This window comes from Meriones unguiculatus (assembly GCF_030254825.1).
Source record: "Meriones unguiculatus strain TT.TT164.6M chromosome Y unlocalized genomic scaffold, Bangor_MerUng_6.1 ChrY_unordered_Scaffold_23, whole genome shotgun sequence".
Classification (NCBI taxonomy): Eukaryota; Metazoa; Chordata; class Mammalia; order Rodentia; family Muridae; genus Meriones; species Meriones unguiculatus.
In genome coordinates, this window is record NW_026843709.1 from 30,747,756 (window position 1) to 30,819,844 (window position 72,089).

At 38.2% G+C, this 72,089-nt stretch overlaps 1 non-coding gene across 1 annotated transcript; it reads right to left on the bottom strand.

Annotated features, from left to right (window-relative positions):
• Positions 1-19,978: 19,978 nt before the first annotated feature.
• On the bottom strand, positions 19,979-20,082 carry LOC132651623 (U6 spliceosomal RNA). The gene has a single exon (XR_009589209.1). It is a non-coding gene; the product is annotated as a U6 spliceosomal RNA (small nuclear RNA).
• Positions 20,083-72,089: the final 52,007 nt, after the last annotated feature.

Here is a 72,089-nt window from a genome sequence, read left to right on the forward strand (position 1 = left end):
AGGCAGGAACTCCCAGTCTCTGTTGTACTAGGTTGTGTAGCTCTATCTGTGCTAGAGAGCTGGTGTGCAGCCCCTCTCTGTGCTAGCAGTGGGAGGCCAGTTCAGTGATGGTGGCTCATACCTGCCAGTCTGCAAAACTTTTTCCAGGGGAAGACTGGGTGACCTATGGCCAATCCCGTTACTTTACTTCACCATGGGTTTTTCTTGCGACTCAGACTCCCAGTCTCTGGTGTTTTTGTGCTCACCATTCAGTCTGGGAAGGTGATCAGGACATGTAGCGTGTTGCTCTGGTCCTGCGACCTAGTGCCTGCGCAACCTGGGTTCACTTCAGGGTTCTGGCTGGGTGTCCTGTGTGTGGAGAGGGGGTTTCCTCTCACCTAAAACAACAGGATTGCTGTTGTTTTAGGACCCATAGTTCAGTCTCTTGGTTGCTGTATGGAAAATGTTGTCCAGCTCCTCAGATGCAGTGTTCTTCAGGCGCTGCCATCTTGGCCCCCCTTCGAAAATGTTCATAGGGTACCCTCAACAACTCAGTTAACTGCCACCCAATCCCTCTAGTGGAAGACTGATTCGATCACAATAGATGGCCTTTTGGAACTTTATCTGCCACTATTAGGAGATGTCCTAATAAGTGAATATATACCATGTTTGTCTTTCTGAATTTTAGTTACTTCACCCAGAATGATTAATTTTTACAATGATATTTAACATGGAGAAAAGAATCTGCTAAAAAAGGGCAGAGTTTATATTTGTAAGGTAGGCTTTGCAGGACCTAATTATGTAACAGAGAATCTCAGCCATGAAGTAGTAGTTGCCATGAACTCAGGTGGCACCTCTGAACAAGGAGTCCTACACTAACACTACTTTTAGAGTGATTGTCTCCAGGACCACAGGAAAAAACAAAGCTGCTCTTCTTTCCTACGCATATGATATGGATCCATTTCTCTGTCCTGAAGGCCCAGAACTGTAAACCCTAAAACAAGGAGGGTTCCTCACTGACCACAGAGTAGGACATAGCTGCCCATCCAGCTTCAACCCTCTCCATAGTGGGTTGGCAACACTAGTGTTGAATAGCACCAGCTGTCAAATACTTTATTTCCCCTCTATTCTCTTTTTCAGACAAACCAGTCCCATGAATTTTCTGGTTTGCACCTCTTTTCCCTGATCTTAAAGATTCAATAACACAGGGAAACCTGGACACTGCCAGGCTCTTACATAAGTAAGAACGTGAAGGTCTATTTAGCCAATAAGGGAGTAACTTCTCAGTTGAAAGTCAAAACCTAGGAATTTTCAGATCCAAGACAACAGTAGAGAAACAAAGTGTCATTCTGTACAGTTCGTGAATCCCACATCACATTGAAGTTTCCCTATTTAAGAAGCTGTCCATTAAAAAAAAACATTAAAGTTTATTTTCCTACATGATATTGTCCTGATATTGTCACAATGGTAAACAGGATTAAAGGTTTGTGATGTGAATAAAGGAATGAGATAAAGGCTTATTTGGTTTCATAAGAAAAAGTCACAAGGGACGGGATCAGAGATACTTGACACTGAGGAAAGTTTGATTACTCATCTTCTTGGAAATCTCAAGATTCTTTCAGGTGCTGACTTGTTAAGAGAGAGAAAGATGTCATGAAACAGATGAAAGCCAGTAGAAGTTTCAAGATCTACCTATTAAAAGGGCCAAGTTATCAACAAACTTGAGAGAAAGGCTGAGCTGCTCTGCATGCCTCATTCTGGGCAGCTGAAAGCTCACAACCCAGAGATGTCACTTCCTGTATCCAAGAATCTTAGTTCAGGAAAAATGTCACATATTGCTTTCAAGTGATCATTAATTGAGTCACATGTCCTTGACAAGTGACATTCACATCATCACAGATTTCATTATTATTTATTCAATGCAAAGTATGTCCAGAGTCAGTGAATTACTTACTGTAAAAATGCTCCCTAAGCAAGGCAACTCTGTGAACCAAAAGAGTATAACTGGAACCTTGCTTACATGTTTAGAGACCATCAAGGATGTCACATCAGTAAGCACACATCTTATTGTAGTCCTACAGCAGAACTAAGAGATTTTCATACTGAACCACAATCGGCAGGCAGAGAGAGGAAGACAGTGAGAGACAAAGGTAGAATGAGCTTGACAGACAGATACAGAAATAAAGAGACTGATACCAAAAGAAACAAAGAGAGAAGGTGACAGAGACCATGAGACAGAGACTCTATTTGGACTGGTCACTTTCATTGGAAGGATATCTAGGCTAAAAGGACATATTTTGTCATTCAATACAATGATTAAAGTCCCAGCAACTTCCAGATTCTATAGAACAGGACTGATGATCGCCTTTTGAGAAAATGTAGAATATTTCCATAAAGGAGTATTATTCAGGTAAGAAAATGACATCATGATATTTTCAGGCAAATGGATAGAACCAGGGAAAAACATCCTGGGTGAAGTTAACTAAAATGAAGAAAGAAAATATGGTATGCATTCACTTATTAGGAGGTCTCCTAATAGTGGAGGATAATGTTTCATTAGTCCATCTATTGTGAACAAATCTGTCTTAAGCTAGGGAGATTGGGTCACAGTTATTTCGATGTGGGGGTCACTGTATCCTATGGAAATTTTCAAGCACCCCCAGACTGTCATTATTAATATATATAGTTTTCTTCCCTCTAATGATAGATCAGTGTCATGTTTTGGGGTCCACAGAGATGCATCCTTCTGCATCAAATGTGATTGCATACAGAGACCCACAGTCTGATATTGTGCAAAGAGAGATCTTAAAACACCCAGATCTAAATGGGATTTCACTATGAAATTCTCCCTCACCTCAGAGCTCTGGGATGCCTCCAGAAGAGGAGGCAGGAAGAGTGTTCTAAGTAGACAGAACTGAGGACACAAGTACAACAACCACCCTAAGAATGAGACTGGAGAGGAAGATGATGCATTCATCCTTGATGAGACCTGATGAGCTAGGATCAAATAGAGAGGGGTAATTAGGCATGAGGGTAGAAAAAGGAGGGGGGTGGGACAGGAAGAAGAAGAGAGAGGGGGCAGCAGAGGGAAAACAAAGTGACCAAATTTTATTAATACAAAAGCAAAACTGTGAAGACAGTGATGAAGTATACAGCCATTCAGGACTAATGGTTTATTTTTAGGATGATGCCAGAGTGTGGCAGGGATGAACTCAGTTTAGTTTAATGGACGTGGCAATGAGACTCTGATCATGTTCCAATGAGTATATGAACAACACATACTTCAACTGATGTATATTAAAGACACATGGAAAGGTATTTGAAACTGGGAGCAATGGAAAAGGAATGTAATGTATATTATATGAAGATATATATATATATATATATATAATAAGTAATATAATCAGTAAAAATAATGAGTTGGCAACTTTTACAATGACTTTTAACATGAAGAAAAGATTGCAGTAAAGGAGGGTAGAGTTTGACATTGTAAGGCATGCTTTCCAGGAACTCATTATGTAGCAGAGAATCCTAGCCAAGAACTAGTGGTTACCTAGATACATCAGACACCATGAGCTCAGGTGACATTTCTGAACAAGAAGTCCTAGAACTAACAGTATCTTTAGAGGGATTTTCTGGAGGACCACAGGAGAAAGCAGAGCTGGTCTTGTGTCCTAGGCATATAATACAGACCCATTTCCCTGTCCAGAAAGCCCAGTTTGAACTGTAAACTTCAGGACCAGGAGGGTTGCTCAATGACCCAAGAGAACGACACAGCTGCCTATCCAGACACATCAGCCAAAGCAACTCTGTTCATAGAGGGTTGTCAACACTAGTGTAGCCCTAAGTTCTCCTTTTACACTTATCGATTTTCTCTTTTCCAGCCAAACTAGTCCAGGAATTGTCTGATTTCATTGTCTTCTTCCTGGTCTTAAAGACTCAGTACCTCAGGAAACTGTAGACCCTGCAAGCCTATTATATCAATAAGAATGTGAAGGTATATTTAGTGAGTACAGGAATAACAGCTCAGTTCAAATTTACAACCTAGGAAATTCCATATCCATGACAACAGTGTGAGACCCAATTGTCATCCCATTAATCCCACACTTTGCAGCTTCCATACTTAGAAAGCTGTCCAATTAAATAAACATTAAAGATTCATTTCCTACCTGACATTGCCACAGAGGTAAACAGGAGTAAAAGTGTGGGATCTGGATAAAGGGATGAGATAAAGTTTTGGTGTGTTTCACAAGAAAGTGTCAAGTGTGAACTGTATCAGATGTACTGGACACTGAGGAAAGTTATTTCCCCATCTCCATGGAAACTTCAAGATTCTTTCCAGTGCTAATTGACTAAGAAAGAGAATGATGCCATGTAAAAGGTGGAAGCCAGTAACAGTTTCAGGAGCCAGTTATTGAAATGGCTGAGGGGACAGCCTGCTTGATAGAAAGGCTGAGCAGCCCTACATGCCTCAATCTGTGCAGCTGAAAACACAAAATCCAGAGATGACAGTTACTGTGTGTAATACTCTTAGTTCAGCAAAAATGTCACATATTTCTTTCAAGTGGTCATTAAAAAATATCACGTATCCTTGACATGTGAGTTTCCCATTATCGCAGATTCCATTATTATTTGTTAAATGCACAGATATGTCCTCAGTCAGTGAATTACTTACCATGACCACAGTGTGAGACCCAAATTTCCTCCCCTTAATCTCACATCACTTTGAGGCTTCCCTACTTAGGAAGTGGTCCAATTAAAAAACCATTTAAAGTTTAATTTCTTCCTGACATGCCATTGAGGTACACAGGAGTAAAGGTATGGGATATGCATGACAGGATGACATAAAGACTTGTTTGGTTTCAGAAGAAAAAGTCACCTGTACACTGGATCAGAGATACTTGATAATGAGGAAACTTTGTTTACTCATCTCCATTGAAACCTCAAGATTCTCTCACATACTGATTGGCAGGGTAGCAGAATGATGTCATGAAACAGGTAAAAGCCAGTAAGAATTTCAAGAACCAGTTATTTTAAAGGCCAAGTGGACAACCTGCTTGAGGGGAAGTATGAGCAGTCCTGCATGCCACATTCTGGGCAGCTTAAAAGACACAACCCAGAGATGACAAATTCTGTGTCCAAGACTCCTCATTCAGGAAAAATGTCACATATTGCTTTCTAATGTTCATTAAAAAATCAGTAGCCCTCCTGTATACAAAAGACAAAAGGGCTGAGGAAGAAATTAGGGAAAAAACACCCTTCACAATAGCCACAAATGACATAAGGTACCTTAGAGTAACCCTAACCAAGGAAGTCAAAGACTTGTATGAAAAAAATGTCAAGTCTCTGAAGAAAGAATTAGAAGAAGATATGAGAAGATGGAAAGATCTCCTATGCTCATGGCTTGGCAGGATTAACATAGTAAAAATGGCCATCTTACCAAAAGCAATCTACAGATTCAATGCAATTCCCATCAAATTACCAGCACAATTCTTTACAGACCTGGAAAGAAAAATTCTCAACTTCATATGGAATAACAAGAAACCCAGAATTGCTAAAACAATCCTCTACAATAAAAGATCTTCTGGAGGTATCTCCATCCCTGATCTTAAGTTGTACTATAGAGCAACAGTTTTAAAAATTGCATGGTACTGGCATAGAAAAAGAATGGTGGATCAAAGGAACCAAAAAATAGGGAACATAGCTAAACAGAGAATTCTCAACAGAGCAATGTTGAATGACAGAGAAGCACTTAAAGAAATGCTCAACCTCATTAGTCATTAGGGAAATGCAAATCAAAACAACCCTGAGATTTCACCTTACACCCATCAGAATGGCCAAGATCAAAAACTCAATTGACAACACATCCTGGAGAGGTTGTGGAGAAAGGGGAACCCTCCTCCACTGCTGGTGGGAATGTAAACTTGTACAACCACTCTGGAAATCAATCTGGCACTTTCTCAGACAACTAGGAATAGCGCTTCCTCAAGATCCAGCCATACCACTCCTAGGCATATATCCAAAAGAGGCTCAAGTACACAAAAAGGACATTTGCTCAACCATATTTGTAGCAGCTTTATTTGTAATAGCCAGAACCTGGAAACAACCTAGATGTCCCTCAGCTGAAGAATGGATGCAGAAACAGTGGTACATCTATACAATGGAGTATTACTCAGCAATGAAAAATAAGGAAATCATGAAAATTTACTGGTAAATGGTGGGACCTGGAAAGGATCATCCTGAGTGAGTTGTCCCAGAAGCAAAGACACACATGGTATATACTCACTTGTATAGACATACAACGTCAGACAAACCCATTAAAATCTATGCATCTAAAGAAACCAAGCAAGAGAGAGGATCCTAAATAAAATGTTCAATCCCCACCTGAAAGGCAAAGAGGATGGACATCAGAAGAAGAAGAAAACAGGAAACAACCTAGAAACCTGCTACAGAGGGCCTCTGAAAACCAGAAAAAGAAAACAGGAAACAAACCAGGAGCCTACCACAGAGGGCCTCTGAAAGCCTCTGCCCTACAGACTGTCAAAGCAGATGCTGAGCCTGATGGCCAACTGTTGGGCAGAGTGAATGGAATTTTATGTAAGAAGTGGGAAATAGTAAGAGCTGGAGAGGACAAGAGCTCCACAAGGAGAACAACAGAATAAGATAATTTGAACACAGGAAACTTCCCAGAGACGCATACTCCAACCAAGGACTATTCAAGGAGATAACCTAGAACCCCTGCACAGATGTAGCCCATGGCAGGTCAGGGTCCAAGTGGGTTACCTAGTAATGGGAAGAGGGACTGCCTCTGACATAATCTGATTGGCCTGCTCTTTGATCACCTCTCCCTGAGGGGGTAGCAGTCTTACCAGGCCACAGTAGAGGACAATGCAGCCAGTTTTGATGAGAACTGATAGACTAAGATCAGAAAGGAAAGGAGAACCTCCCTATTAGTGGACTTGGGGAGGGGCATGCATGCAGAAAGGGGAGGAAGGGTGGAATTGGGAGGGGAGGAGGGAGGGACTTATGGGGGATACAAAATGAATAAAGTGTAATTAATAAAAAAAAGAAAAAGAAAGAAAAAAAAGAAATTCACATGTCTTTGACATGTGACTTTTACATTATCCAGATTCCATTATTGTTTTTACATGAACAGATGTATCCTCATTTGGTGAATTACTTACTGGGAAAATGTGCCTTGATAAAGGCAACTCTTTGAACAAAAAGTGTTTAATTGGGACCTTGCTCATATTTTTACAGAGATCATCCATAATTTCAAGTCAGCAAGCAGTCATCTTCTTGTAGTCCTCCAGCAGAATTGAGAGCTTTTCATACTGAACCACAAGCAGCAGGATGAAGGGGAAACAGCTAGAAATGCAAATTCATAAAGAGAGAGACCAAGACCCACAGAAACAAAAATGTGAAGTGACAGAGAACAAGACAACAAAGACTCCATTCTGTCTGGTCATTTGCATTGGCATATCAAGCTCAAAGCACCCCCCTCCTATAATAAAACTCCAAAAGGAATTATATTATCTAACAAGGCCATACCTCCTAACCCTTCTCAGACAATTCCTCACTGGGCACTAAAAATGTAAATAGATGAGCTTCAATGAGAAATTGTAATTCAAATCACCAGGGAGTTGGAGAAGATGAAGGGACTTCTAGCCTAAAAGAATATACTTATCCTGATAGTTTATCATTCAATACAATGGTTAGAGTCCCAGCAATTTCTAAGGAATAAATAACAGGACAGACAATCTCCTTAGGGGAAAATATGGAATATTTCTATAATGGAATATTATTTAGCTAAGAAAATGACATCATGATACTTTCAGACAAATGTATGAAACCAGGAACAATCATCCTGGATGAAGTAAATACATGCAGACAGACAAATATGGCATGTATTCACTTATTAGGAATAATTAGGAGGTTTCCTAATAGTGAGGTATAAAGTTCCAATAGGCGGTCTGTTGTAAACAAAGTGTACCACAAGTCTTCAACAGGGTAATTGGGTGGCAGTTAATTGAATTCAGGGACCAGGGTATCCTACAGAAATTTTCTAAAAACCCAGAATGCTGTTATTAAAATGTTGCTCTCTGCCCTCAACTGATAGTCAGGGTCATGTTCTTACATCCACAGAGATGCTTCCTTCTTCATTAATAGGATTAAATACTTTTACAATGACGTTTAACATGGAGAAAATATTCTGGTAAAGGCGAGCAGAGTTTGACTCTGTAAGGCATACATTCCAGGAGCTCATTATGTAGCAGAGAATCCTAGCCATGAATTAGTGGTTAGGCAGCTACCTCAGACTCCATGAGGATTCAGGTGGAATCTCTGAAGAAGCAGTCCTGGCAATAACACTACTTTTAGAGGGTTTGTTTGAAGGACCTAAGCATGAAACACATCTACTATTGTGTCCTAGGCTTATAACATGGACCCTTTTCTCTGTTTTAACTGTAAATCTCAGGACTAGGAGGGTTCCTCACTGACCAATAGGTATGTCACAGCTCCCTATCCAGGAAGGTTAGCCAAGGCAACCCTGCTTGTTGAAGGTTGATAAATCTAGTGTGGAAGAGCACCAGCTGTGAAATAGTTGATTTACACTCAGATCATTTACACTCATCAATTTTCTCTGTTTCAGGCAAACCAATCCCAGCAAATGTCTTGTTTCCATCTCTTTTTCCTGCTCTTAAAGTCTCAATGCCTCAAGGAACCCTACACCATGACAACCTAATATATCAATAAGAATGTGAAGGTCTATTTAGTGAGTACACAAGTAACTGCTCAGTTCAAAGTCACAACCTAGGAATTTTCAGATCCAAGACAACAGTAAGAGAACACCTTTTCATTAAGTATATTCCCTTTAATCCCACATCACTTTAAAGCTTCAATTCTTAGGAAGCTGTCCAATTCAATAAACATTAAAGTTTGATTTCCTACTTGACAATATCACAGAGGTAAACAGGAGTAAGGGGTGTGATGTGGATAAAGGGATGAGATAAAGTCTTGTTGGGTTTCAAAAGAAAAAGTCACAAGTGCACAGGATCAGAGATAGTTGACACTGAGGAAAGTTTGTTTACTCATCTCCATGGAAACCGCAAGAATCTATCAGGTGCTGATTGGGTGAGAGGAAGAATGATGTCATGAAACAGGTGAAAGCCAGTAAGAGTTTCAGGAGCCAGTTATTAAAAGGACCAAGTGGACAGCTTGCTCATTAGAAAGGTTGAGCATTCCTACACGCCTCAATCTGGGCTACTGAAAGCCCACAACATAGTGATGACAGTGCCTGTGTCCAAAACTCTTAGTTCAAGAAAAGAACAGAGAGGTAAGGTTATGGGGGTACAAAAAGTGAATAAAATATAATTGATAAACCTGAATAAAAATATTAAAAAATAATTCCTTTTGAAGTTATATTATTGGACAGCGCACTTTGAGGTTGATATGCCAATGATAGTGACCAAAGTGCTGGAGTCTCTGTCTCTCAGTCTCTGCTAAGACTGCTAGGCTTGCTAAGGCTGTTCTCCCATCAGGGTGAGCTTTCAATGAGCAGGCCAATCAACTCATGTCAGAGACAGTCCCTGTTCCCATTACTATGGAATTTATTTGGTCACTGAGTTGCCATGGGCTATGTCTACGCAAGGGTAGTAGATTATCTCCATGCATGGTACTTGGTTAGAGTATGAGTCTAAGGAAAGACTGAGAGACAGAGACTCCAGCACTTTGTTCACTATCATCACATATTTCTTTCAAGTGGTCATTAATGAATGTCATGTGTCCTTGACATGTGACTTTAACATAATCACAGATTCTATTGTAATTTGTTAAATGCACAGACATGTCCTCTATCATGGAAATATTTCCTGGAAAAATGCTCCTGACCAAGTCAAATCTTTGAAAATAAGACATTCAATTGGGACCTTACATTTTTACAGAGACCATCCAGGAAGGATGTCATGCTAGTAAGCAGTCAGTCCTTGTTTGAAGTCCTTTCTCAAAAACAAAAGCTTTTCATACTGAACCACAAGTGGAAGTCAGAGAAAGGGAGACTGAAAGAGACAAAGAGAGAAAGCTAGAGATACAGATTCAGAAATAGAGAGACTGAGACTGAGAGAAATAAAAATACAAACTGACAGAGACTGAGACACAGAGACTCCAGCACTTTGGTCACAATCATTGGCATATCAACCTCAAAGTGCACTGTCCAATAATATAACTTCAAAAGGAATTTTTTAAATAATTTTATTCAGTTTATCAATTATATTTTATTCACTTTTTATACCCCCATAATATTACCTCTCTGCTCTAAACCCCACCTTCCCTTTGACTTTCCCATACATGCCCCTCTCCAAGTCCACTGATAGGGGAGGACTTCTTCTCTTTCCTACTCATCCTAGTCTATCAGATCTCACCAGAAGCAGCTGCATTGTCTTCCTCTGTGGCCTGCTAAGTCTGTTCCCCCATCAGGGTGAGCTTTCAATGAGCAGGCCAAGCAGGTCAGGTCAGAGGCAGTCCCTGTTCCCATTACTATGGAATCTATTTGGTCACTGAATTGCCATGGGCCATGTCTGCATAAGGGTAGTAGATTATCTCCATGCATGGTACTTGGTTAGAGTATAAGTCTCAGGAAAGATCCCTGTGCTGAGATATTTTGGTACTATTGCTCTCCTTATGGAGCTCCTTTCCTCTGTGTCAGGCACTTAACTTGTTCCCTATTTTCTACTTCTTTTGATGTCTATTTTCTTTGTCTTTTGGGATGGGGATTGAACATTTTAGACAGAGTCCTCCCTCTTGATTTCTTTAGTAGATACTAGTAGGTTTATCCTATATCATATGTCTATATGAATGAATATAAACTGTGTGTCTTTCTCCTTCTAGGATAGCTCACTCAGGATGATACTTTCCAGATCCCACCATTTACCTGCAATTTTCTTGATTTCATTGTTTTTTATTGCTGAGTAATATTCCATTGTGTAGATGTACCACAATTTCTGTATCCAAATAAAGCTGCTACAAACATTGTTGAGCAACTATCTTTATTGTGTACTTCAGCCTCCTTTGGATATAGTCCTAGGAGTTGTATAGCTGGATCTTGAGGAAGTGCTATTCCTAGTTATCTGAGAAAGCACTAGATTAATTTCCAGAGTGGTTATACAAGTTCACATTCCTACCTGCAGTGGAGCAGTGTTCCCCTATTCTAGAACCTTTCCAGCATATGTTGTCACATGAGTTTTTTTTTTTTTTTATCTTTGTCATTCTGATGATTCTAAAGAAAAATCTCAGGGTCCTTTGATTTGCATTTCCCTGATGTCTGATGACATTGAGCATTTCTTTCAGTGTTTCTCTGCCATTCAATATTCTTCTATCAAGACTTCTGTTTAGCTCTGTTCCCCATTGTTTAATTGGATTACTTGATTTGTTGCTTTTCAACTTCTTTAGTTCTTTATATATACTGGATATTAGCCCTATGTCCCATAGATACTTGGTGAAGATTCTTTCCTTATCTGTAGGCATTCATTTTGTTTTGATGACTGTGTACTTTGCTTTACAGAAACTTTTCACTTTCATGAGGTCGATTTACTGATTGTTGCTCTTAGAGCCTGTGCTGTTGTTGTTTGTTCAGGAAGTTGTCTCCTGTGCCAATGAGTTCAAGGCTCTTCCCCACTTTTTCTTCTAACCAATTTAATATGTCTGTTTTTATGTTGAGGTCTTTGATCCACTTGGACTTAAAGTTTGTGAAGGGTGATAAATATGTATCTATTTGCATTTTCTACCTGTAGACTTCCAGTTAGACCAGCACCATTTGTTGAAGATGCTATCTTAATTTTCCAATGTATAGTTTTGACATCTTTGTCAAAACTCAGATGTCCTTAAGTGTGTGAATTTATTTCTGGGTCTTCTATTTGGTTCCATTGATCGATCATTCTGTTCCTATGAAAGTACCATGCAGTTTTTATTACTGTTGCTCTATAGTACAGCTTGAGATCCGGAATGGAAATACCTCCAGAAGCTCTATTATTGTAGAAGGTTGTTTTAGCAATTCTTGGCTTCATGTTTTTACGTATGAAGTTGTGACTTTTTCTTTCAATTTTTCTGTAAAGAATTGTGTTGGTAATTTGATGGGAATTGCATTGAATCTGTAGATTGGTTTTGATAAGATGGCCATTTTTACTATGTTGATCCTGCCAAGGTATGAGCATGGGAGGTATTTCCATTTTCTGTAATCTTTTCTAATTCTTTCTGCAGAGTCCTGAAATTTTTTACATACAAGTTTTGACTTGCTTGGTTAGGGTTACACCATGGTACATTATGTCATTTGTGGCTTTTGTGAAGGGTGTTGATTCCCTAATTTCTTTCACAGCCTTTTGTCATATGTATACAGCCTGGCTACTGATTTTTTGAGTTAATTTTGTATCCTGAAATTTTGCTGAAGGTGCTTATCAGCTCTAGGAGCTCCCTGGTAGAATTTTGGGGCTCACTCAGGTATACTATCATATCATCTGAAAATAGTGATACTTTGACTTCTTCCTGTCCTATTTTTATACCCTTGATCTCCTTCAAGTGTCTTATTGCTCTAGCAAGAACGTCCAGAACTATGTTGAAGGAGATATGGAGAAAGCAGCGTGGCCTTGTCCCTGACATCAGTAATATTGCTTTAAGTTTCTTTCCACTTAATTTCATATTGGCTGTAGGCATGCTGTATATTTATATTGCCTTTACTATGTTTAGCTATTTGTCTTGTATCCTGATATTTCCAATGCTTTAAACATGAATGGATGTTGTTTTTGTCCAATTCTTTTTCACCAATGAAGGAGATTATCATGATTTTTTTTTTGTTGTTGTTGTTTTTAGTTTGTTAATATGGATTTCTGTATAATGAACCATCCCTGCATACCTGTGATGAAACCTAGAAACACATTTGGTCATAGTGGATGATAGCTTTGATGTTTTTGTACTCAGTTTGCAAGTATTTTCTTGAGTATTTTTGCATCAATGTTCATAATAGTGATTGGGCTTCTCCCTTATGAACATTGATGCAAAAATACTTAATAAAATACTTGTAAACTGAATCCAGGAACACATCAAAGATATTATCCACTATGACCAAGTAGGCTTCATCCCAGGTATGCAGGGGTGCTTCAATATACAGAAATCCATCAATGTGATCCATCATATTAACAAACTGAAAGAAAAAACCACATGATAATCTCCCTAGATGCTGAAAAAGCATTTGACAAAATCCAACATCCATTCATGTTCAAAGTATTGTTGAGATCAGGGATACAAGGCACATATCTAAACATAATAAAGGCGATATACAGCAAGCCTATAGCCAACATCAAACTGAACAGAGAGAAACTTAAAGCAATCCCACTGAAATCAGGGACAAGACAAGGCTGCCCACTCTCTCCATATCTCTTCAACATAGTTCTGGAAGTCATTGATAGAGCAATAAGACAGTTGAAGGAGATCAAGGGGATACAAATTGGAAAGGAAGAAGTCAAATTATCACTATTTGCAGATGATATGATAGTATACGTGAGTGACCCCAAAAACTCTACCAGGGAACTCCTACAGCTGATAAACACCTTCAGCAAAGTGGCCAGATACAAAATTAACTCAAAAAAATCAGTAGCCCTCCTGTACACAAAAGACAAAAGGGCTGAGAAAGAAATTAGGGAAACAACACCCTTCACAATAGCCACAAATGACATAAGGTACCTCAGAGTAAGCCTAACCAAGGAAGTCAAAGATTTGTATGAAAAAAATTTCAAATCTCTGAAGAAAGAATTAGAAGAAGATATGAGACGATGAAAATATCTCCCATGTTCATGGCTCGGCAAGATTAACATAGTAAAAATGGCCATCTTACCAAAAGCAATCTATAGATTCAATGCAATGCCCTTCAAATTACCAACACAATTCTTTACAGACCTGGAAAGAAAAATTCTCAACTTCATATGGAATAACAAGAAACCCAGAATTTCTAAAACAATCCTCTACAATAAAAGATCTTCCGGAGGTATCTCCATCCCTGATCTTAAGTTGTACTATAGAGCAACAGTTTTAAAAACTGCATGGTACTGGCATAGAAATAGAATCGTGGATCAATGGAACCGAACAGAGGACCCAGAAATAAACCCACACACTTATGGACACCTGATCTTTGACAAAGACGCCAAAACCATACAATGGAAAAAAGATAGCATCTTCAACAAATGGTGCTGGTCTAACTGGATGTCTACATGTAGAAAAATGAAAATAGATCCATACTTGTCACCCTGCACAAAACTGAAGTCCAAGTGGATCAAAGACCTCAACATAAAACCAGACACATTAAATCGGCTTGAAAAAAAAGTGGGAAATACCCTAGAACTCATTGGTACAGGGGACAACTTCCTGAACAGAACACCAGCAGCACAGGCTCTAAGAGCAACAATCAATAAATGGGACCTCATGAAACTGAAAAGCTTCTGTAAAGCAAAGGACACCATCATCAAAACAAAGCGACTGCCTACAGATTGGGAAAGAATCTTCACCAACCCTTTATCTGACAGAGGACTCATATCCAGTATATATAAAGAACTAAAGAAGCTGAAAAGCAGCAAACCAAGTAATCCACTTAAAAATGGGGAACAGAGCTAAACAAAGAATTCCCAATAGAGGAATATTGAATGGCAGAGAAGCACTTAAAGAAATGCTCAACCTCATTAGCCATTAGGGAAATGCAAATCAAAACAACCCTGAGATTTCACCTTACACCCATGAGAATGGCCAAGATCAAAAACTCAAGTGACAACACATGCTGGAGAGGTTGTGGGGAAAGGGATAGGTTGTGGGGAAAGTCCCTTCTGCACTGCTGGTGGGAATGTAAATTTGTACAACCACTCTGGAAATCAATCTGGCGCTTTCTCAGACAACTAGGAATAGCACTTCCTCAAATTACAGCCATACCACTACTGGGCATTTATCCAAAAGAGGCTCAAGTACACAAAAAGGACATTGGCTCAACCATGTTTTTAGAAGCTTTATTTGTAATAGCCAGAAGCTGGAAACAACCCAGATGCCCCTCAACTGAAGAATGGATGCAGAAATTGTGGTACATCTACATAATGGAATATTACTCAGCAATGAAAAATAAAGAAATCATGAAATTTGCAGGTAAATGGTGGGATCTGGAAAGGATCATCCTGAGTGAGTTGTCCCAGAAGCAAAAAGACACACATGGTATATACTCACTCATATAGACATACAACATAGGACAAACCCACTAAAACCTGTGCATCTAAAGAAACTAAGCAAGAGAGAGGACCCTAACTAAAATGTCCAATCCCCATCCGGAAAGGCAAAGAGGATGGACATCAGAAGAAGAAGAAAACAGGAAACAACCTAGGAACCTACCACAGAGGGCCTCTGAAAGCCTCTGCCCTGCAGACTATCAAAGCAGATTCTGAGCCTGATGGGCAACTGTTGGGCAGAGTGAATGGAATTTTAGGTAAGAACTGGGAAATAGTAAGAGCTGGAGAGGACAGGGTCTCCACAAGAAGAGGAACAAAACAAGAAAATTTGAACAGGGAACTTCCCAGAGACTCATACTCCAACCAAGGACTATTCATGGAGATAACCCAGAACCCCTGCACAGATGTAGCCCATGGCAGGTCAGAGTCCAATTGGGTTACATAGTAATGTGAAGAGAGACTGCCTCTGACATAATCTGACTGGCCTGCTCTTTGATCACCTCCCCCTGGGGGGGAGCAGCCTTACCAGGCCATAGTAGAGGACAATGCAGCCACTTTTGATGTGAACTGATAGACTAAGATCAGAAAGTAGAGGAGAACCTCCCCTATCAGTGAATTTGCGGAGAGGCATGCAAGCAGAGGGAGGACAGAGGGTGGGATTGGGAGGGGAGGAGGGAGGGGCTTATGGGGGATGCAGAATGAATAAAGTGTAATTGATGAAAAATTTTAAAAAGGGAAAAAATAATTTAAGAACCTTAAATGACTTCCAAAAGTGGAGGAAAACATGGAGTTAGTCAATTGGCATGGAGCACGTCTCGCCCCTGGGGGCAATGGTCTCCTGAACCTACTCAGACCTCGGACACCACCACTGCTAGTTCTAGAACTGAAGCAGGATGTTCCAACGAGGGGGTTAAGGCTTCTCATAATATTTCCTATAAGCCCACACCTGTTTGTTTATATCCCCCATTTTTATTCATTATTAGCCAGATAGAGCCAAGTAATTGTGGTAATGATACTTGCTTTTTTGTACAATGCTGGAATGCTAGTAAATTTAGGTATGCCCTAGTTACTCGCCTGCCTAGCTGGGTGCCTGTGCCTGTTGATGCCCCTCACGCTATGACTCTCTTCAGACAGAAAAGGGATCTTGCAACTACAGCCACCATTGTTACTGCCATTTCATTGGCGGCTGTTGGAGCTACCACCACGGCATTAGCCATGAGTCACACTGGGCAGACTGCTCAGACCCTGAATAATCATTTAGCCAATGTAGCTCATGCCTTAGTTGTACAAAAAGGAATTAATGCTCAACTAAAAGGAAGCTTGATGGTGTTCAATCAGAGGATTGACCTCATGCAGGAGCAAATTGATACTCTATGGCAAATCGCTCAACTTGGTTGTCAATGAAAATTTGCTGGACTTTGAGTCACTAGCATATAACATGAGAATTTTTTCCTGTGCTGCAAATCTGTTTAAACGATTGTCGAGCTATATTTTAGGTAATTGGACTGGAGAATTCGATACTACGATGGATCAGCTGAGAGTGGCCATTGTCACAGTAAATTCTACCAGAGTGGACACAGGACTAGCCACAGGATTATCATCATGGATTGCTGCAGCCATGAATCATCTGAAGGAATGGGCGGGCATGGAAGCGTTAGCAGGCCTTCTGGTGTTGGTCTCCTTTGTTTGCCTGTGGTATATATGCAAGATTAGATTCTCACAACAGCTTAATGCAGCCATGATCATTCAGGCCTTTACAGCCATTGAAGCAGGACGGTCTCCCCAAGCATGGTTGGCTACCAGAAAAAGCTAAAATGTTACACTCAGGATGCGAGCGACTGCCCTCAGGGTCAGCCGCTTTGGACCTAGAGAAGATCATGTCAGATTGCATGCGGGTGGATGCCCCAGGTCCCGCCTCTGAGAAAAAGGTATCGGATGGGTCTGATGTTCTTTGGGTGGATGACACCTAAATGAACATCAGTACAAAGTCCCAATTTATTTCTAATATCAGAGATCAGACCTCTACTCTTGCCTGATGCGTCTAAAACAAAAAGGGGGAACTGTAGAGAGCTGTGGAATGCTATGCCTTAAAGATGGAGCTGGTTTCTGCCTTCCACCTTCCCAATGGTGAGTGCTCTCTGTCACAAACAATTCCGCATTTGGCTAGGGCTGAGGATCTGGCTTGCTTCCATGTATGTGGACCTATCTGCATTGCCCACATGGCATGCTGCGGTTGGCTACCCAGAGGCTATTTAAGCTGTGGTCTGGCTTTCCCCAGGGTCAGATGATTGTTCTAAGTTCCTGAATAAACTGCATTGAAAAAAAAAAAGTGATTGGCCTGAAATTCTCTTTCTTTGTTGGGTCTTTGTGAGGCGTGAGTACCAAGGTGACTGTGGCTTCATAGAATGAGTTTCATAGTATTCCTTGGATTTCTATTTTGTGGAATAGTTTGAAGAGAAGATGAGTTAGTCTTATTTGAAAGTGTAGTAGAATTTTGTTTTTAAAACTTTTGGTCCAAGCCATTTTTTGGATTGAAGATTTTGATCAGTGCTTCTATTTCCTTTGGTAATATAGGATTATTTAATTGACTTACCTGGTCTTGATTCAGTTATAGTAAGTGGAATCAATCAAGAAAATTGATCATTTAACTTAGATTTTCAAATTTTGTGGCATACAGTTTTTGAAGTAAGTCCTAATGATTATTTGAATTCCCTCAGTGTCTGCAGTTATGTTCTCTTTTCATTTCTGATTTTGTTGATTTGGATGGTGTCTCTCTGCCTTTTAGTTAGTTTGGCTAAGTGTTTGTCTATCTTGTTTATTTTCTCAAAGAGCCAATTCTTAGTTTCATTGATTCTTTGGATTATTTTATTTGTTTCTAATTGATTCCAGCCCTGTGTTTAATTATTTCCAACTGTCTACTACTGTCTACTATTTTTGGTCTTTCTGTTTCTTTTTTTTTTCCTAAGGTTTTTAGTTGAGCCATTAAGTTTCTTAAATGATATGTCTCAAATTTCTTCCTGAAGGCACTTAGGGGTATGAACCTTCCTCTTAGCACTTCTTTCATTGTGTTCCATAAGATTGGGGATGTTGTGTCTTCATTTTCATGGAATTCTAGGAAGATTTTAATTTCCTTCTTTATTTCTTTCTTTACCCAGTTGTCATTTAGTAGCAAGTTGTTCAGTTTCAAAGTGTATGTAGGCTTTTTGTTATTTCTGTTGTTCATTTCCAGCTTTATTCCATGGTGATCAGATAAGATAAAAGGTAATATTTCAATCTTCTTGTATGTGTTGTGGCTCACTTTGTGACTAACCATATGATCTATTTTGGAGAAGGTTACATGAGATGCTGAGAAGGTAAATTCTTTTGTGTTTGGGTGTAATGATCTGTAAATGTCTGTAAGTCCATCTGATTCATGACCTCTGTTAGAGACATTGTTTCTTCGTTTAATTTCTGTTTTGTTGACCTGTCCTTTATTGAGAGTGGGGTGTTGAAACTCCCACTATTAATGTATGGAGATCTATGTGTGTATAAATTTTATCAGTGTTTCTTTAACCAATTTGGTTGCCCTTGTATTTGGGGCACAAATGTTCAGGATTGTGAAGTCTCCTGGTGGAATTTTCTCTTGATGAGTATGAAATATGTCTTTCCCTATCTCTTTTTATTAATTTTTTTAAAAGTCATTTTATCAGTCATTGTAATGGCTACTCTTGCTTACTTCTTGGGTCCATTTGCTTGGAAAGCCATCTTCCAGCCCTTTACAGTCAGGTAATATTTGTCTTTGTGACTTAGGTGTGTTTCTCTGTGCAACAGATTGCTAGGTCTTGTTTATGCATCCATTCTGTCAGTCTGTGTCTTTTTACTGGAGAATTGAGTCTGTTGATGTTGAGAGAGATTAATGACCAGTGGCTGTTAGATCCTTTGAATTTGATGTTGGCTGTGGTAGCAAGTTTGTGTGCTTGGTTACTTTTCATTTTACTGTAGTGGGGTTATTTTTTTCCTGTGTTTTCTTGAATGTAGCTAGCTTTCTTGGGTTGTATTTTCCCTTCTAGTGTCTTTTGTAATGTTGGATTTGTGTGTAGGTATTGTTGAAATTTGTTTCTGTCATTTAATATCTTGTTTTCTCCATCTATGAGGACTGATAGTTTTGCTGGGTATAATAGCCTGGGCTGACATCTGTGTTCTCTTAGGGCCTGCATGATGTTTTTCCAGGTTCTTCTGGCTTTCATAGATGCTGTTGCGAAGTCAGGTCGGATTCTGATGAGATATCCATTTTATGTTACTTGGGCTTTTTCCCTTGCAGCTTTTAGTAATTTTTCTTTGTTTTGTATATTTACTGTTTTGATAATTATGTTGCAGAAAGTTTTTTTCTGAACTAATTTGTTGGGTGTTCTGTAGACCTCTTGTATTCTTATTTTTCTCTCCTTTAAGTTGGGGAAATTTTTTTTAAGGATTTTGTTGAAAATATTTTCTGGCCTTTGGAGGAGGGAATCTTCTTTTTCCGCTATTCCTTATTCTTAGGTTTTGTGTTTTTATGTTGTCTTGCATTTGTTGAATGGTCTGTGTTAGGAATTTTTGAGATTTAACATTTTCTTTAACAGATACAATGATTTCTTCCATTGTATCATCCACACCTGAGGTTCTTTCTTTCATCTCTTATAGTCTATTAGTTATGCTTAGCTCTCTAGTCCCTGTTTTCTTCCCTAAGTTCTTTCACTTCACAATTCCCTCTCTTTGTGTTTTCTTTAACTTCTCCAAAAAATATGGAATGCTTCATGGATTTGCATATCATACTTACACATGGGCCATGAACTTCTCAGTATTGTTCCAATTTTAGTATATGTGCTGTTAAAGAGAGCACCATATATTTATTTCAAGTGGTCATTAATTAATTCAAATATCCTTGACTTGAGTTTCACATTTTCACAGATTCCATTATTATTTGTTAAATGCACGGATGTGTCCCTACTTCAGTTAAGTGTTTACTGAGAAAATGCTTCATAGGGCAAATCATTGAAGAAAAAGCATTTAATTTGGACATTGCTCATATTTTTACAGAGTTCATCCATGATGTCTCATCATCAAGCAGTCATCTTGTTGTAGTCCTTCAAGAAAACTGAGAGCTTTTCATGAAGAACCACAAGAAGCAGGAAGAGTAAGGGAGACTAATGTAAACACAGAGAGCTAAAGAGACAGAGACCAACAGAAACAAAGACATAAAGTGACAGATACCTAGTGACAGAGACACCATTCTGTCTGGTAACTTTCTTTGGCATATCATCCTAAAAGCACAACCTGTTCTCATGACTATGGAACCCCATAGGACAGTAAACTGCCATGGGCTACATCTGTGCAGAGGCTCTATATTATTTCCATGCATGGTACTTAGTCAGAGTATGGGCCTCAGGAGTGAATTCTGTGCTCAGATTTTTTGGTTCTGTTGCTCTTCTTGTGCAGTTACTCTCCTCTCCAGATCTTACTATTTCCCCCTTCTTTCATTAGATTCCATGCACTCTTTCCAACAGTTGGCCATGCGTCTTGGCATCTGCTTTGATAGTCTGTAGGGCAGAGCCTTTCAGAGGCCCACTGTTGCAGGCTTCTACCTTGTTCCCTGTTTTTTCCAGCAAATTCCTTGTTCTAAAACACAGGACTGACACTCTCCTTTGGGGAAAATGTGGATTTTTTCTGTTACAGAGAATTATTCAGCTATGTTTGGAACTAGAAATAATCATTTTGGGTAAAGTAACTAAAATACATACAGAGACCCACAGTCCGATATTATGGAGACAGGTAGATGTTAAACACCCAGATATAAATGGCATTTCCTTATGGAATTCTTCCTTACCTCAGAGCTCTGGAAAGCCTGCAGGAGAGGAGGCAAGAAGAGTGTCATAATTAAAGGGATTTGAGGACAGAAGGATATCAATGCCCTGAGAATCAACCCACAGAGGAAGATATGCAGTCAGCCTTGATGAGACATTATAAGCTAAGTTCAGTTAAAAGGGTGAGGAGGACCTCACCTATCAGGAAAGTAGAGAAAGGGCCTAGGGGTAGAAGAGGGGAGGGGGTGGTACTGGAAGGAGAAGAGATAGAGGGCAGCAGAGGAGATACAATGTGAACAAATCATAATGAATAAATACATAAGAGAAACTGTGATCAAGGTGATGTAGTATAGAGATCTTCAAGACTGAGGGCTTCTTCTTTGTAGTGTTATCAGGGTGCATCATGGAGGAATTCTGTTTTCTTTAATGGACATGGCACTGAGAATCTGATCCTGTTCTAATTAGTATATGAACAACACACACTTGAATTAGTGCATTAAAAAAATAGTGTGGCACATGGTAGGAATTAGATCCTGGGAGCAATGGAAAATGAGTATAATGTATGTTATATGAAATTCCCACATAATAAATAAAAATCATATGTTGGCAACTTTTACAATGATCTTTAACATGGAGAAAAGATTCTGCTAATGGAGGGCAGGGTTTGACTTTGTAAGATATAATTTTGAAAGCTCATTATGTAAGAGAGAATCTTAGTCACATACTAGTCATTATCCAGCTACCACCGATGCTATGACTCAGGTGGGTCCTCTCAATAAACCACAAGCATCAGACAGAGAGATGGAGACTGAGAGAGACAGAGGGAGAAAGAGCTAGAGATAGGTAGCTTCAGAAATAGAGAGATCAAGACTGACAAAAACAAAGATATAATGTGACCTAGACAAAGAGACAGGGGCTCTCTTCTGTCTGGTCACTTATTGGCTGTCAACCTCTAAGCATACCCTTCTATAAAATAACTCCAAAAGTAACTATATTTTTTAATAATTTTTATTTTTATTAATTATACTTTATCCACTTTTTATCCCACCACAAACACATCCCACCTCCACTCCCAAACCCAGCATTCTTCCCCCTTGTCCACTCATTTCTTTTCCAAGTCCACTGATAGGGGAGGTCTTCCTCTCCTTCCTACTCATCCTTGTCTATCAGATCTCATAAGGAGTGGCTGCATTGTCTTCCTCTGTGGCCTGTTAAAGCTGCTCCAAAATCAGAGTGTGGAATTCAAAGAGCAGGTCAATAAGATCATGTCAGGGCCAGTCCCTTTTTCCATTAATATGGATCAGCTATGAACACTGAACTACCATGGGCTATATCTGTGCAGTGGTTCTAGGTTATGTGCAAGCATGTTACTTGGTTGGAGTATAAGTCTCAGGAAGACAAATGTGCTTTTTTTTTTTTTGGTTCTGTAGCTCTACTTGCAGAGCTCCTGCCCTTTGCAGATCTTATTATTTCTCACTTCTTTCATTAGATTCCATGTGCTTTGTCCAACAGTTGGTCATAAGCCTCAGGAACTGCTTTGATAATCTGTGGCAGGCTCATAACTTGTTCCCTGTTTTCTCCTTCTTCTGATGTCCATCCTCTTTTTATGGGGGGATGGGGATTGAGCATTTAAGTCAGGGATCTCCTTCTTAATTTGTTTCTTTAGGTGTACAGATTTTAGTAGGTTTATCCTGTATGATATGTTTATATGAGTGAGTATATACTATGTGTATCTTTGTGCTTCTGAGATAGATCACTCAGGATGATCTTTTCCAGTTCCCACCATTTACCTGCAAATTTCATGTTTTCCTTGTTTTTTATTGCTGAGTAATATTCCATTGTGTAGATGTACCACAATTTCTGTATCCATTCTTAAGTTGGGGAGGGCATTTGGGTTGTTTTCAGGTTCTGTCTAATATAAATGAAGCTGCTACAAACATGGTTGAGTAAATTTCCTTATTGTGTACTTGAGCCTCTTTTGGATATATTCCTAGAGGTGGATAGCTGAATCCTGAGAAAGTGCTATTCCTAGATGTCTGAGAAAACAGCAGATTGATTTCCAGAGTGGTTGTACAAGTTTAAATTCAAACCAGCAGTGGAGGAGTGTTCCCCACTCTCCACAACTTCTCCAGTAGTTATTGAAATTTGAGGTTTTGATCTTGGCCATTCTGATGGGTGTAAGGTAAAATCTCAGGGTCCTTTTGATTTACATTTCCCTGATGGCTAATGACCTTGAGCATTTCTTTAAATGTTTTTCTGCCATTTGTTATTTCTCTATTGAGAATTCTCTGTTTAGATATCTTCCTTTTTTAAAAAAAATTGGATTACTTGATTTGTTGTTTTCATCTTCTTAATTTCTTTATATAATCTGGATATTATCCCTCTGTCACATAGAGCCTGGGTGAAAATTTTTTCCAATCTGTAGGCATTCATTTTGTTTGGATGACAGTGTCCTTTGCTTTACAGAAGCTTTTCAGTTCCATGAGGTCCCATTTATTGATTGTTGCTCTTAGAGCCTGTTCTGTTGGTATTCTATACAGGAAGTTGTGTCCTGTGCCAATCATTTCAAGGCTCTTCCCCACTTTTTCTTCTAACCAATTTAATGTGTCTGTTTTTATGTTGAGGTCTTTGATCCACTTAGACTTTAGTTTTGTGCAGAGTGATAAGTATGGATCTATGTGCATTTTTCTAATTGTAGACATCCAGTTAGTCCAGCACCATTTGATGAAGATGCTATCTGTTTTTCCATTGTATAGTTTTGGTATCTTTGTCAAATATCAGGTGTCCATACATGTGTGAGTTTATTTCTGTGTCTTTTATTCAGTTCCACTGATATGCCATTCTGTTTCTATGCCAGTACCATATATTTTTATTGCTGTTGTTCTGTGATACAGCTTGAGATCATGGATGGAGATATCTCCAGATGATCTTTTATTGTAGAGGATTGTTTTAGCAATTCTGTTTTGTTGTTGTTGTTTTGTTTTGTTTTTTGTTTGTTTGTTTCTTTTTCCATATGAAGTTTTGAATTTTTCTTTTAAGGTCTGTAAAGAATTGTGTTGGTAATTTCATGGGAATTGCTTTGAATGTGTAGATTGTGTTTGGTAATACCGCCATTTTTACAAAGTTAATACTTCCAAGCCATGAGTATGGGAGATCTTTCCATTTTCTGATATCTTCTTCTAATTCTTTCTTCAGAGACTTGAATTTTTTTTTCATATAAGTCTTTGACTTTCTTGATTAGGTCATACCAAGGTACTTTATGTCTTTGAATGAATATAAGAACAAATCAAAGATATCATCACTATGAGCATGTAGGCTTCATCACAGCTATGCAAAGGTGGTTCAATAATATAGATATCCATCAATGTAATCTACCTTATTTTTAAAAAATGAAAGAAAAACAAACCACATGATTATCTTCTCAGATAGTGAAAAAGCACTTGAAAAAATCCAAACTCCATTCATGTTTATAGTATTGGAGATATCAGTGATACAATGCATATTTATAAACATAGTAAATGGAGTAAACAGAAAACCTGCAGCAAACATTAAACTAAACAGAGAGAAACTTAAAGCAATCCTAGTGAAATCAGGCACAAGGCAAGGCTGCCCATTCTCTCTATATGTCTTCAACATAGTTCTGGAAGTTCTTGCTAGAGCAATATAATAATTGAAGGCGCTATAATTGCACAGGAAGAAATCAGAGTATCACTAATTGCAGATGATATGATAGTATTCCTGAGTCACCCAAAAAATTCTACCAGGGAAATCATACAGCTTATAAACACCTTCAGCAAAGAGGCTGGATACAAAATTAACTCAAAAAAAAAAAAAAAACAGCAGCTCTCTTGTATACAAATGATAAAGGGGCTGAGAATGAAATTAGGGAAAGAAAGGCTTTTATATTATCTAATATCTAATAAAATAGACTTTCAACCAAAATTAATCAAAAAAGATGCAGAGAGGCACTACATTATCAAAAAAGTAAAAAAACCACCAAGAGGACATCACAATTCTGAACATCTAAAGCCCCAAATACAACAGCATGTGCATTAATAAAGGAAACATTATTAAAAGTCAAACATATCATGGATCCCAACACCTTAATAGTGGGAGACTTCAGCACCCCACATTCACCAAGGGACAGATCATCTAGACAGAAGTCTGATAAAGAAATAAAGGCACTTACAGGGGTCCTAAAACAAATGGACCTAATAGATGTCTACAGAAGTTACCACCCACCTCAAAAGAGTATACCTTCTTTTCAGCATCTCATGGAACCTTCTCCAAAATAGACCATATAGTTGGTCACAAAGCAAAACTCAACAAATAGAAGAGGATTTAAATAATCTGCTGTATTCTATCTGACCAACATGGACTAAAGCTGGACCTCAACAACAATGGAATTAAAAAAAAAGCCTATAAACAAATGGAAACTGAACAACTTGATGCTCAATGACAGCTGTAATAAGGAAGAAATAAAGAAATTAAAGACTTCCTAGAATTCAATGAAAATGAAGGTTCAACATGCCCTAAATTATGAAACACAACGGAAGAAGTGCTCAGAGGAAAATTCATAGCACTAATTCTCTTCAAGAAGAAATTTGTGACGTCACATACAAGCAACTTAATGGCCCAATTGAAAGCCCTAGGGAAAAAAAAAGCAAATACCCCTAAGAGGAGCAGATGGCTGGAAATAATCAAACTCAGGGCTGAAATCAATCGATTATAAAGAAATAAAACTATTCAAAGAATCAGTATCAGTGAAACCAAGAGCTGGATTTTGAGAAAATCAACAAGTTAGATAAACCTTTAGCCAAACTAACTAAAAGGCAGAAAGAACCTATCCAAATCAGCAAAATCAGAAATGAAAAGAGAAACATAACTATAGACAGTGAGGAAATCCAAACAATAATTAGGTCTTACTACAAAAGTCTTTATGCCACAAAATTCGAATATCTAAAAGAAATGGACAATTTTCTAGAAAGACTCCATCTAACGAAATTAAGTCAAGATCACATAGAAAGATTGAATAGTCCTACATCCCCCAAGGAAATAGAAGTAGTCATCAACAGTCTCCCTTCCAAAAAAAGCCCTGGGCCAAATGGATTCAGTGCAGAATTCTACCAGAATTTCAAAGAAGTGCTAACTCCAATTCTCTCCAAACTATTCCACAAAATTGAAAGAGAAGGAACATTACCAAACTCATTCTATGTAGCCACAGTCACCTTGATGTCTAAAGCACACAAAGACCCAACAAAAAAGAGAACTTCAGACTGATCTCTCTTATGAACACTGATTCAAAAATACTCAATAAAATCCTTGCAAACAGAATCCAAGAACACATCAAAGATATCATCCACCAGGCAGTCAAGGATGGTTCAACAGATGGAATTCCATCAAGGTAATCTACCACATAAACAAACTGAAGGAGAAAAAAACACATGATCATTTTCTTAGATGCTGAAAAAGCATTTGACAAAGTCCAACACCCATTCATGTTTAAAGTCTTGGAGAGATCAGGGATAGAAGACACATACCTAAACACAGTAAAGGCAATGTACAGCAAGCCTATAGACAACATCAAACTGAATGGAGAGAAACTTAAAGCAATCCACTGAAATCAGGGACAAGACAAGGTTGTCCATTCTCTCCATATCTCTTCAATCTAGTACTTGAAGTTCTAGCCAAAGCAATAAGAAAAGTAAATGAGATCAAGGGGATACAAATTGGAAAGGAAGAGATCAAAGTGTCACTATTTGCAGATGATATGTTAGGCTCCATGAGTGACCCCAAAAATTCAACCAGAGAACTCCTTCAGCTGATAAACACTTTATGCAAAGTGGCAGGATACAAAATCAACTAAAAAAAAAATCAGAAGCCCTTCTGTATACCAAGGACAAAAGGGCTGAGAAAGAAATCAGGGAAACAACACCCTTCACAAAGCCACCCTTCACAATATTTTATTTTACCTTGGGTGACTCTAACCAGAAAGGTTAAAAACCTGTATGAAAATTAAAAAAACAAAAAAACAAAACAAAAACAAAAACAACAACTTTAAGTCTCTAAAGGAAGGAATTGAAGAAGATATCAGAAGATGGAAAGATCTCCCATGCTCATGGATTGGTAGGATTACCATTAATTTCACAGTTAACATTAATTGTGAAAATAGTCATCCTGCCAAAAGACATCTACAGATTCAATGCAATTAACATCAAAATAACAACTCATTTCTTTACAGATTTTGAATGAAAAATTCTCAGCTTCATATGGAGAAACAATAAACCCAGAATCTCCAAAATGATCCTGTACAACAACAGATCATCTGGAGGTATCTCCATCCCTGATCTCAAGCTGTACTACAGAGAATAGTAATAAAAACTGCATGGTATTGGCATAGAAACAGAAAGGAGGATTAATGGAACCAAAGAGAAGACCCAGAAATAAACCCACACACATACGAATGCTTGATTTTTGACAAAGAAGCCAAAACCATTCAATGGGAAAAAAAGACAGTATCTTCAACAAATTGTGCTGGTATAACTGGATGTCTCCATGCAGAAAAATAAAAATAGAGCCATATTCATCACCCTCAACAAAATTAAAGTCCAAGTGGATCAAAGACCTCAAGATCAAACCAGATACTGTAAATCGGTTAGAAAAAATAGTGGGGAACAGCCTAGAACTTGTTAGCACAGAATACAACTTCCTGAACAGAACACCAACAGCACAGGCTCTAAGAGCATGAATCAATAAATGGGATAGCATGAAACTGAAAAGGTTTTGTAAAGCAAAAGACACTGTCATCAGAACAAAGACTACAGACTGGAAAAGGTTCTTCAATAACCCTATATCTGACAGAGGGCTGATATCGAGCATATATAAAGAACTAAAGAAGTTTAAAAGAAATAAATCAAGTTTTCCAATTAAAAAATGGGGTATAGAGCTAAACAGAGAATTCTGTAAAGGAATATAGAATGACAGAGAAACACTTAAAAGAGATGCTCAGCATCCTTATCCATCAGGGAGATGCAAATCAAAACGACCAAGAGATTTCACCTTACACCCATCAGAATGGCTAAGAGGAATAACTCAAGTCACAGCACATGCTGGAGAGTTTGTGGAGAAAGGGGAACCCTCCTCCATTGCTGGTGGGAATGTAAACTGGTAAAACAACTTTGGAAGTTAATCTGGCACTTTCTCAGACAATTAAGAATAGTGTTTCCTCAAGATACAGCTATACCACTCCTAGGCATAAACCCAAAATTTTTTTCAAGTACACAGAAAGGACATTCCCTCAACCATGTGTGTAGCAGCTTTATTTGTAATAGCCAAATCTTGGAAACAACCCAGATGTCCCTCAACAGAGGAATGGATACAGAAATTGTGGTGTTTTTACACAATGGAATACTACTCAGCAATCAAATCCAAGGAAATAATGAAATTTGCAAGCAAATGGTGGAATCTAGAAAAGATCATTCTGAGTAAGGTATCCCAGAAGGAGATAGATACACATGGTATATCCATATTTATGTAGTCCTATAAAATATGATAAACATAATGAAATTTGTACACTTAAAGAAGATAAACAAGAAAGAGGACCCAGAGTAAGATGATCAATCCTCACTTAGAAAGACATGTTAGAAAGACAAATGGGAGGTGCATTGGACATAAGAGAAAACAAGTAATAGGACAGGCACTTACTACAGAGGGCCCCTAAAAAACTCTACCTCACAGTGTTTCTAAGCAGATACTAAGAATCATAACCAAATCTTTGGGAGAGTACAAGGAACCATATGAAAGAAGGGAGAGTTTGTATGATGTGGATAGAATAGGAGCTCCACAAGGACCAAATATATATGGGCAAAGGGGTCTTTTCTGAGACTGACACCAAGGACTATGTATGGAAATAACCTAGAACCTCTGGTGGGATGAAGCCCATGGTAGCTCAGTAACCAATTGTTTTCCCATAGGAAGGGAAACAGGGAATATTTCTGACAGGAATTCAATCGCAGGTTCTTTGATCTCCCCACCCCTCAATGGAGGAGCAGTCCTGCTAGGCCATAGAGGAGGACTCTGCAGCCAGTCCTGAAGATACCTGATAAAACACGATCAGCTGAAAGGTGAGGAGGTCCTCCCCAATCAGTGGACTTGGAAAGGAGCAGGGAAGAGATGAGGGAAGGAGGGTTTGGGAGGGAATGAGGCAGTGGGATAGAGCTGGCACACAGAGTTAATAAAATGTAACTAATAAAAAAATAATAATAAAATGAAAACAATGTGAAGGTCCATTTAGTGAGTACTCAAATAACTGCTCAGTTCAAAGTCATAAAATAGGAAAATTAAAATCCAAGACCACAGTCAGAGATTACCATGTCATTCAGTACATTCTCCTTAATTCCACATCACTTTGAAGCTTTCCTACCTAGGAAGCTGTCCAATTAAATAAAGTAAGCTTAAAGTTTCATTTCCTACCGGAGATTGTCATCTAAGTAAACAGGAGTAAGGGAATGGGGATCTGGATAAAGGGTTGAGAAAAAGGCTTGTTGGGTTTTCCAAGAAAATGTCACTTGTGCACAGGAACAGAGATACTGGACACTGAAGAAAGTTTGTTTACTCATCTCCATGGAAACCTCAAGATTCTCTCAGGTGCTGAATGGCTGAGAGGAAGAAAGATGTCATGAAACAGGTTAAAGCCAATAAGAGTTTCAGGAGCCAGTTATTAAAAGGGCCAAGTGGACAGCCTGCTTGAGAGACAGGATGAGAGCACTGCATGCCTCAATCTGGGCATCTTAAAGCAACTAAACCAGAGATGACAGTTCCTGTGTACAATACTCTCAGTTCAGGAATATTGTCATATATTTCTTTCAAGTAGTCATTAATAAATTCAGTGTCCTTGACATAATGTGATTTTTACATTATGACAGATTCCATTATTACATGTTAAATGCAGAGATATGTACTCAGTAAGTGAATTACTTGCTGAGAAAATGCTCGCTGACTAGGGCAACTCTTTGAAAAAAACTGAGTAATCTTCCATTTTGTAGATTGACTACAATTATTGTGTCATTTGTTAATTGTGGAGGGGAGGTGCTTGGTTGGTTTCCAGTTTCTGGCTTTTTCAAATAGAGCTGCTATAAACATGGTTGAGGAAATGCCCTTATTGTGTATTGAGCCTCTTTTGGATATATGCCTAGAGGTAAAGAGCTGAATATTGAGGAATCACTGTTCCTAGTTGTCTGAGAAAATACCAGATTGCTTTTTTGTCTATGCAGATTCACATTAGACTAACACCATCTGTTGAAGATGCTACCTTTTTCCATTGGATGGTTTTGGCATCTTTGTCAAAATCCTGGTGTCCATAAATATGTGGGTTTATTCCTGGCTCTTCTATTTGGTTCCATTGATTCACCATTCTGTAGGTATGTCAGTTTCATGCAGTTTTTAATACTATTAGCTCTATAATACAGCTTGAGATCAGGGATGAAGATACCTGCAGAAGATGTTTTATTGTAGAGTATTGTTTTAGCTATTCTGTGTGTCTTGTTTTTCCATATGAAGTATAGAATTTTTCTTTCTAGGTCTGTAAAGAATTGTGTTGGTAATTTGATGGAGACTGGATTGAATCTGTAGATTGTCCATCCTCTTTGCTTTTCAGGAAGAAGATTGAGCATTTAAATCAGGATCCACCCTCTTGATTAGTTTATTTAGGTGTATAGATTTTAGTAAGTTTATCATATATATATATATATATATATGCTCTATTTGAGTAAGTTTATCATATATATATATATATGTATATATATATATATATATGCTCTATTTGAAAAAACCAGGAACTGGAAACCAACCAGGCATCTCCCCTCCCCAATTAATAAATGATACAGTAATTGTAGTCCATCTACAAAATGGAATATTACTCATTACTCAGGTTGTTTTTCAAAGCAGACAACTTCCTTAACAGAACCCCAACAGCACAGGCTCTAAGAGCAAAAATCAATAAATGGACCTGATGAAATTCAAAATCTTCTGTAAAACAAAAGACAGTCATCAGAACAAAACAACAAAACTGGGAAAGAATCTTTACCAACACTTTATCTGACAGAGGGCTGATATCCAGAATATGAAGAACTAAAGAAGTTAAAAAACAGTAAGTCAGGTAATCCAATTTAAAAATGTGGCACATAGCAAACAAAGAATTCTCGTATAGGAATATACAATGGCACAGAAACACTTAAAAAGGTGCTCAATATCCTTAGTAATCAGGGAGATGCAAATCAAAACGACCAAGAGATTTCACCTTACACCCATCAGAATGGCTAAGAGGAATGACTCAAGTCACAGCACATGCTGGAGAGTTTGTGGAGAAAGGGGAACACTCCTCCATTGCTGGTGGGAATGTAAACTGGTATAACCACTTTGGAAAGCAATCTGGCACTTTCTCAGACAATTACGAATAGTGCTTCCTTAAGAACCAGATATTCCACTCATAGGCATATAACCAAAATTTGCTCAAGTACAAAAACAAGGACATTTGCTCAGCCATGTTTGTATCAGCTTTATTTATAATAGCCAGAACCTGGTAACAACCCAGATGTCCATCAACGGAGGAATGATTATAGAAATTGTGTAATTTTTTACAAAATGAAATACTACTCAACAATCAAAAATGAGGAAATCATGAAATTTGCAGGCAAATGGTGGGATCTAGAAAAGATCATTCTGAATGAGGTTTCCCAGAAAAAGAAAGGCACACATGGTATATGCTCACTCATATAGATCTACAAGATATGATAAACATGATGAAATCTATACACCTAAACAATATAAGCAAGAAAGAGGACCTGGGGTAAGATGATCAATGCTCACTTAGAAAGACAAACGGGATGTGTGTTGGAAGTAGGAGAAAACAAGTAACAGGACAGCTGCCTAGTTGCAGAGGGCCTCTGAAAGCCTTTACCTAGAAGTGTATCAAAACAGATACTAAGACTCATAACAAAACTTTTGGCAGAGTACAGGGGATCAAATGAAAGAAGGGGGAGTTAGTAGAACATGGAAAGGATAGAAGCTCCACAAGTTTCAAATATATCTGAGCACAGGGGTCTTTTCTGCGACTGATTCTCCACCAAGGAGCATGTATGTACATATCCTAGAAACTCTGCTTGGATACAGCTGGTGGTAGTTCAGTAATCATTGGTTTTCCATAGTAAGGTGAACAGGGAATATTTCTGACAGGAACTCAATGACAGGCTCTTTGATTTCCCCACACGCCAAGGGAGGAGGAGTCCTGCTAGGTCACAGAGGAGGCCTTTGCAGCCATTCCTGAAGATCCCTGATAAAACAGGGTCAGATGAAAGAGGAAGAGGTCCTCCCCAATCAGTGGACCTGGAAAGGGGCAGAGAGGAGATGAGGGATGGAGGGTGGGATTGGGAGAGAATGAGGGAGGGGTATACAGCTGAGATACAAAGTTAATAAAATGTAACTAATAATAAAAATAAAAATAAAAACTCAAAAAGGAGATTAGGCCAGTCAGTTCATGTTAGAAGCAGTCCCTCCCTGTTCCCTTTACTATGGAACCCTCTTGGACACTGAACTGCCATGGCTATGTCTGTGCTATTTACCAGATCACAGAGGAAGACAATGCAGCCACTCCTGATGAGACCTAACAGACTAAGACTTTTTCTTCAGAAGAAAGAAAAAGAACCTCTCCCCTACCAGTGGACTTGGGGAGGGGCGTGTGTGGAGAAGGGGACAGAAGGGAAGAGAGAAGGGGGGAACTAGAGAGGGAATACAAAGTAAATAAAGTGTAATTTAAAATAAATTAAAATTAAAATTTAAAAAAGGAGACTAAGTAAAACTCAATCTTGTCCTCAGCTATAATCTTTAGCATAACTTTAAATCTGTTCTATTTAAACTAAAATCCAAGCAAAATGTTTAATTAAACATAATTTACAAAGGGGCTAGCAATATTATTAATCCTATTATATTGTGATAAAACTTGACAGCAAAAAATTAAAGGACAAAAGTTCTATTGAACAGTAAACAGAGAACTAAATTTAGCCTGAAGTCCCCAGCAAAAAAAAAAAAAAAAGTAATATAGGAATATTCTGGCCATACCAAGTCTATATGCCAGAAAGAAACAGCATTAAATCATTTATTTAGGTACTGCAACCAGGCATATATATTTCATATAATAGTTAACAATGATCAAATATAACCCTGAATAACCCTGGGCTAACATGAAACTGTAGTCCTTTTTCTCTTCCCTGTAAAAGAGCATAAGCAAACATTTAGCACTGAGAATCTTACAGGTTGTTTTTGTTTTGTTTTGTTTTGTTTTACATGAATATATTTTAATAACTGCAGTTTTGATTTAATTGGCTTCACAGCTTGGCTTGGTTTTACTCTGTAAATTTAATAAAATAAATATCAAGGTTTTTAATCTCCCCAAAGGGTAGAGAAACTGTTTTAAGTTCTTTGTTAGACTGTCCAAAGGTTACTATTTTAAAATACTCGATAACTTTTGTAATGATTTATAGAATTTAACTCTGACAGTCCAGGACCAAACTCAGAGGTGTTGATTCAAATTGTGTCAGGTCAAAAAATATCCAAGTCTACAGGTAAACATACACACACGGAGATACCTAAGGAACATAGAAATCTGACATTGCCACTTTGGAGTAACCAGAATACTCAAATACCAGGACTTGACCAGCCCCTATGGGACACAAGTCCCACAGATTCCAGAAGGAGTGTACCTCCTCATGGGTCCCTCCCACACACATAGGTTCCAGAAAAGCAAAGCCACCATGGCCCTTTCCACAGCTTCCAGATGGAGAATGGGCTCCAGCAGCACTCTTATCACACAGGATAGGGTCCCAGAGACCATTTCTCCTGGTCCCAAAATGAATAAAACATGTACGGGCCTCTTCCCTGGGAAGTAGAGCATCCTCAAGATTTACTCCACCAGACTCTAAACTCTCCAATTTTCCCAGACCTCGCTAGAAAACCAAAACCAGAAACCGAAACAGAAACCAGCAGACAAAAACCAAAACAACAGAAACAAAGACAAAAAACAACCACAGTACCTGCTTTTAAACATTTAAATATTTTTTTTAAAACCTGCTTTTGTAATATTAAACAAAGCATCCTCTTTAGGAGTGAAATGATAAAGCACATTTATAATTTTAAAAGTCAAAACCAGACTTTAAAATTTACCAGTGCAATCAATCCAATGTTACTATTATAATTTTTATTGTTATCATTTTGTAATTTTAATTTCTCTAAATCCGTTAATAACTGAACTTGTTTCCTTTCTAATTGGACTTTCTCTCAGAGAACAGTAATATCCTCCTGCAGTGGTCCAGTATCTCCTGCAAATGAAGAAGGGAAAGCCACAGGTGCAGAGGGCACAGGAAGACCAGTCTGAATTATGAGATTTGGCAGTTTCTTCATCAGACTCTGTTTCATTCTCCCTATCTAGCTCCTAAATTATTTTCTGCTCTCAAATTACACAAATCTGTTTGAGCTCCTTTATGAACATTTAAAATAACCTTAGAAGTACTTCTCTGCCTGTTTGGCTGCTCTCTAGCTTGTGAGATTCCTTTTCCCAAGTTTCCAGATTGATGGTTCCTTCAACTGGGAACCAGGGACAAAAGTCGTTTACAAACTAAAGGGTATAAGGGCATTTCTCCTAATTCCTCTCTTTTATTAGAATTGACTTTAAAGTCCTCATTAACATCTGAGAAATGGGACCATTCCAGACTAGAAAGAAAAACAACTGGACCTTGAATAAGGGCCAGCTAAGAAAGAAGAACAAGTCAGGCAATTAAGGGCTACTAAACCTTGAGCAGAGGCCAGATCAGATGGCACTCCTCAAAAGACTGGATGAGCTTGTTTTAAGATAAAAAAAACCTGGGGCTGGGAGGTGGGAGGACTGCCCTTGAAGCTGTAATCTGCCAGCTGCAAAACTGCTATCTTTTTGCTGACTAGTCAATGAAAAGATACATGTGTGGCCTGACTTTTAGGTATAAAAACTCTGTGCTTTGTATGCTTGGGGTCGTCTCCTGCCTTGAAGGGACGACCCCCATCTCGATCAGAATAAACTGCCTCTTGCTTTGCATCGAAACTTGGTCTGTGAGTCTCTTTGGGGAGGGAGGGTACAGGGTACGGAGTCCCTGCAACGGGAGTGCAGGTTTTGCGCATCTCCCTGGTATTTCTCTGCCCCATGATTTCACTGCCTGCCTACCTTGTCCTCCTCCCTTCAATCGGTGATCATCAGAAAGCACATTTTTCTCTTAGGCATCTGCAGCTCCAAAAACCAGCCTTTCTCATGTTGCCCTTCATTTTCAAGGTTCCTTGTTTGGGCATCAATTGAACCATTCTTCAGGGTTGTCAAAACTGTAAGCTCTCTCATCCTTTTCTCCCGCTCATTTATTGCCCACTGGCTCTTCCCCTACTTCCTGTCTTCTGGATCTTCCCTTTGCACAACATTGTGGATAGTTGCTTTATTTTGGCCTGTTTATCACAATGCAATATCCGGATTGAAATCAGAGACTGGAGTGAGGGTGGGGGGGGGCGAATTAGCATTTGAATGAGCAAGGGTAAGGAGAATAACTTTCAAAAGAATATTATACCAACATTTCCCCCTTTAAGTCCAATAAAAGGCTGTTTTTCTTTAAATAAAATAATAATTATGAAATTATGAAAACTGTTAGGTAAAATCTATATGTATAATGTCCAGTCCATGTGTATTTAGAAACTGTAGGAGAATGTTAACTGATTCTTCTATCTATCTTGACAAGTTAAAAGTTCTACACCTAGATTAATTTTTATCCTTATTGGTATTACCTATAATAGAAGGATTTCTTAAATTCTAAACAACTCAAAGTTAATTGTGGCACTATAGCTATTTGGTCTTCAACACATCAGAGACTTGAGGAGGAAATAAAATTAGCTATTAGAGTAAATAAGAAGTGCATGTTAGCAGCTTCCAAAAAATGAAAATTGACAGAGATACTTGGTTGCCTGATCAGCCACCCATAACTGTTTATAACAGTGGAGCATCATCATCAGCCTTCAGGCTGAGAATATTTGACAGACATATATGTGAAGCAGGAACTATTTAGAACTTGCTTACCCTGTCTTGGCAGAGTTCAGCAGTTGACTTGTCCTGAATTTAAATTTGCCCATTTTAGTCTGAAGTTGTCTGTTGTGAAGCAAGGTTATTTTCTTTATCCAAGAGGCATTTGTTGCCATCTCCATATGGAGTTTCTTCAATCCTCATTATCTTCTTTCAGGTCTAATACCTCTGATCCTGTAAACGTGACTTTTTCTTGTGAAACCCAACAAGCCTTTATCTCATCCCTTTATCCAGACCCCACACCTTTACTCCTGTTTACCTCTGTGAAAATGTCAGGAAAGAAATGAAAATTTAATGTTTATTTAATTGGACAGCTTCCTAAGTATGGAAGCTTCAAAGTGATGTGGGATTAAGGGGAATGTACCAAATGACAAGGTGGTCTCCTACTGTGGTCATGGATCTGAAAATATCCTAGGTAGTGACTTGGAACTGTGCAGTTTCTCACATCCTCAATAAAGGAAACTTCACATTCTTATTGATATACAATGCTGGCAGGGTCTAGGATTCTCTGGGGTATTGAGTATTTAATAGTAGGGAAAAAAGGAGGAATCCAGAAAATTCCTAGGACTCATTTGGTTGAAACAGAGAAAGATTGATGAGTTTTAAAAAAGATTGAGGGGCAATAAACTATTTAACAGATTGTGCTATTCAGTCTTGTCAACCCTCTAGGAGCATGGTTTCCTTGCTGTTTGGCTGGATCTGCAGTCCTGTCCTACTTAGTGTCCTACTCAGGAACCCTCCTGGTCTTGGGGTTTTCATTTAAAAATGTTTGTTCAGGGCAGGTAAATTGGTTTATATTAAATGCCTAGAACACAAGAGCACCTGTGTTTCCTGATGCAGTCCTCCAGACAAACCGTGTAAATGTAGTGTAAGGGCCAAAACTGCTAGTTCAGCTGTGCCACCTGAGTTTATGGAGTCTGAAGTAGCTGGGTAAACACTAGTTCATGGCCGAGAATCTTTGCTACATAATGAGTTTCTGGAAAGCATGCCTTATAAAGTCATACTCTGCCCTCCATTAGCAGAATCTTTTCTCTATGTTAAAAGTCATTGTAAAATTTATCTACATATTATTTTTACTAATTAGGCAGGAATTTCATATAATTACATTACACTCATTTTCCATTGCACACAGGTTTACATTACCACCCATGTGTCACACTATTTTTTTTTCTTTAAAATACCTCAATGTGTTGTTCATCTACTCATTGGAATATGATCAGAGTCTCAGTGCCAAGTCTCTTAAAGAAAACTGAGTTCATCTTTCCTACACCCTGGCACAACACACTAGAAGTCATCAGTCCTTAAGAACTCTGTTCTTCATCACCATGATTACAGTTTTTCTTATGTAATTATTTAGTATTATTTTTTCACTTTGTATCCTCTATGCTGACCCAAATCTTCTTCTCCAAGTTCCACTAATCCACATTTTAAACCCCTATGTCCTTTCTCTAGTTCCCTGATTCAGAAGGACCTTCTTCCCTTCTATCTGACCCTAGCTTGTCAGGTCTCATCAAGACTGGCTTCATTGATTTCCTGAGCAGTCTGATTCTGAGGGCATTGTTCACCTTCTTCCGTCAATTCCCTCTGCTTATCACACTCTTCCTACTCCTCTCCTGCAGACTTCCCAGAACTCTGAGGGGAGAGAGAATTTTGTAGTGAAATCTCATTTAGAGCTGGGTGTTTTAAGGACTCTCTCTGAATACTATCAGACTATGGATCTTTATGCATACCCATTTGACGGAGAATGAAGCATCTCTGTGTGTACAAGAACATGGCACTGATATAACTGTTGAGGGCAGAGAGCAACACAATTTAATAACAACAGCCTGGGTTGCTTGAAAATTTCTGTAGCATGCCCTGGCCCCACAACTCAGTTCACTGATAACCCAATTTCCCTAGTGAATGACTCGTTTGGTCACAATAGATTGCCTATTGGAACTTTATCCCCCACTATTAGGAGACCTCAAATAAGAGAATACAGAACATAATAGTCTTTTTGCATTTTAGTTACTTCACCCATAATGATTTTTGCTGGTTCTATAAATTTGCCTGAAAGTATCATGATGTCATTTCCTTCCTTCTTTCCTTCCTTTTCTTCCTTCTTTCCTTCCTTCCTTTCTTTTCTTCCTTCTTTTCCTTCCTTTCTTTTTTCTTTCTTTCATTCATTCATTATTTCTTTCCTTTCTTCTTTCTTTCTCAATTACACTTCATTCACTCTGTATCCCTTCTGGGGTTCTCATCCTTCTCCCATCCCAATCCCTCCCTTTCTCCACCCTCTGCATGCATGCTCCTCATGAAGTCCACTGATAGGGGAGATGTGCTTTTCCATCTGTCTGATCCTAGTCAGTTAGGCCTCATAAAGAGTGGCTGCATTGTCTTCTTCTGTGGTCTGGTAATAATGCCAATCAGTTGAAGTCAGAGACTGTCCCTGTTCTTATTACAATGGAACACACTTGGATATTGAACTGCCATGGCTTGCCTACATCTGTGCAGGGGTCTTAAGTTATCTCCATGCATGGTACTTGGTTGGAGTATCAGTCTCAGCAAATACCCTTGTGCTCACATGTTTTGGTTCTGTTGCTCTCCTTGTGGAGTTTCTGTCCTCTCCAGATCTTACTTTTTTCCACTTCTTTCATAAGAGTCCCTGCACTCTTCCCAAAGGTGGCCCATAAGTCTCAGCATCTATATTGATAGTGTGCAGGGCAGAGCCTTTCAGAGGTCCTCTGTGGCAGGTTCCTGATATCTCTAGGTTCCTGCTTTCAGCTGCCCAGATTGAGGCATGTAGGGCTGCTCAGCCTTTCTCTCAAACACACTGTCCAATTGTCCCTTTTAATAACTGGCTCCTTAATCTCTGACTGGCTTTGACCTGTTTCATGATATCATTCTTCCTCTCAGCCAATCAGCACCTGAAAGAATCTTGAGGATTTTATGGAGATGAGTAAGCAAGCTTTCCACAGAGTCCATTATCTCTGATCCTATGCAAAATTGACTTTTTTTTTTATGAAACCCAACAAGTCTTTATCCAGATCCCAAACATTTACTCCTCTTTTTCTCTGTGACAATATCAGGTAGGAAATGAAACTTTAATGTTTATTTAATTTGCCAGCATCCTAAGTAGGGAAGATTCAAAATGATGTGGGAATAATGGGAATGTACATAATAACAAGGTGATCTCCTATTGTGATGTTGGTTCTGAAATATCCTTGATTGTGACTTTGAACTGAGCAGTTACTCATGTCTTCACTAAATGTACCTTCACATTCTTATTTATATAATAGGCTGGCAGGGTCTAGCATTCTCTGGGGTATTGAGTCTTTAAGAGCAGGGGAAAAATTAGGAAACCAGACAACTTCTGAGACTGGTTTGGCTGAAACAAAGAAAGATCTGCATATGTAAAGAGAACTGAGGGACAATAAACTATTTGCTATCTGATGCTGTAACACACTAGTGTTGCCAACCCTCTCTGAGCAGGATTGCCTTGTCTGACATGGTTAGACTGGCAGTTGTATCCCATTCAGTGGTGAGTTGGGAACTCTCCTGCTCCTGGGGTTTACAGGTAAAACTGAGCCTTAAGGAGAGAGAAATGGGTCCGTGTTATATGCCTAGGACACGAGAGGAGGTGTGTTTTCTGCTGTGGTCCTCCAGTCAACCCTCTAAACCTAGTTTTAGTGCTAGGACTGCTTGTTAAGAGGTGCCACATGAGCTCATTGGGTCTCAGGTAGCCGGGTAACCACTCCTTCACAGTAAGGATTCTCTGCTATATAATGAGATCCTAGAAAGCATGCCTTACAACATCAAACTCTTCACTACTTTAGAAGTATCTTTTCTCCAGGATAAAAGTCATTGAAAAAGTTGTCAACATCTTACCCTGGGTCCTTTTTCTTGTTTATCTTCTTTAGGTGTATAGATTTCATTATGTTTATCATACAATAGCAGGTTTTTTTTACCTCCCCCACTCCACATGGGAGGAGCAGTCCTTCTAGGCCACAGAGGATGACTTTGCAGCCAGTCCTGAATTGCCCCGACCTGCAGGACCTGGTTATTCGTGGGGGCGAAGTGGGTCACAGCCTGTAAAAGATGAGCGGGAGAAAGGAATGACTTAAGCAAATGTGCACTTGTCAAGAGTCAAATTTTATTGAACTGAAGTAGGCTTTTAAGGCCAACCTTAGATAGCGGTGGGGCGAGGGAGGAGTGCAGTGTAGAATCCTTTTACTCAGGGAGGGGCAGGTTGGAAAGGCCTACTTTAGAGCCGCTCAACTCAGGGAGGGGCAGGGTGGAAGTTACAGAATCTTCTTGGCCCAGGGCCTGGAATAGTTATTTTAAGAAGTCAAGGTACACTTAGCACATTTCTATAACTGTCAAGCAGGATGTTGGTCAACCAGGGGGGAGTGAGAAAAGGTCAGAAGTTTCTCAGGGCTTGTCTCCAACACTGAATATACCTAAGAAAACAGGGTCAGATGAAAGGGGAGGAGATCCTCTCCTATCAATGGACTTGGAAAGGGGTAGGGAGGAGTTGAGGGAGGGATCAAGGTTTTGGGAGGGAATGAGGTAGCAGGATACAGCTGGACTACAGAGTTAATAAAATGTAACTAATAAAAAAGAGTTGTCAACATATTATTTTTATTGCTTATGTGGTAATTTCATTTAATATACATTACATTGCCCCAACTTCAAATTCCTACCCATGTGTCACACATAATGTTTTTTCTTCAAAATACATCAATTGAAGTATTTGTATTTGATATAATCATTAAAACATGATCAACATCTCAGTGCCAAGTCCCTTAAAGAAAACTGAGTTCATCCTCGCAGCACCCTGGCACCACTACCAAGAAATAGCTATCAGTCCTGAAGAGCTCTATACTTCATCACCTCGATGAGTTTTTCTTATGTATTTATATATTATGATTTTTTTACTTTGTTTCCCCTCTTCTGCCCCCTCCCTTTTCTCCTTCCAGTCCCACCCACCCTCCTTCTATCCCTTTGCCCTTTTTCTGCTTCCCAGATAGAGGAGATTCTCCTCCCTCTTCTATCTGACGGTAGCTTATCAGGTCTCAAAAAGTCTGGCTGCATTATTTTCCTCTATCACCTGATTCTCACGGTATTGTTCTGCTTGTGTCCTCAATTTCCTCTACTTTAGGACACTGTTTCTGCCTCCACTCCTTCAGTCTTCCCAGAGCACTGATTTGAGAGAGAATTTCATAGGGAAATCCCATTTACAGCTGGGTGTTTTAATATCAGATATGTGTCTCTGTATGCAATCTCATTTGATGCAGAAGGAAGCATCTCTGTGGATACAAGGACATGGCAATGATCTAACAGTTGAGGGAAGAGAAAAACACATTTTAATAACAACAGCCTAGGTTGCTAGACAATTTCCATAGGATGCCCTGGCCCAACAACCCAATTAACTGCCCTCGAATCCCCAAAGTGGAAGAAAGTTTTGGTCACAATTAGATGGCCTATTGGAACTTTACCCACCACTATTAGGAGACTTCCGAATAATTGAATACATACCATATTTGTCTTTCTGCATTTTAGTTAATTCAACCAGGATGATTTTCACTGGTTCCATCCATTTGCCTGAAAATATCATGATGTCATTTTCTTAGCTGGATAAAACTTCGTTATGGAAATATTCCACATTTTCCCAAAAAACGATTGTCAGTCCTGTTCTTTAGTCCTTTAAAGATACTGGGACTTTAAACATTGTGTTGAACAACAAACTATCAGAATAACTGTTCTTTTAGCCCAGAAGTCCCTCCATGTTCTTCCATTCCTTGCTGATTTGAAATTCAATGTACATTTGAGGCTCATCCCAGTGAGAAAATGTCTGTGAAGGGTTATAAAGTCTGGTCTTGTTAGATAATATAATTCCTGTTGGAATTATATTATAGGAGGGTATCCTTTGAGGTTGATATGTAGTGAAAGAGACCAGACACACTGGAGCTACTGTATCTTGGTCTTTGTCAATTAATATCTTTGTTTCTGCAGGTCTTGGTCTCTCTATTTCTGAATCTGTCTCTCTAATTATGTCTGTCTCTGTCTGTCTCCCTCTGGGTGTGTTCCACATGTGTTATGAAAAGCTCAGTTCTACTGAAGGAGTACAACAGATGACTGCTTGCTGACTTGATATTCTGGATGAACTCTGTACAAATATAAGCAATGTCCCAATTAAACACTTTTTGTTCAATAATTTGGTTTCACAAGGGATCATTTTTCCCATTAAGTAATTCACTGACTGAGGACATATCTGTGCATTTAACAAACAATAATGGAATGTATGATAATGGGAAACTCACATGTCAAGGAGACTTGACTTTATTAATAAACACTGTAAAGAAAAATGAGACACTTTTCCTGAATTAAGAGTCTTGGACAAAGTTATAGGAATCTACAGGATGACTGTCAGCTTACCAGGTTAAGGCATGTATGGCTGCTCAGCCTTTCTCTCAAGCAGGCTGTGCACATGGCCCTTTTTACATCTGGCTCTTGAAACTCTTACTGGCTTTCACCTGTTGCATGACATCATTCTTCCTCTCAGCCTTTCAGCACCTGAGAGAATATTGAGGTTTCCATGCAGATGAGTAAACAAACTTTCCTCAATTTCCAGCATCTCTGATACTGTACATGTGTATTTTTTTGTGTGAAACCCAAAAAAAAACTTTATCTCATCTCTTTATCCAGATCCCACACCTTTATTCCTGTTTATCCCTGTGACAATGTCAAGTAGGAAATGAAACTTTAATGCTCATGTTATGTAACAGCTTCCTAAGTAGGGAAGGTTCAAAGGAATGTGGAATAAAAAGTAATGTATGGAATGAGATTTTGTTTTCCTACTGTGCTCTTGGATTTGCAATTTCCTAGGTTGTGACTTTGAACTGAGCAGTTACTTGTGAACTCACTAAATATCCCTTCACTTTCTTATTGATATAATAGTTTGGGAGGGCCTAGAGTTCCCTGGTGTATTGACTCTTTAACAGCAGGGAAAAGAGAAGGAATCCAGACGATTTCTGGGACTGGTTGGCTAAAAGAGAATAAGATGGGAGAATGTTAAATGAGAATTGAGGGGCAGTAAACTCTTTGACAGCTGATGCTATTCCACAGTAGTGTTGGCAGGGTTGCCTTGGCTGACCTGGATGCATTGGCAACTGTGCTGTACACAGTGGTTAGTGAGCAATCCTTCTGTTCTTGGTGATTGCAGGTAAAACTGGGCCTTCAGGACAGAAATAGGTCTGTGTTATATGCCTAGAACACAAGAGAAGCTGTATTTTCTGCTGTGGTTCTCCATATAAACACTCTGCATACAGTGTTAGTGCCAGGACTGATACTTTAGTGGTGCCACCTGATCTCTTGGGGTCTGTGGTATATGGGTAAACACTTGTTCATGACTAGGATACTCTGCTACATAATGAATTCCTGAAAAGCATACCTTACAATGTCAAAATCTGCCCTCCTTTAGCAGAATCTTTTCTCCATGTTAAAAGTCATTGTAAAAGTTGTCAACATATTTTTATTGATTATGTGTGAATTTCATATAATATATATTACAGTTCTTTTCCATTGCTCCCAGGCTCAAATGCCTTCCCATGTATCACACTAATTTTATTTTTCCTTTAAAATACACCAATTCAAGTATGTGTTGTTCATATACTCATTGGTACCTGATCAATCTCAGTGCCACAAGGAAAAACTTAGTTTTTCCTTGATGCACTCTGGCATCACCCGCTGCCAAGAGAAAGCCATCAGAACTGAAATGCTCTATACTTCATCACTTTGCTCACAGTTTTTCTTATATATTTATTCATTATGATTTGTTCATTTTGTACCTCATCTGCTATCCCCTTCCTCTCCTCCTTCCTGTATACCCAGCCTCATATTCTAACCCTATGTCCTTTCTAAAATTCCCCTTGTAGGTGAGGTCCTGCTCCCCCTTCTAACTGACCCTATCTTATCAGGTTTCATCAAGGCTGGCTGCACTGTCTTCCTCTGCAGTCTGATATTCAGACTGTTATTGTTCTCAACTGTTATTGGGTCCTCAATTCTCTCTACTTATGATACTCTTCATGCCTCCTCTCCTGCAGGATTCCCAGAGCTATGAGAGAGGTGAAATACCATTTAAAATTGGGTGCTTAAGAGTCTCTATCTGCATAATATGAGACTGTGCTTCTCTGCATGAAATCATATTTGATTCAGAAGAAAGCATCTCTGTGCAAAGAAGAACATGCCACTGATCTATCAGTTGAGGGCACCGAGCAACATATTTTAATAACAACAGGCCTTTAAATGTAGTGTTAGTGGCAGCAGTGCTTTCTCAGATGTGCCACTTCAGCCCTTATATTGTTTCAGTACAGGAGGGCTACTGATGTTTTTGAGTTAATTTTGAATCCAGTCTGTTGATATGTTTTTTTTAAATGTTTAAACCTTACCCCTGTTGCTTCAAATGCTCATTTCTCCCCTACACTCTCTCTTTTCAATCCAGATATTGCATTGTGATACTTATTCTAATCATCTTGTTTCAACTCTTATGTAAACAGTCCAAAATAAAGCAACTAGACACAATATTGAGCGGGGAGGAGCAGAGGACTAGAAAAAGGGGAGGAGGTAGAGGGCAGGAAATGAGTGGCAGAAGAAGGGGCAAGAGTTGAATTAAAATAATGGAGCTCGAGGAAGATCTTGGAGGATGTGAAGCATGAACCAGACCTAAGATTTTACAAAAAGCAAGTATAATGTGGGAAATCCAAATATTAGGAAACTATGAGGGCTTGGAGGTTTCAGATGAAGTAACTATTGCCCAGCATTGTGTTCTAGGTTAACTAAATAAACCGAGTCTCTGTGTGATGAAGTGGGTATAGAGCTATTTAGGAACAACACCAGCATTCCCAAAAGATATATCAATAGTAAGTATTATTAGATTTTGCAACACCAGTCACTTTTCCAAAGCTGTTTATCAGCTGTAGGAGTTCCCATGTAGAATATTTTTGGGGTCACTCAGCTATACTATCGTATCATTTGCAAAGAGTGATACTTTGTCTTCTTCTTTTCCATTTCTATCCCTTTGATCTTCATCAATTGTTTTATTTCTCTAGCAAGAACTTCCAGAACTATGTTGAAGAGATATGGAGAGAGTGGGCAGCCGTGCCTTGTCCCTGATTTCTGTGTGATTGCTTTAAATTTCTCTCAGTTTAGTTTGATGTTTGCTATAGGCTTGCAGAATGTTGCCTTTACTATATTTAGATATAGTATGTGTTTTGTATCCATGATCTCCCTAATACTTTAAATATGAATAGAGGTTGGATTTTGTCAAATGCTTTTTCAGCATCTAACGAGATTATCATGTGTTTTATCTTTTCATTCAGTTTGTCAATATGGGGAATCACATTGATGGATTTTCTTATGTTGAACCACCCTTGCATACATGGTAAGAAGTCGACTTAGTTATAATGGATGATATCTTTAATGTATTTTTGTATTAGGTCGAAGATATGGAGTATTTTAGTATAACCTTAATCAAGCAAGTAAAATATTTGTATGTAAAAAATTTCAAGACTCTGTAGAAAGAATTAGAAGAAGCTATCAGAAGAAGAAAGAACTCCCATGCTCATGGCAGGATTAACATATTATTACCAAAAGCAATCTACAAATTCAAAGCAATTCTCATCAAATTACCAACACAATTCTTTACAAAACTTGAAAGAAAACTTCTCACCTTCATATGAAAAAACAAAAAGTCCAGAATTACTAAAACTCCTCTACAATAAAAGATCTTCTAGAGGTATGTGCAGCCCTGATCTCAAGGTGTATTATTGAGCAAAAGCAAAAAAAAAAAAAGTGCATGGTACTGGCATAGAAAAGGAATAGTGGATTCAAGGACCCGAATAGAAGGCCCAGAAATAGGCACACACACCTGTGTTTTGACAAAGATGCCAAGACCATACAATGGCAAAAAGATAGTATCTTCAACAAATGGTGCTGGTCTAACTGGATGTCTAAATGTAGAAAATTGCAAATAGATCCATACCTATCAGTCTGCACAAAACTGAAGTCCAAGTAGATCAAAGACCTCAACATAATACTGGACACAATAAATCGGTTAGAAAAAAAAGTGGTGAAGAGCCTTGAAGTCATTGGCACAGGAGACAATTTCCTGAACAGAATACCAAAAGCACAGGCTCTAAGAGCAACAATCAAAAAATGGTAACTCATGAAACTAGAAAGATTCTGTAAAGCAAAGGACACTGTCATCAAGGCAAAATGAATGCCTACAGGTTGAGAAAGACTCTTCACCAAGCCTCCATGTGCCAGAGGGCTAATGTCCAATATATCTCTACCTCTCTATCTCTATCTCTATCTCTATCTCTATCTCTATCTCTATCTCTCTATCTCTCTATCTCTCTATCTATAACTAAAGAAGTTGAAAAGCAACAAATCAAGTAATCCAAATAAAACATGGGGAACAGAGCTAAACAGAGGATTCTCCATAGAGGAATATCCAATGGCAAAAAAAAAAAAAAAAAAAAAAAAAAACACATTTGCTCAACATCACCAGCCATCGGGGAAATGCAAGTCAAAACAACCCTGAGATTTCACTTAGCCGTCAAATGGCTATGATAAAAAATTCAAGTGACATCACATGCTGATGAGAATGTAGACAAAAGGGAACACTTCACTGTTGGTGGGAATGGAAACTTGATCAACCACTCTGGAAATCAACCTGGTGCTTTCTTAGACAACTAGGAATAGTGCTTCCTCAAGATCCAGCTATGCCACACCTAGCCATGTATCCAAAAGAGGCTCAGGTACACAATAAGGACATTTGCTCAACCATGTTTGTAGCAGTTGATTTGTAATAGCCAGAACCTCGAAAAAACCCAGATGTCCCCCAACAGAAGAATGGATACAGAAATTGTAGTACATCTACACAATGGAATATTACTCAGCAGTAAAAATCAAGGAAATCATGAATTTGCAATTAAATGGTGGGAACTGGAAAATAACATCCTGAGTGAGCTATTCCAGAAGCAGGAACACACACAACGTGTATTCACTCATATAAACATATAATATAAGATAAACCTAATAATATTTGTATACCTAAAGAAACTAATCAAGAGGGAAGACTCTGGCTAAAATGCTCAATCCACATCCCAAAAGCAAAGAGGATGGACATCAGAAGAAGGAGAAAACAGGGAGCAAGTTAGGAGCCTGTTCATAGGAACTATGAAATACTCTGCACTGCAGACTATCAAAGCAGATGCTGAGACTTATGGCCAACTGTTGGGAGGAGTGCATGGAATATAGTAAAGGAAGTGGAAATAGGAAGATCTGGAGAGGACAGAAGCTCCACAAGGAGAGCAACAGAACCAAAAAATCTGAGCACAGGTGTCTTTCCTGAGACTCACAGTTCAACCAAGTACCATGCATGGAGATAACCTAAAATTTCTGCACAGATGTAGCCTATAGCAGTTCAGTGTCCATGTGGTTTCCATATTAATGGTAACAGGGACTTCCTCTGACATGAACTGATTAGCCTGTTCTTTGATCTCCTCACCCTGATCGCGGAACAAATTTACCAGTCTAGATGGACCTGGTACCCAGAACAGACTCTACATCTGTTCCCATGATGTCGGAGCTGTAACCCCCTCATCTGCCCCTTTAAAAACTGGAGGCTACTGAGAGTGATTGCTGACTCTAGCTTGAATGTAGAGTTAGCCCCAGGATGCTGGTGTAAATAAAAACCTCTTGCTTATTGCATCGATTGTGGCTTCTGATTTCCTTCGCAGCAAGCTGCTCTGGTAGTTAGGCTCGCTGTTGGGCCTAGCAGCATGGTGTTTTGCCCAGTAATAGAGGTGCTGAGGGGAACTCTGGATGTTGACTATTGGAGGAACTAGCTCAAGTTTCTAGTAAGTATCACGGCTGTTGTCTGTCCCAGTCTCTTTTCTGTTACGTATTTGTTCTGCTATTGTCTGTCGTTTGCCTGTTAGAAGTTTGCTTTGAAATTCTTCTTTAAGTGGACTCTGACAGCAGCAGTGGCAGATTCTGTTTCTTGTGCATGATTTTGAATTTGGTTTGCTTGGGATCGTTTGTAGCGGGGGTGTGGTGGTTGGGGGTGGTTTGGAGTCCCTTAGGGAGATTCAAGTCCTCTCAGTTTGGCAGGGACAATCTAGAGGATACTTCGACTGCCCCAGGAAGGAGACGGAGGGACTCCACTCCTCTAACAATTTGTCCAGGACAGTCTGGAGGACTGCCGGAGGAGGAGGAGGGGGGAGATGGAGAGATTCTCCTCAAATTTGTATGCCTTGTACCTGGCCTAAGCTGACCAAGGCTACCTTTGGTCTCGAGATCATGCATTAGACAACCTGCGTTCTGGTTTTCTTATTCTTACTGTTTTGTTTTATTGTTTGTTTTAATTGTTAGAATCGGACAGAAAAAAAAATATTTTGGACATGGGACAGTTTAAATTAACATCTCTAATATGGCCCTGAACCATTGGTGTAAAATTAAAACTATCTGTTATAATCAAAAAAGAAAGAAAAAGAGTGGTGCCAGGGAGGGGAATGGCAAAAAGAGAACTAAGTAGGAATGAGGCCTGAGACCGGCCTCAGGAGGGAGCCAGCAGCAGGAGCTCACACCCTTCCCCTTCCTCCTCTCCTTTAGCAGCGAGAGGCAGCTAAACACCCAGCAGTGAGCGCCCCTCCTCCAATGGGCTTTAGTCCATGGCAGCTAGAAAACCATTTGGCACAGCATGGGGATGGACAGTGATGTTTAAAATTACAGCTAAATCCAGTAAAAACAAGTTTTATCTGTCTGTTTAAATATATGGCCATTATATGATTATTTTCAACTGATCCTAAATGGTTAATATGATCAAAATTAATTGGGTATATTTAGAGGTTAAATTCAAACTCTTGTTTAAAACCTGTATATGTGCCTATGTTTATAAGGTATGTAAGCGCATATATTTAAAAAGCAACAATGTAGATTGCCTTATGCAATGATTCAGGGAAAGAACAAAGATTGAAGGACCTCTTAGTCAAAATTATTTTGTTTCTGTTTAAGCTAATATAGTGAGTCTTATATTAATATTCATTTTCAAGATTAATTGTTGCACTGATCAATTTTGCGTGTAAAATCTAGTTCTGACTCTTCAAACTATGGTTATGCTTTACAAATTCACTCCTAAAGAGAATAATTTGTTTTGATATTGCAAAAACAGGTTTAAAAATGTTTAAATGTTTAAGATAATGAAACATTTAAAGTTTTTATTTTCTATTTATTTATTTTTTATCAATAACCCTTGGGCAGTCTAATAAAGAACTTGGGACAGTTTCCCAACACTTTGGGGAATTAAAAATACTTTTGTCTGGTATTTATTTATTAATTTATTGACCAAATGAAATCAAGCCATCCTGTTTGAGCAAATTAAAAAAAAAAACCTGCAATTATTACAATGAATCATGTCAAGATAGTAATGGTTTAATATATTATAGACTTCTAAAAGACAAAAAAAAAACCAACGAGAATTTTGGTGGGAGATTTTCTGTTGTTTGAAAAGCAAGAGAGAGAGCAAGAAATATTAAAAAAAAAAGCTTGTCTAAAGCAAGAATGTCTGGTTAAGAAGAATAAAGGTAGGAACCTGAAGGTACTTAGGATGTTATGGAAGATCCATGTATGTATGTAAAGCAGGGGACATATGAATGGTATTTGCTTTGGTTCTTTATACCTGCAAATATGATTAGAAAAAAAATTGTAAAATATGTTGTACTTCATTTAAATATGTGATTCTGCATTGCAAGATGTTTTCCTATGGTCTTTAAAAAATTCTGGCAGATAGGTTTGGTGTGGACAGAATAATTCATGCAGTTTAAAATTGTTCTGTACTGTTCTGTTATGCAGTTGGTTCTAAAACTTATTTGATCACAGTGTTAGTACTTTTGGTCATGAAAAATTGTAATGTTTCACTGAGCTTTCTGCCCCATGGCAGGTAACAATACCATGAGCTACACCTAATGTAGCTACACCAAATGTTTTATATGACAGCCACAACCTGTGACAAACTACCTCAGAGATTGGTTCAGAGATTAATAATAATGATGATGGTGATGATGATGATGATAATAATAATAATAATGATAATAATAAAGCCTCTTTATGGTTTTACCACCATTTTTGTTTAAGGCTCTCAACTGTATCCCGTTCTCTGGTTAGTGCTAAGTGCAAAGCTTTTTGCTGTTAAGTTTTATTGCAAATATTAAGATTAATAAGGTTTGCTAGCCCCTTTATAAATTGTTCCTGATTAAAAGTTTTGCTTTGATTTTAGTTCAGAAAGAGCAAATTTAAAGTTATGCTAAGTACTACAGTTGGGTACAAGATTGAGCTTCAGCTTTACTTAGTCTTTTTGCTTAGTATTTTTAAGGTTAACCCTAGGATAGGTAAGTATAAAGTTTGACTACATAGATCTACTTGAAATTTGGTTCTAAAACATGCTTCTAAGGAATATAACAGAATTAGAGATTATAGCATTCTGTTTTATAGGATGTAGTTTAAGGCAGATGATAGTGTTAGAAAATATTCAAAATGTGAGGGTTACATGTGGGTTCACAGATCACACCATGAGATCGTTCAACGTGGGAGGTTTATTAGGGGAAAGGGGTTGCAGAGAGGGAGATAAAGGGAGAGAGAGAGAAAGAGAGAAAGACAGAGAGAGGGACAGAGCCAGAGAGAGGAAGAGGAGAGGAGAGAGAGAGAGAAAAGGGAGGGCCCCAGTTCTCTTATAGGGTGACCCAGGGACATGCGCAGGTAGTCTAGGTGTCTTTACAACTGCCTGATAACCGGTCTATCAGGTCCCTTGGGGCTGACCATAGAAATGCCTGCTTACTGATCCCAACAGAGAGAGATAGACAAAAAAATATATGCTGGCCCTCAAGCTTGTCAGAGATTTAATGAATATGGCATTTTAACATGTGTAAGCTTATTATGACAGAGAGTCCCAAAATCCTGGCAGTAGCTCCCCCAAAGACTCCAAGAAAATTTGGGCACAATGACAGAAGACTGCGACTCTGTATTGTGCTCATCTAACCACTCATCAATACTGACTTAGCTGGCTGGCTCACTGCTAGGACTCAAATAAAGCCATGGACAAATCCATGGACACTTAGAAAGTCCTTCACTTTGTCTGATGTGAGGTAAGGTCAGTCTCTCACGTTCCTCTTTCCACAGGAGCAACTTCTCACCCTTTATGCCTGACAGCTGGATCTCCTCTGCTTAATGCCATGAAACCACAGGAGCCAGGGATACTGCCTATGTGATGGACTAAACAGTCATCCCTGTCATTTTGATTGACACATGGATTGGTATATTCACTTAGCTTATCATTTATCCTTCTCAGGTCCCTGATCACTCTGCTAATGGCACACTAAGCTACACTAAGCTAATGGTATCTTAGCAGCTAGGGAGCAGACAATTAGACCCACTGTTAGCTCACTGGACAGTTCATTAGCTAGTTAAAACAACTAGGGGCTAGATCTCTTAAAAAAAAAAAAAAAACATGTTTGCTTTCCTAACAATATTCATGGTAGTTGTCTGTCATATAATATATAGCTAAACAAAAAGAGATAAAGTTTATATAGGGTCTAAAGATATAAGAGTTTAGGTTTTAAAAAAGCTAGAGAGTATTGTTTATTCTGTCAAAATGTTTTGGTATTGATAAATGTAAAAAAGATTAGAGAGTCGAAATAGATGTTTTAAAATATAAATATACATTATAAAAGTATGAAAATTTAAGGCATATTAAAATGGGAGACATTTTAGATTTCTCCCCTCCTTGATACTGTTGTTTTTATATTGTCATAAGATTTCAGAAGCTCAGAGTTTTGACATTGATCTATAGAGTTCTGATAAGTTAATAAAATACAGACTGCTTATTATTCAGTCACAAGCATGAGGTTTTAAGAAAAATTTAAAGGTGCTTCTTATCATGATAAAAACATCTGTTTAATATGTATATTTAACCCAAAAGCCATAGCTGTTACTGTGGTATTCTTAATATCTGCCATTTCTGAGGTAGACTTTGACACAGGAATATCTTAAACCTATTTCTTCTAGTTGCTTTGTTAATATAAATGTTCAAGCATCCAAGGTTTAGCACTAAAGCCATTAATGTATTTCTGCTTAAATTCACAGTAGGACATAAAAATGGAGGCTAAAAGTAGATGCTGAGTGTACAAAAAATGGCTGAGTTCCTTTAATGAGTGATTACCAACAAAAGTGCCCACAGTTAGTGTCTCAGACCATAGACACACTTAAATTTGTTTATAGAGGTTACAAAACAAACAGCTGAGAAGAACTGATGCTCATTCCTTTGGCTATAGTTTTACCTGTTACTCACAAAATGTTGTTATATTAAATTTGCTGTTATGTCATTTTTCTAAGCTTTTTAAATATATATTTCCTTTTGTGTACTAAAAATTCTTATGAGTTTCAGAAAGTCAAGAAATCATGAGACCTAGATATGAAGTAGCGCAAATCAAGCCCAGATAAGTTTTTCCCCTGGTCTGGGGATCCATCACTTTTTCCATTTAATAGACAATTTTCAACTTCTCTTTCTAGTCTAAATTGGTCTCAGCAGATTTTCATTTGATTGACTTTATTTTGAGATCAGCTGTGGACCGCAAGCTAATACCTGATCATGCTGAAAGATGACATGATTACCCTCTGTCTCTTCAATCAGATGGGCTAACTGGACACTTTTAAAAACTGCCATTATTCAACCTTTGACTGGCATTTCAGCCTTTCTAGGACATAATGCCAACTTCTGAAGAAGTTCCAGAAGATGGGACTCTGGCCTCTTATCCCACTGAATAGGCTGCAATGCTAAAGGGGAAACTTCTTGAGACTAACCCCCATTCTATAGGTTCTTCATGACTGAAGAAGTTACTAGAAGTAGGAGGGAATGAAAGAATCAGACTAGCCTTATAACTTGTGTTTTTGAATTCTCTCAGTACTCTTCCAGAGAACGGGATAATTTAATAGCCCTACCTGATCCTAAGCCATCTGCATGAATGGAGATAAGGAGATCTCTGTCTGGTTGCAGAAGGAAATAGCAGTGGATCCAGATAGTCCTAATTCCCCTTCCAAATAGTCCCTTACCTTTTGATTAAAGGCATGTAGGCCCATTTCTCAGAGAGACCACAGGATGAGCAAATTGCTTTTCCCACCTTTAACAATGTCCTAGTCTAACCACAAAATGTACTAAAATTTCCCCAGCTTTAACAATAGCCTGAATCTTCACATATCAGAAACACCAGATGTCTAGCCAACCGGACCTGGTGCCCACAACAGACCCTATATCTGCTTCCATGATGTCAGACCTATAACCTGCTAATCTACCCATTTAAAACCTAGAGGCTACTGAGAGTCAGTGCTGACTCTAACCTGAATGTATAGTTAGTACCAACATGCTGGTGTAAGTAAAAACTTTTTGCTAACTGCATTGATTGTGGCCTTCAAATTTCCTCACAGCAAGCTACTTGGTAGTTAGGCTCCCTGCTGCACCTAACAGCACCACCTGAGCTCATAGGGTCTTCAGTAGTTTGGTAACTACTAGTTCATGGCTAGAATTCTCTGCTACAAAATGAGTTCCTGGAAAGCATGCCTTACAAAGAAAAACTCTGCCCTCCTTTAGCAGAATCTTTTCTCCATGTTATATGTCATTGTAAAAGTTGTCAACATGTTATTTTTATTGATTATGTGAGAATTTCATATAATATACATTACACTCCTTTTCCATTTCTCCCAGGTTCAAATTCCTACACATGTGCCACTCAAAAGTTTTTCTTAAAAATACATCAGCTTAAGTATGTGTTGTTCATGGACTCTTTGAAACATGATCAGGCCCAGTGCCAAAGAAAACTTTACTGAAAAACAGTGCTTAAAGAAAAGTGACTTCATCCTTGCCACTCCCTGGCACCACCCCCAAGAAGAAGACATCAGTTCTGAAGAGTTCTATACATCATCACCTTGATCACAGGTTTTCTTATATATTCACTTATTACATATTGTTAAATTTGTATCCCTCTTCTGCCTTCTTCTGCTCCTATGGCCTTTCTCTAGTTGTCAGATACGGGAGGTACTCCTCCCCTTATATCTGACCCTAGCTTATCAGATCTAATCAAGGCTTCCTGAATCATCTTTCTTCATGGTCTGATTCTCAGGGCATTGTTTTCCTTTTGTCCTCAATTCCATCTACTTATGACACTCTTAATGCCTCCTCTCCTGCAGTTGTCCAGAGCCCTGAGAGAAGGGAGAATTTCATATGGAAATGCCAACTGGAGCTGCATATTTTAGGGTCTCTCTCTGTGTAATATCAGAGTGTGGTTCTCTGAATGATATCCCACTTGACGCTGAAGGATGCATCACTGTGTATCCAAGAACATGGCACTGATCCATCAGTTGAGGGCAGACATCAGCATATTTTAATAACAACAGCCTGGGTTGCTTGAAAAATTGGCTAAAATGCCCAATCTCCATAGCAAAAGGCAAAGAGGATGGACATCAGAAGAATGAGAAAAGAAGGAATAAGTTAGGAGCCTGCCACAGAGGGCCTCTGAAAGGCTCTGCTCTGTAGTCTTTCAAAGCAGATGCTAGGACTTATGGCCAACTGTTGGGCAGAGTGCATGGAATCTAATGAAAAAATTGGAAAATAGTAAGACCTGGAGAGGGCAGGAGCTCCACAAGGAGAACAACAGAACCAAAGAATCTGAGCACTGGGGACTTTCCTGTGAATCATACTCCAACCAAGTATCATGCATGGAGATAACTTAGAACTCCTGCACATATGTAGCCAATGGCAGTTCAGTGTCCAAGTGGATTCCATAGTAATGGGAAGAGGAACTGCCTCTGACATGAACTGATTGGCCTGCTCTTTGAGGTGTCACCCTGATATGGGATCAGCCTTACAAGGCCACAGAGGAAGACAATGCAGCCACTCCTGATGAGATATGATAGACTAGGGAGGAAGAAGAGAAAGACCTCACCTATCAGTGGACTTGGGGAGGGGCATTCGTAAACAAGAGAGATGGAAGGTGGGATTGGGAGTGGAGAGAGGTTATGGGGTATACAAACTGAATAAAGTGTAATTGATAACAATTAAAATAAAAAATATTAAAATATATAATCCTTTGGACTTATAGGAGATTCTACTTTCAGGTTGATATGGCAATGAAAGTGACCAAAGAGATGGAGTCTGTCTCTCTGTCTCTTTCACTTTGTCTCTTTCTATCGATCTTGGTCCCTCTATTTCTGAGTCTGTCTCTCTAGCTTTCTCTCTCTCTGTCTCTTTCAGTCTCCCTCTCTCTGCTTTCCACTTGTGGTGTGATATGAAAAGTTCTCAGTTCTGCTGAAGGACTACAGTAAGATGACTGCTGGCTGACATGATATCTTCGATGGTCTCTGTAAAAATATAATCAAGGTTCCAATTGAAAGCTGTGTTCAAAGAGTTGCCTTGATCAGGGAGCATTTTCCCAGTAAATATTTCCATGACATAGGACATTTCTGTGCATTTAACAAATTATAATGGAATCTGTGATAATGTGAAACTCACATGTCAAGGACATTTGACTTTATTAATGACCATTTGAAAGAAATATGTGACACTTTTTTTTGAACTAAGAGTCTTGGACACAGGAATTGTCATCTCTGGATTGTGTGAATTCAGCTGCCTAAGTTGCATTGAGCTGCCTAAGATATGTAGGGCTGCTCACCCATTCTCTCAAGCACATTGGGCCTTTTAATAACTGGCTCTTGAAACTCTTACTGGGTATCACCTGTTTCATGACATCATTCTCCCTCAGCCAATCAGCACCTGAGAGAACCTTGAGGTTTCCATGGTGATGAGTAAACAGACTTTGCTCAGTGTCCAGTATATCTGATCCTGTGCATACATGAATTTTTCTTGTGAAAACCACAAAGACTTTATATCATCTCTTTATCCAGATCCCACCTTTACTCCTGTTTACTTCTGTGACAATGTAAGGTAGGTAATGAAACATTTGTGTTTATTTAATAAGACAGCTTCTTACATAGTAAAGCTTGTTATGTGGGATTAAGGAGATTGTACTGAATGACAAGGTGGTCTCTTAATGTGGTTTTGGATTGGAAATTTCCTAGGTTGTGACTTTGACTGATCAGTTACTCTTGTACTCAATAACTGAAGCTTCACATTCTTATTGATATAATAGACTGGCAGGGTATAGTAATTTCTGGCATATTGTGTCTTTAAAAACAAAGAAAAGAGTAGGAAACCAGACAATACTTGGGACTGGTTTGGCTGAAATTGAGAATATAGGTGAGTATAAAAGGAGAACTGAGGGGAATGATATTATTTGACAACTGGTGACATTCAACCCTAGTGTTGACAACCTCTATAAGCAGGGTTGCCCGGCCAACCTGGATTGATCTGCAGCTGTGTCCTACTCAGTGGTCAGTAAGGAATGCTCTTGTTCGTGGAGTTTACAGTTAAAACTGGGACTTCAGGACAGATAAATGGGTCTTTGTTTTATGCCTAGGACACAAGAGCAGCTGTGTCCTAACTAAGTGTAGTATAGTGCCAGGACTGCTTGTTGAGAGTTGCTACCTGAGCTCATGATGTCTGAGGTAGCTGGGGAACTACTAGTTAATGGCTAGGATTCCTTTTGTTTTCCTAAGTTTTTTCTCAGTCCTTTTATCTTTTGTATACTGGAGGGCTACTTATTTTTTTAAGTTAATTTTGCATCCAGCCACTGTTCCAAAGGTGTTTATCAGCTGTAGGATCGCCCATGTCAAATTTTCTCAAATGCTTTTTCATCATCAAAAGAGATTATCATGTGTTTTTTTTTTCTTTCATTTTTTTAATATGGTGTGTCAAATTGATGTATTTCCTTATACTGAACCACGCATTGACCAAGTAGGCTACTTGTGGATGATGTCTTTGATGTGATCTTGTATTCAGTCAAAGACATAAAGCACCTTGGTATGACCCTAACCAAGCAAGACAAAGACTTGTATGAAAAAAAAAATCAAGTCTGAAGAAAAAATTAGGAGAAGATATCAGAAAATGGAAAGATCTCCCATGCTCATGGCTTGGCAGGTTTAACATACTAAAAATGGCCATCTTACTAAAATCAATCTACAGATTCAATGCAATTTCCATCAAATATCCAACACAATTCTTTACAGACCTTGAAAGAAAAATTCTCAATTTCATTTGGAAAAACAAGAAACTCAGAATTGCTAAAACAATCCTCTACAATAAAAGATCTTCTGGAGGTATCTCCATCCCTAATCTTAAGCTGTGCTGTAGAGCAGCAGTAATAAAACCTGCATGGTTCTGGCATAGAAAAAGAATGCTGGATCAATGGAACTGAATAGAAGAACCGGAAATAAACCCACACACTATGGACACCTGAGTTTTGACAAAGATGCCTAAACAATACAATGGATAAAAGACAGCATATTTAACAAATGATGCTGGTCTAACTAGATGTCCAGATGCAGAGTAGAAAAATGCAAATAGATCCATACTTATCACCCTGCAAAAAATGAAAGTCCAAGTGGTCAAAGACCTCAACATAAAACCAGACACATTAAATCAGTTAGAAGAAAAATTGGGAAAGATACTTGAATTCATTGGCACAGGAGAAAACTTTCTGAATAGAACACCAACAGGACCGGCTCTAAGAGCAACAATCAGTAAATTGGACTTCATGAAACCGAAAAGCTTCTGTAAAGCAAAGGACATTGTCATCAAAACAAAATGAATGCCTACAGATTGGGAAAGAATCTTCACCAAGCCTCTATGTATCAGAGGGCTAATATCCAATATATATAAAGAACTAAAGAAGTTGAAAATCAACAAGTAATATAATTAAAAAATGGTGAACAGAGCTGAACAGAGAATTTTCAATAAAGGAATATTGATTTGCCGAGAAACACTTAAAGAAATGTTCATTGTCATTAGCCATCAGGGAAATGAAAATCAAAACGAAACAGATTTTACCTTACACTGATCAGAATTGACAAGAACAAAAACTCAATGACAACACATTCTGGAGAAATTGTGGAGAAACGGGAACCCTTCTCCAATGCTGTGGGAATGTAAACATGAACAACCACTGTGGAATTCATTCTGGAACTTTCTTAGACAACTAGAAATACACATACTCAAGATTCAGCTATACCACTCCTAGCCATATATCCAAAATAGGCTCATGTACACAATAAGGGCATTTCCTCAACCATGTTTGTAGCAGTTTTACTTGTAATATCCAGAACCTGGAAACAACCCAGATGCCCCCCAACTGAAGAATTGATATAGAATTTGTGGTACATCACACAAGGGAATATTACTAAGCAATAAAAAACAGGATAATCATGAAATTTGAAGGTACATGGTGGGAAATGGAAAGGATGATCCTGAGTAAGGTATCCCAAAAGCAGAAAGACACAAGGTATATACTCACTCATGTACACATATAATATAGCATAAGCCTACTAAAAATCTATACAACTAAACAAACTAATCAAGAAGGAGGACACTGGCTAAAATACTCAAACTCCATCCCAAAAGACAAAGAGGATGGACATCCAAGGAAGGAAAAAACAGGTGACAAATAAGGAGCCTGCTACAGAGGGCCTCTGAAAGGCTCTTCCCTGCAGACTATCAAAGCAGATGCTGAGACTTATGGCCAACTTGGGCAAAGTGCATGGATTCTAATGAAAGAATTGGGAAATAGTATGTTCTGGAGAGGACAGGAGCTCCAAAAGAAGAGAAAAGAATCAAAAATCTGAGTATAGTGTTCTTTTCTGAGAATAATACTAAGTACCATGTATAAAGATAACCTATAACCCCTACACAGATGTAGCCCATGGCAGCTCAGCGTCCAACTGGTTTCCATAGTAATGGTAACAGGGACTGCCTCTGACAGGAACTGATTGGCTGCTCTTTGATCACCACACTCTGATGATGGAGCAGCCATACCAGGTCACAGAGGAACATAATGCAGCCAGTCCTGATAAGATCTGATAGACTAGGATCAGAACAAAGGAGAGGAAGTTCTCCCCTAAGAGTTGCCTTGTGGAAGGTCATGCATGTAAAATGGAGGGGAAAGAATAGAGGGGTTTTGGGGGGATTTGAAGTGAATAAAATGTAATTAATAAAAATTAAAAGAAAAATATTTAAAAATATAATTCCTTTGGAGTTATATTATATTATATAGGAGGGTTTGCTTTGAGGTCAATATTCCAATAAAAGTTACCAAAAAGTGTGTGGTCTCTGTCTCTCAGCCTCTGTAACTTTATATTTTTGTTTCTCTTGGTCTTGGTCTCTCTATTTCTGAATCTGTTTTTCAAGCTCTTTCTATCTCTGTCTTTCTGTCTCCCTCTCTATGCCTGCCGCTTATGACTCAGTATGAAAAGCTCCAATTCTGTTGAAGGACTGCAACAAAATCACTGCTTGCTGACATGATATCCTTTATGGTCTCTGTAAAATTATAAGCAAGGTTCCAATTAAACGCTTTTGTTCAAAGATTATTTTGGTCAGGGAGCATTTTAAACAGTAAGTAATTCACTGACTGAGGACATATCTGTATATTTAACAATTAGTAATTGAATTTGTAAACATCTGAAAGTCACATGTCAAGGTCACTTTACTTTTATTAATGTCCACTTGGAAGAAATATGTGACACTTTTCCTGAACTAAGATTCTTGGACACAAGAAATGTCATCTCTTGGTTGTGTGCTTTAACCTTCCCAGATTGAGGCATATAGGGCTGCTCAACCTTTCTCTCAAGCAGGCTGTCCACTTGGCCTTTTTAATAACTGGCTCCTGAAACTCATACTGGCTTTCACCTGTTTCTTTGTCAGGGACCACCTGAGGGAACTCGTCAACTTCGGAGACCACCTGTAGGAGCTCACCAACTTGCCTGAACATGCCCGTTCTCTTACCTGCCATAAACATACTGCTTGGAGATGCCCATTCCCTTACCTGCAGTAAACATACTGCTTGGAGATGTCAGAAAGCACCTGTAGAAACTCATCAACCTGCCTCAACTTGCCCATTTCCTTACCTGCGATAAACATACTGCTTGGTAACAGCAGAGATGTTCTCACAGAACCGTGGCTCATCACAAGATGTTTCAGGCCCCTGGCTGAGAAGGATTTGTAATTTTTCACCCACACTACTTCCTCATCATGAACCCTTTATAAAAGCTGATTCTGCTCAGTAAAGTTAGTCCTTGACAAGCACCTGTTTGCTTGGGCTCATTCTTTTCTCTCAGCTCATCTTTTTACAGGTTCGGATTCTCTTTTATCCCCCACTAATAACAGGCTCTGCTGGCTGGAGCATTTCATGACATCATTCTGACTCTCAGACAAACAGCACCTGTGAGAATATTGAGGTTTCCATGGAGATGAGTAAACGAACTGTCCTCAGTGTCCAGTACCTCTGAATCTGTGAAACTCAACAAGCCTTTATTTCATCCCTTTATCCATATTACACCCTTTTATTCTTGTTTACCTGTGTAAAAATATCAGGTAAGATATAAAACTTTTGTGTTTATTTAATTGGACAGCTTCCTAAATAGGCAAGCCTCAAAGTGATGTGAGATTAAGGGGAATGTACTGAATGACAAGGTGGTCTCCTATTGTGGTCTTGGATCTGAAATTTCCTAGGTTGTGACTTCGAACTGAGCAGTTACTCCTGTACTCAATAAATATACCTTCACATACTTATTGATATAATAAGATGGTAGAGTCTAGGGATCCCTGGGATATTGAATCTTTAAGATCAGGAGAAAGCGAAAGGAAACCAGACAATTCCTGAGAATTGTTAGGGTGAAACAGAAAATAATCTGTGTATGTAAAAGCAGAAATGAGTGGCAATAAACTCTTTGACATGTGGTTTTGTTTCACACTAGTGTTGGCAACCTTCTATGAGCAGGATGCCTTGGCTCACCTGGCTGGATCTGCAGCTGTGTCCTACTCAATGGTCAGTGAAAAACGGTCCTGGTCCTGGGTTTTACAGTTCAAACTGGTCCTTCAAGAGAGAGAACAGAAGAGTAGCTGTGTGTATTGCTCTGATCTTCCAGAAAAACTCTCTAAATGCAGTGTTAGTTACAAGATTGCTTGTTCAGAAGTGCCACCTGAGTTCATAGGGTCTGTGTTAGCTGGGTAGCCACTAGATCATGGCTAGAATTCTCTGCTACATATGAGTTCCTGGAAAGCAGTCCTTACAAATTCAAATTCTGCACACCAATAGCAGAATCTTTTCTCCATGTTAAAAGTTATTATAAAATTTACCAAAATATTATTTTTTAATTATGTGGGAATTTCATATAATATACATTATAGTCCTAATCCATTGCTCCCAGGTTCAAATTCCTACCTGTGTGCCACACTAATTTCTTTTTCCTTCAAAATACTTCAATTGTATGTGTTATTTGTGTATTCATTGGAACATGATTAGAGTCTCTTTGCATGTCCCTTAAATAAAACTGAGTTTATCCTTGTTGTACCCTGGTACCACCCCCAAGAAGAAGCTATAATTCCTGAAGAGCTCTATACTTCATCACTTTGGTCACAATTTTTCTTGCTTATTTATTTATTTTTTTTCATTTTGTATCTCCTCTGCCGTCCACTCCTCTGCCTTCTCCTTCCGGTCCACCCCCCCCAGCCTCCTTCATCTACCCCTATGCCTTTCTCTATTTCCCTGTAGAGGAAGCCCTCCTCACCCTTCTATCTGAACCTAGCTTATCCAGGTCTCATCAAGGCTGGCTTCATCTGTAGCCTGAATCTCACCACATTTTTCTGCATGTGTCCTCAATTTTCTCCACTTATGATACTCTTCCTACTTCCTCGCCTTCAGGCTGCCAAGAGCTCTGAGAGGAGGAAGAATTTCATAGGGACATTCCATTTAGATATGGGTTTTTAAGGTTTCTCTCTGCATAATATTGTGCTGTGGGTTTCCATTTGTTGTTAGTGTCGATGCAGAAAGAAGCATCTCTGTGGATACAAGAACATGGCAATGATCTGTCAGTTCAGAGCAAATATCAGCATATTTTAATAACAATCTGAGCTGCATAAAATTTCTGTAGGATGCCTTGACCCAAAAGCACAATTCATTGCCACCCAATACCCCTAGAAGAAGACTGGTTTGGTCACAATTAGATGGCCTATTAGAACTTTATTCCCAACTATTAGGAGACCTCCTAATAAGTGAATACATACCATATTTGTCTTTCTACATTTTAGTTACTGCTTCCAGGTTGAGTTTTCCTGGTTCTACATATTTGCCTGAAAATATCATTATGTCATTTTCTTAGCTGAACAATACTCCTTTTATGGAAATATTCCACATTTTCTCCAAAGGAGATTGTCAGTACTGTTCTTTAGTCCTTGAATGTTGCTAGGATTTTAATCATTGTATTAATGACAAACTATCAGGATAACTATGTTCTTTTAGCCTAGAAGTCCCTCCATCTTCTTCCACTTCTTGGTGATTTCAATTGCAATGTCCCTTTTGAAGCTCTTCTGTTTACAATTTAAGTCCCAAGTGATGAAAAGTCTGGGAAGGGTTAGCAGATATGGCCTTGTGAGATAATGTAATTCCTATAGGAGTTATATTATAAAGGGTGTGCTTTAAGTTTGATATGCCAATGAAAGTGAATAGAGAGAATGAAGTCTCTGTCTCTGTCTTTGTCATTTTATATCTTTGTTTCTGTAGGTCACCATCTTTCTATTTCTAAATATGTCTCTCTAGCTATTTCTCTCTCTTCCTGCCACTTGTGGTTAAGGATGAAAAGCTCTCAGTTCTGCTGAAGGACTACAACCTTTTTCTGCTTGCTGATGTGACATCATGGAGACCTGTTTTTGACAACGATGCCAAAATCATTCAATAGCAAAAAGACAGCATCTTCAAGAAATGATGCTGGTCTAACTAGATGTCTACATGTAGAAAAATGCAAATAAATCCATACCTATCACCCTGCACAAAACTAAAGTTCAAGTGGATCAAAGACCTCACCATAAAACCAGACATACTAAACTGCTTAGAAGAAAAAGTGGGTAAGAGCTTTGAACTCATTGTCACAGGAGAAAACTTCCTGAACAGAACACCAACAGCACAGGCTCTAAGAGCAACAATCAATAAATTGACCTCATGAAATTGAAAAGCTTCTGTAAAGCAAAGTACACTGTCCTCAGAACAAAATGACTGCCTATAGATTGGGAAAGGATCTTCACCAACCCTATATCTGACAGAGGGTTAATATCCAGTATATATAAAGAACTCAAGAAGTTACACAGGAACAAATCAAGCAATCCAATTAAAACAGGAGTACAGAGCTTAACAGATAATTCTTGATAGAGGAAAATAGAATGTCAGAGAAATGGTTAAAGTAATGCTCAACATCCTTTGTCATAAGGGAAATGCAAATCAAAATGATGATAAGATTTACCTTACACCCATCAGAATGGCTAATATCAAAAACTCAAGTGACAACACATGCTGGAGAGATTTTGGAAAAAGGGGAACCCTTCTCCACTGCTGGTGGGCATGTAAACTCGTACAAATTGTAAAGTTATAATATCATTGTGATGTCAGCATTCCATTGTGATGTCATACCACAAAGTATGTTGTAATACCATTGTCAGGTCATAATAGCATGGTGATAACATAATATTGTTATGTCATAATAACATTGTGAAGTAATAAAACCATTATACCATTTTGTTATAATAATGCCATTGTGATATCATGATAGCATTGTGATGTCATCATAGCAATGTGACATAATAATACCATTGTTATTTCTTCATAGCATTGTGAAGTTATATCGTTGTGAATCATAACAGCATTTTGATATAAAAATTCCATTGTGATGTCATATCATAAACATATTGTAATACTACTGTTATGTCATAATACCATGATAAAGTCATAAAAGCATTGTGATGTCAACATAGCATTGTGATGTCATACAATTTTGAAGATATTATAACATTGAGATGTCATACCATTGTGATGTCATAATAGCCTTGAGATTCCATGACTTGGTGATGTCATTTTAGCATTGTGAAGTCATAGTACCATTGTGAAGTCATAATAGCAGTGTGCCGACATAAAACCATTGTGATGTCATAATAGTATTTCAGTGATTTCATGATTGAATGTTTATGCCATAAGACCATTATGAAAATATAATACATTTGTAATGTCATAATAGCAGGTTGAGATCATAATACTATTGTGATGTCATAATAGCATTATGGTGTTGTAATAGCATTGTGATGTTGTAATACCGTTGTAAAGTCATAGCAAAATTGTTACGTTACAATACCATTGTGATGTCATATCATTGTGAGGATATTTTATATTGGGATTATCTTATCATTGGCATGTAATAATTCCCTTGGATATCATAATAGCACTGCAATAGCATAATGTAATTTTCATATTTTAATACATTTGGAATGTCATACTATTGTGATATCATGATAGTATTGTGATGTCATAATACAATTGGGATTTAATGACACAATTTATATTTCATAACACCATTGTGATGTCTTAAAATCACTTATATGTGATGACTTAATACCATTCAAAAGTCATAATAAATTTCTGATTCCATAATACCATTGTGATATGATTATATCGATAAGATACCATAAAAACATTGTGATGACATAACAGCATTTTTATAGAACAATAGCATTTTTATGTCATGAAGCCATTGTGATATCATAATATCATTGTGTTATCATAACACCATTGTGATGTCTTACCATTGCGATGTCATATTAGTATTGAAATGTCATATCATTTTGATGTGGCATTGTGATCTCATAATATCATTGTGATGTCAAAATACTATTGTGATGTCATAATTATATTGGCATGTCATACTATTTTGATGTCATAATAGCATTTTAATGTCAAAATACCATTGTGATATTATAATATCAGTGTGAAGTCATACCATCATGATATCTTAATAAGACTGTGATGTCAGATAGCATTTTTGACGTCATAATGCCTTTGTAATTTCAAAATTCCATTGAGATTTCATACCACAATCATTTTGCAATAACTTTTTGATATGATAATTCCTTTGGGATATCATGATATCGTTGTTATTACCATTGTCATGCAATAAAAAACACGAGATGTCATGACACTATTGTTATGACATGATACGATTGAGATGTCATAATAAAGTTGTAATGTCATACCATTGTAATGTCATAATAACATTTTGAGGTCCTAATGCCATTGTGATATCATAACACCATTGTGATGTCATATTACCATTGTGATGTCATAATAGCATTGATATTTCAGACCGTTGTGATGTCATAATAGCCTTTTGAGTTCATAATGCCATTTTCACCTCAAAATTCTATTGTGAATAAATAACATAATCATATTAAAATACCATTGTAATGTCATAATAGCACTGTGATATTATAATACCATGGTGATGTCATAATAGCACTGAGATGTCCTGAGACCATTGTGATGACATAATACCATTGAAATGTCATAATAAATTTGTGATATTACACTTGTGATGTTATAATGTAATTGACATGTCATAAAACCATGGTGATGTCACAAGAGCACTGACATGTCATGACAATTGTGAAGACATAAAACAATTTACATGTCATAATAAAAATCTGATGTCATATTAGTTTGTGATGTCATAATAGAATTTTGTTGTAATACCATTGTGAAGTCAAAATATTGTGATGTCATAATAGCATTTTAATATCAAATGCAATTGTGATGACATATAACATTATATTGTCATCATGTCACTGTAATGTAATAGCATTGTGAAGTGATTATGCCATTGTGAGGTCATAATACCATTGTGATGTCATATCATTATACAGACATTGTAGCATTGTGATATCATAATAGATTGTGATTTTTTTTATAATAGCTTTGGGATATCATAAAGCTATTGGTATATCGTGACACAATGTTATGTCATTATTCCATTGATATCATGATACCATTTTGATGTTATAATAGTGTTTAGATGTCATATTATTGTGATGTCATCATGCCATTGTGATGTAAATAATACCATTTTGAAGTTATTATAGCATGATGATGCCATAATACCATTGTGATAACATAATACCATTGTGATGTTAGAAGAGCATTGTGATGAGGTAATATTATTTTTAGTTTAAGGTCATAATTCAATTGTGATGTCAAAGTTCCATTGTGACGTCATACCACAATTATTTTGGAATAGTGTTATGAATTCATAATAGCATTGCAATGTCATAGAAGAATTGGGATGTCATAAAAGCATTTGGATGTTATGACAACTTTGTGATGTCATAATAGCATTGTGATGTTCTAATACCATTGTGAAGTAATAAGAGCAATGTGTTTTTATAATTCCATTATGATGTGATAAAATTGTGATGTCAAAATAGCATTGAGGTGACATAACATCATGATGTCATTAGAGCACTTTGATGTCACAATACCACGTTTTTGTTATAATTCCATTGTGATCTTGTCAAAACAGCATTCTGATCTAATAATACCATTATGATATGTTAATACTCATGTGATATCAGGATAGTATTGGAATGTCATAATTGCATTGTTATATTATTTTTATTGTGATGTTATAATTAATTCCATTGTGATATCATACCATATGATTTCATAATAGCACTGTGATGTCCTAATAGCATGTTGGAGTCATAATAGCACTGAGATGTCATGACCCCATTGTGATGACATATTCTATTGACATGTCATAATAAATTTGTAAAGTCTTAATAGCCTTGTGATCTAATAATACCATTGTGAAGTCATAATACCATGTGAATTAAAAATACCATTGTCACAATAGCATTTTGATGTCAAAATATCCATGTGATGTCATAATAGCATATTGAGGTCCTAATCCCATTGTGATGTCATCATAGAATTGTGATTTATCATAACATTGTTGGTATAATGTTATTTTGAAATGTATACACTCATTGTGCTTTCAAATGCTGATTTCTAACCCCTATTCTCTGGTTTCCATCTGGATATGGCATTGTGATACTAATTCTAAGCACCCTGTCACAACTTTGTGTAAACAGGCCAGAATAAAGCAACTACCACAATATTGATAGGAGGAGCCAGAGTGTAGGAAATGAGTGGGAGGAGAGAGGAACACAGAGTAGAGCTTGGAGAGCAGAGAGGGAAGTGATATCTTGGAAAGAATGAAGAAGACCTAACACTTCACAAAAAGCAAGTATAATGGGTAAAACCTAAATGTTAGGAAACTATGAGGGCTTGAAGGTTTAGCAGGGAGTAACTATTGCCCAGCATTGTGTTCTAAGTTAACTAAAAAAAACCCAGTCTCTGTGTGGTGAATTGGTTATGCAGATGTTTAGGATTAACACAAGAATGAATAAATGATAAACCAATAGTAAATATTAATCATCACCAACAACATACAATTGTAAAGCCATTATACTATTGTAATATCATAACACCATTACAATGTCATATCATTATGAAGATATAAAAGCATTGTGATGCTATAATACATTGAGGTGTCATATACCATTGGGGTATTATGACAATATTGGTATGTCATGATACCATGGTGATGTCATAATACCATTGTGATATCATGATATCATTGTGATGTCATGAAAACATTGAGATGAGAGAATAGTATTTTGATGTCATAATGCCACTGTGAAGTAAAAATTCCATTGGGATCTCATACCACAATGATGTTGTAATAGCATTGTGATGTCATAATATGCTTGTGATAAGATAACAATAATGTGATGTCATGATAGCATTGTGATGTCATAATTGCATTGTCTGGTTATATTATTATTGTGATGTTATAATTCCATTATGATATCATACCATATGAGGTCATAATAGCATTGTGATATAATATTTCCATTGTGATGTCATAATGTCAATGTGATGACATAGTATCACATTGAGGTCATAACCCCATTATGATGTCATCATAGCATTGTGATATCATCATACAATTGTGAAGTCATAATACAATTTTGATGTCAAAATTCCATTTTGCTGTCATAAGAGCCTCTTATGATTTTATTACTGGCCTCTTCAAAGAAATATGTGACACTATTCCTGAACTAAAAGGGTTGGACTGGAAATGTCATCTCTGGGTTGTGTGCTATCAGCTGTCCAGATTGATGTATATAGGGCTGCTCAGGCTTTCTCTCAAGCCAGAAGTTTTCTACTCACTGTTCAGTGAGAAATCCTCCAGGTACTGGGGTTTATTATACCTGAGTCTTCAGGAGAGAGAAATGGGTCCATACTATATGCCTAGGACATAAGAGCTATGTTTCTTTTAGTGGTGCTCCAGACAAACCTTCTAAATGTAGTATTAGTGCCAGGACTGCTTGTTCAGCACAATCTTTTCTCCATTTTCACAGTCATTGTATAAGTTATCAATATATTATTTTAACTGGTTATGTGGGAATTTCATATAATATACAATACACTCCTTTTCCATTGCTCCAAGGTTCAAATTCATAACCACATATCACACTATTTTTTTGTTGTTGTTGTTTAAAATACACCAATTCAATAATGTGTTGTTTATATACTCATGGGAACAAGATCAGAGTCTCAATCCAAGTCCCTTAAAGAAAACTGAGTTCATCCTTGCTGCACTGTGCAACCACATCTAAGAACAAGCCATCAGTCCTGAAGAGGTCAATACTTCACTTTGATCAGTTTTTCTTGTGTATTTATGATTATGATTTGTTCACTATGTATCAACTTTACTGCCCCCTCCCTCTTCTCCTTCTAGTCCAATCCACCCTCCTTCTTCTATCCCCTCTAGCTCCTTGATAGGGGAGATCCTGCTCACCCTTCGATCTGACCCTAGCTTTATCAGGACTCATCAATGCAGGCTGCATCATTTCCCCTGTGGCCTAATTCTCAGGTCATTGTTCTTCTTGTGTCCCCAGTTCCCTCTACTTTTGACACACTTCTGGCCTGATCTCCTGCAGGTTCTGAGATCTGAGGGGAGAGTTCTGAGGGGAGAAAGAATTTCTTGAGGAAATCCCATTTAGAGCTGGGTACATTAAGGTCTCTCTCTGCATAATATCAGAGTATGGGTCTCTGTATGCAATCCAATCTTTGTGGATCGAAGAATATGGCACTGATCTCTCAGTTCAGGGAGACAACAACATATGTAAATAAAAACACCCTGGATTGCTTGAAAATTTCCATAGGATGCCCTAGCCCAACAACTCAATTAACTGCCACCCAATCCCCCTATTGAAACACTGTTTTGGTCACAATAGATGGCCTATTGGAACTTTATTCCCCCCCACTATGAGGAGGCCTTCTAATAAGTGAATACATACCATATTTGTCTTTCTGCATTTTAACTACTTCACTCAGGATGATTTTTCCTGGTTTCATCCATTTGTCTGAAAATTTCATGATGATGTTTTCTTAGCTGAATAATACTCCCTTAAGGAAATACTACACATTTTCCCCAAAGGAGAGACTCAGTCCTGTTCTTTGGAACTTTGAAGTTGCTGGAGTTTTAGTCATTGTATTGAATGAAAAACAATCTGCATAACTGTTTTTTTAGTTTAGAGGTCCCTCTATTTCTTCCACATTCTGTTGTTTAAGTTGAAAAGTCACCTTCAAGCTCATCTATTTATATGTTTATCACAATGTCAGGGAAGAGTTACAAGGTGTGGCCTTCTTAGATAATAAAATTAAGATTGTAGTTATATTATTGGAGGGTGTACTTTAAGACTGATATGCCAATGAAAGTTACCAGAGACAATGGAGTCTCTAACTCTAAGTCTTTGTCAGTTTCTCTTTTTCTGTTGGTCTCAGTCTCTCTATTTCTGAATCTGTCTCTCTAGCTCTTTCTATCTCTGCCGACATCTCTGTGCCTGCTACATGATTTGAAAAGCTCTCAGTTCTGCTGAAGGTCAACAAAAATATGTGTATTGTAGACATGAAATCCTCTATGGTTTCTTTAAAAACATGAGCCTGGTCCCAATTAAATGCTTTTTTTTTTAAAGATTTTCCTTAATCAGGGCGCATTTCCACAGTAAGTAATTCAATGACTCAGGGAACATCTGTGCATTTAACAAATAGTAAAGGGATCTGTGATAATGTGAAAGTCACATGTCCAGAACAAGTGACTTTATTAATGACCACTTGAAAGAAATATAAGACACTTTTCATGAACTATGTGTCTTAGACATAGGAAATGTCATCTCTGGGTTGGGTGCTTTCAGCAACCCAGATTGAGGCATGTAGGACTGCTCAGCCTTTCTCTTAAGCTTGTTGTCCTCTTGGCCCTTTTAATAACTAGCTCCGGAAACTCTCACAGTTTTTCACAAGTTACATAACAACATTCTCTCTCTCAGCCTATCAGCACCTGAGTGAATCTTGAGGTTTCCATGGAGATGAGTATACAAACTTTCCTCAGTGTCTAATATATCTGATCATGTATACATGTGACATTTTATTGTGAAACCCAACAGGCCTTTATCTCATCCCATTATGTTATCCAGATCCCACATCTTTACTCCTGTTTACCTCTGTGACAAAGTCAGGTAGAAAATGAAACTTTCACGTTTACATAATTGGAAAGCTTCTTAATTAGGGAATCTTCAAAGTGATGTGGGATTAACCGAAAGGTACCAAATGACAGGGTAGTTTCCTACTGTGGTCTTCATTCTCAAATTTTCTAGGTTGTGACTTTGAACTGAGCATTTACTGGCATCCTCACTAAATGTACCTTCACATTCTTATTAATATAGCAGGCTGGCAGGGTCTAGGGTTCCTTGGTGTATTGAGTCTTTAAGATCAGGGAAAAGAGAAGAAAACAAGACAATTTTGGGGGGTATTTTTATTTTTTTATTATTTACTACACTTTATTCACTTTGTATTCCCCATAAGCCCCTTCCTCCTCCCCTCCCAATCCCACCTTCTCTCCCCCTTCTTTACGAATGCCCTCCCCAAGTCCACTGATTGGTGAGGTCCTCTTCTCCTTCCTTCTGATCTTAGTCTATCAGATCACATCAGGAGTGGCTAAATTGCCATCTTTTGTGGCCTGGTAAGGCTGTTCCCCCCTCAGGGGGAGGTGATCAAAAAGCAGGCCAATCAGATTATGTCAGAGGCAGTCCCTCTTCCCATTACTATGTAACCCACTTGGACACTGAACTGTCCTGTGCTACATCTGTGCAGAGGTTCTAGGTTATCTCCATGAATAGACCTTGTTTGGGAATATGAGTCTCTGGGAAGTTCCCTGTGTTCAAATTTTCTGGTTCTGTTGCTCTCCTTGTGTGGTTCCCATCCTCTCCAGCTCTTACTATTTCCCACTTCTTACATAAGATTCCATGCACTCTGCCCAACAGTTGGCCATAAGTCTCAACATCTGCTTTGATAGTCTGCAGGGCAGAGGCTTTAGGAGGCCCTCTGTGGTAGGTTCCTAGGTTGTTTCCTATTTTCTTCTTCTCTAATGTCCAACATATTTGCATTTCAGAATGGGGATTGAGCATTTTAGTCAGGGTCCTCTCTCTTGATTAGTCTTTTTAGATGTACAGTTTTTAGTAGGTTTATCTTGTTATATGTCTATATGAGTGAGTATATACTGTGTGTGTCTTTCTGCTTCTGTGACAGCTCACTCAGGATGATCCTTTCCAGGTCCCACCATTTACCTGCAAGTTTCATGATTTCCTTAATTTTCATTGCTGAGTAATATTCCATTGTGTAGATATACCACAATTTCTGCATCCATTCTTCAGTTGAGCACATCTGGGCAGTTTCTAGCTTCTGGCTATTACAAATAAAGCTGCTACAAACATGG